Genomic DNA, 70,861 nt, shown 5'->3' with positions numbered 1-70,861 from the left:
GAGCTGACACACATGCTCTCTCTTGGGGGCATTGAGAAGCAATCTGGCACCCGCCCCCCCACTTCAGTGCTACGCACTCCTGCACCTGCGGCAACGACACACACACACACACACACACACACACACACACACACACACACGAGAGATCGGAACCCTGTGGAGGCGAAGGGAGCCGCGATGGCCACGCAGCTCGACTAGGCTCACGGTGGCGTCGGCTCACCAGGACATCAGAGCTCCTTTTCTACCACTATCCTGGACCAGTGCGCCCTCCCAGCCTTCTAGAAGCAGCCAGGGCCACAGCCCAGTTGTGGAGCCTGCCTGCACAGACTCACAGGGCGCAGGGGGCCCGCCTTCCCAGCCTTGAGCTGTGTCTCCCCTGGGATCCTTCCTCCCACCCAGCAAGCAAGAGCCCGGGGCGCTGCAGCTGAGCTGCGGTGGGGTCTGCGTGTCGAGACGGGTGCAGTGGTGTGGGTGGGAGTCACCCCCGGGCCATGATGCTAAGAGATGAGGGATTGAGGAAGAGAACACATCTGCAGAAAACATCTGTCCTTCCACAAAGGCAGGTGGGACCGAAGAGGCCAGGGCTAAGGGGCTCCAGGCTGGGGGCCGGGGCTAGAGGAGTGGCCAGGCTGAGCTGAGCCGGGCGAGGCCCCTGGAGGCCAGGCTGGAGACAGGAGAGAATGTGGTATGGCCTGAGGAATCACGCGTACGCACAGCCCCGGGTTATAAGGAGTTTCTGCTGGGCATCGGGGCACCCTGACTTAAGAGCTGCTTGGTGTGTGCTCTACCGGACAGGTTCCAACTGCGTGTCCCCAAGAGGTGACCCAAGTCCTCCCGCCCACACACCACTAGCCCGACGGCCGAGGGCCTTCTCCCCTCACTGCGACCTCTACCTCAGGAGGTGCTTGTTAGGTCGGCATGTCCTGAAAATGTGTGGCTCTGACACACTCTCCACACCCCAGGCCAGGTGCTGCCTGACGGGGGCTGCTCTCAGCCCCCACGCTGACCACAGGACCATAGCACGTGCCTCTCTAGTATGGCTTTCTCTTCCGAATCACAAGGAGAACAGATTTCATTGAAAAACTGCAGCCTTACCATCCAAGCAAATCTGCAGAGAGTCATCTGTTCAAACTTGTAACACAGGTTTTAACATCGCAGGAACCTAGGATTGAAGATATCCTCAAAGTGTTCCCGTAGCGTCCACCTGCTGTAGGTTTTCTGACTCCTGGTCCGGTTCTCTTTTTCAATGTCTGACAGAAGCCATAAATGCCCTTCAAGCAAAGAGCTTCTTGTCCAAGAAGTACACACACACACACACACACACACACACACACACGCACACTGTTGACTCCATTTCTCTAGAAAACCCTGATTGATATAGTAGCTTATTGCAGAAAATGTCCTCTTAATTGAATTCGTGGTACTTCAACAAATAGGGGTTGCAGAGTTCAAACCCCTATATTAGGGACTGCCAGGGCTACAGAAATGACAAAATGCCTATTCCTTTGCCTTACGTGGTTTACAAGCCACCAGAGAAGATGTGTTTGCAGGTAGAAAGCTGTAATCTAGAAGAGCGCACTGAAAGCCGGGCGTGGTGGGCACGCTTGTAATCCCAGCATTTGGGAGACTGAGACAGGAGGATGGCGGTTCGCAGACAGCCTCAGCTACTACATAGTAAGGCCCTCTGCAACTCAGTGAGACCCTGTTTCATTAAAAAAAGAATAAAAAATAGGGCTGGCGTGTAGCTCAAAGGTAGAATGTCCCTGGGCTCCATCCCCGGTACTGCAAAATAAATAAATAAATAAATAAATAAATAAATAAATAAATAAACAGCGTGCTGAGATGAGCTAGGTGCCCACTAACTGGAAATGTAGAACTTGGGCTCGTGGTGCCCGACCACAGGGAAGCCAGGGGCTCCATGGGCTGGGAGATGTTTGTCAGGCATTAAGGGTAAACAGGATCCGATCTGTAAAGGGCTGGGAGGACTGCAGACACGCAGTCCCAGGGCTGGGAGCTTCACGGTGCTGCAGAAAGGAGGCGCTGTGTTAGGTCTCTGTTGCTGCTGTAAGACCACAGTCGTCCTGGGTGTACGTGAAGGACTGAGACCAAAACACTCAGCCCAGAGACGTCAAAGCCCGAGCGAGTGCAGGCCCGTATGTAAAATGACATACCATCTGCATACTGCAAGTCCTACGCGTGTACACATCCACCCATATACTTTGGGGGCTGCTAGGGATTGAACCCAGGGAGTTCCACCTTTGAGCCCAGCCCTATTTTATTCATTTTGAAATAGGGTCTCACTGGCTCTCCACACACTGGTCTTGAACCCGAGACTCTTCTGTCTCAGTGTCCCACACCCTGGCGTTACAGGGATGTACCCGCCTGTACATACGAGTCATCTCCAGATGATGTATAATGCACACGCAATGTGGTGCTATGTGAACTATTATTAAACCTCTTCTTTAGGGACTAATGACAAGGGAAAATGTCCATGTGTGTTCGGCACAGATGCCGTTTCAAGAAAGTATTTTTGATCTGCGGTCAGTTGAGTACCTCCTTGAAAGAGGATACGGGAATTATCTTAAGCAGTGATAAAAAGTGCTGAATTTTCCTTGCTTGCGTCTAATCAGAGGTGAATTGAAGGTCATATTTTAGACTGCGTCCACTGGAGTCAAGGGACAAGTCACAGGGACGAGCCGGGCTCCGAGGAAGGACCCTGGAGGCATGGGCTCAGGAGGGTGGCTAATGGGCCTGGAGCTTTCTTGGGTTCTCCCTGCATGGCCCATTCCGCTGTAGATTAGGAAACAGGCCGGGCCAGCCCCCAGGCCAGTAGGCACTGCTCTTGGACTCAGGGGTTCAGAATCCACACGCGGCCGAGGAGCCGGCGGCACGCCCACTTCAGCCCTGAGCGAGCCCTGGCTGAGCGGCCCTCGCGGCCGCGGGGAGGAGGGACCTTGGCAGCACTCCAGATTCCGCTGCTGTTTAGATTTCTTCCTTCCTAGTTGCGACCTCTACCAGAACCCCCACGCGGAGCGGGCCGAGGAGCCTCTGAAGCCTCTGATTGTTTGGGGCTTGTGGGCGGAACGAGAGACTCTTCATACGCAGAGCTTATTCTGGCTTAAAATGCTCAAGTGGCCGGGCGCGCTGGCGCACACCTGTAATGTCAGTACTTGGGAGGCTGAAACGGGAGGATTATAGATTCAAGGATAGCCTGTACCATTTACTGAGACCTTGTCTCAGAATCAGAAAATAAAAGATGTCTGGAGATCTAGCTCAGTGGTAGGGTGTCCCAGGGTTTGGTCCTCAGTGATGGAAAAAGATGTTGAAAGGGTTGTTCTGTCTTTAAAAAAATCACATTGAAGTCAGGCATGGTGATGCACGTTTGTAATCCCAGCATTCGGGAGGCTGAGACAGGAGGATCCGGGTCCACGGCCAGTCTCAGCTACTTAGGCCCTTTGCAACTCAGTGAGACCCTGCTTCAAAATAAAGAATAAAAAAATAGGGCTGGGGGTGTAGCTTGGAGGTAGAATGCCCCCCAGCTCCATCCCCAATCCCGCAACGAAAGAAAAATCACATTTATACGTGTATGTGGTAACAACACACACACCAAGCACGCACCTCGTGAAGCTCCCGGAATTTCTAGAGACCTGTCCCCCCGGGTGGCACCCAGCCCCTCACCTCAGACAGGACCGCTCCCATGAGGGAACTGATGTGTCCTAGAGTGGGCGATGGCCACGGCGGCCCCCTGGCATCTGCCGGCCCAGTGGTCACCGCCACCACCGGACCCACGGTGCCAGGCGCCCAGCAGACCCCACCGGGCACAGCCGCGTTGCCGTGAGCTGGTGCAGGCGCCTCTACTTTTAGGGGATGATGGACCATGTAGTTGAAGGCTCCCGGGCACAAGCCCCGCAGGGCAGATCTGCGGCCACCCGCCATTGCTTGGCATGCTAGCTACGCTCAGAAGAGGAGAGGTGGGGTGGCGAAGGAAGCCACGGGACGGAGATCAAAGTGCTGCCGTCTTAGCAGAGTCCCGGTTCCCCGGCAGAGCTCAGCCTCTGACCTCACCCTCCCGGCTGTGCTGCCTTTGGGACACAGCTCGCTAGCCCTCTCTGGCCCTGTGATTCTAATAAGTCTGTTAATTAAGGGAAGAAAAAAAAAAACCCTTTCAGCTAGCATGAACATCGACAGCCACAAAATAATGGTAAGAAAGAGAAGGGAGAGAAAGGACAGAGGGAGGGAGGAAGGAAAGGAAGAAATCGCATTATGTTAGGATGAAGGCATTACCTAAGAAATGCATGCATGTAATGCTAGTACCTGGGAGGCTGAGACAGGAGGCCAGCAGGTTCAAGGCCAGCCTCAGCAATTTAGCAAGACCCTGTTTCAAAATAAAAAATTAAAAAGGGCCAGGGATATAGCTTGGAAGTTGAATGCGCTTGGGTTCAATTTCCAGTACAAGGAAAGAAGAAAGGGAGGAAATTTAATGTCATTTAAGAAGAAACTCGCTGAGGGCCCCACAGCATTTGAGATCGCACATTAACAAATGACTCTGATGTGGCTGAGAGCTGGCCCAGGAAAATGTCAAATAACGCGGAATCCAGCAGGGCAGTAGAGAGGCTTATTGACTCTATGATTCCACAGACCCACAGGCAGCAGCCGGGTGCAGCCAGAGCTGCATCTGTCCTAATCAGGGCTTCACGCCCAGAGAGAACTAGGAGCAGGGGTAGCTGGCACGTGTGCGTGCTGGACCAGCCTGTGAAACCGGGCATCCCAGAGGAGCCAGGGAGGGCCTGGGCTCCTCTGCTGCTGAACAGCTTGGGTGCTGCCATCAATGGCTGGAGCTACCACCAGCCCCCCGTGGTCACCGTGAGGGGTTTGCGGCCAGCCTCAGCTACTTAGTGAAATTTGAATATAAATTAGTGACAGGCACCGGCTATGGAAGAGGAGGCTGATACAGAAAAAGATCCCGCACTGGTTACGAGGGCAGCCAGCACCGGCATCCTTTCTCCACCTGCGACATGCCCTTGCTAGGGCCATGTGTTGGCGGGTGCCAGCTGGACTTGTGTTCCCGTCATGCTCTTCTGCAGATGCCCGCAGTGCCCGGCACACCGCGCACACCGCACTCGGCTTCTGTGCTCCGATGGATTCTGCAAGCGTGCTCAGATCCGCCGGGTAGAAGCGGCGTCACTAATGACTAGGAATCCTCAGTCCCCTTGAGAAGGTGGAAGTGCTCCTCTCCATTGGCAGGGGAAATGTATAAATCCCGAGGCTTTTAAAAATAAGGAGATAGAGCCATTTAAGTTTATAAGAGCAGTTATTTGTGCCAGATTCATATTTATAAATAGAATGGCAAGGTGCGTGGGTTAAACTCGAACTCTAGATTTTAAGATGTACAAGCTTCATCAGTCAAATATTCAGTTGAAGCCAAATCGCCCATAGACAGTCTTCTCAGTACATGAGATCACTGATCTAACCTTTACGGAGAACTCCATAAAACAGTGGGCGAAACGGGACCTGGAGAAACCTGCTGAAGTCAACGGTCCAGCGAACGCGACGGATCGAGCGTCAAAATGGCCCGATGGAACCAGCGAGCGGATGGACGCAGCGAGGAAGAGCGCGGAATCAGCGGGGCCCCCCAGCCGACACGGCTACAGTTATCAACGGAGCCGGGCCCAGGGGGCATGCCTGGAATCCAGGACCTCAGCAACTCAGTGAGACCCTGTTTCAAAAAATATTTTTTTAAATAGTCAAACTAAATACAAAGGGAAAAGACAATCAAGAGATGATAACAGAGGCAAAGTTACTGTCCTTAAATGAAAACCTAAATGTATTCAAAGGTACATCAGGCAAAAGATACTATCCATCCAGAAATGAGGGAAGAGAGGGAGCTCCAGTTCAGAGAGGCATAATTCCCAGAAAATCATACAAAAAGTAACGAACATTAAGCATTATCCTGATTGCTACTAACCCTCAGCAGCAGCAGCAGCAGCAGCAGCAGCAGCAGCAGCAGCAGCAGCAGAAGAAGAAGAAGAAGAAGAAGAAGAAGAAGAGAAGAGGAAGAGGAAGAGGAAGAGGAAGAGGAAGAGGAAGAGGAAGAAGAAGAAGAAGAAGAAGAAGAAGAAGAAGAAGAAGAAGAAGAAGAAGAAGAATTCTTCAGTGATGCACAGAGAGGCTCCGGGGCCCTGCCAGCTGGCCTCCGAGCCCACAACAATGTTCATAGCTAAAATCCATCCGGACAACAACATGATGAAGGAAAGAAAATAGGACCCAAGAATGTCACACCCAATCAAGATGGCACTCACGCGCGAGGGCGAAAGGTCGGGAAAGATGCAGACTTGAAAGCGCTCGGGAATCCTGGCGCCTCCGAGTCCTTCTGGAAGACAGACGAGGAAACCACACAGGCCAGGCTTCACGGGGAACCGAGGGCGAGTACTTCTGGCCCACAGGTAGTCAGGTGGTATTTACCAGGTTCTGAGGGAAAACAAGCCAGGAATTTGATATCGAGCCAGAGATTTCCATCCAAGTATTTTAGAATGAAAGCCAGCCAACGATTTATGAATCAAAATAAAGAAACAAGCCGGGCGTGGTGGCGCACGCTTGTAATCCCCGCGCTTGGGAGGCGGAGACAGGAGGATCGCGCAGGTTCGAAGCCAGCCGCGCTGGCGTAAGAGACCCTGTTTCAAAAATATAAAATAGGTCTGGGAGTGTAGCCCGGAGGAAGGAGGGCTTCCAGGAACCCCAGTACCACCAAAAAAAAAAAAAAAACAAAATAAAGAAACAAGAAATAGCACAGCCGTGGTAAAAGAACTGACAGCAAATAAGGGATTATTTACAAACAGAACCAGGGCTGAACAACCGGTGGTTACAAAAGGAAATAAAAGTGTTAGAAAAGTCAATGACCACCACCACCACCACCACCACCACCACCAAAAACAACACCAAAAACAACACCAATAATAATAATAGGTAGAGAGAGAGCCAGAAGAGGCATCAGAGGACTCACGGATCCCATTTTCCCAATAGGAGGGAGTTAACGTATCCTATCTCAAATACAAAAGCACAAGCCAGGTGTGGTGGCGCACACCTGTAATTCCAGCACTTGGGAGGCTGAGACAGGAGGATCGCAGGTTCAAGGTCAGCCTCAGCAACCTAGTGAGTCCTCAGCAACTTAGTGAGACCCTCTATCTAAATTTAAAAAAAATTAAATGGGCTCAGAGGTAAAATGCCCCTAGGCTCAACCCCCAGTATATATATACAGGGTCTCACTAAGTGCTGAGGCTGACCTAAAACTTATATCCTCCTGTCTCAGCCTCCCAAGTACTAGGCTTATAGGTGTGAGGCACCACACTCTGCCTATGTAGTATTATTTTGTTTGTTTAAGCTAACCAAGGAAGCGAAAGGCCTCTACAAAGATAATTATAAGACATTGAAAACAGAAATCGAAGAAGAGCTTAGGAGATGGGGAGATCTTCCATGTTCATGGATAGGCAGAATAAATATCACCAAAATAACTCTTCTTCCAAAGGTGGTTTACAGATTCAGTGCAATACCCATTAAATTATTAAGGCCATTCCTCACAGACAAAGGAAATTTAAATTTATTTGGAACAACAAAAAGACCCACAATAGCCAAAGTACTTCTCAGCAACAAGAACCATGCATCATAATATCTGACTTCAAACTATACTACAAAGCCATAGTAATAAAAACAGCATGGTACCGAAACAAAAACAGACACATAGACCAATGGAGCAGAACAGAAGACTCAGAAACAAATCCGCACATTTATAGCCAATTGGTTTTTGACAAAGGGGCCAAAAACATACACTGGAAAAAAGATAGCCTCTTCAACAAATGATGTTGGCAAAACTGGTTAACCATATGTAAAAGATGGAAATAAATCCCACTTTCTCACCCTGCTCTAGAGTCAATTCAAGATGGATCAAAGACTTGGAAGTGAGTAGTATTTTTAATAGAAAATTAACTTTATTTCACAGGGCAAAGAATTGGTGAGTGGGAAGAGCAGTCTATATACACCCAGACTCAGCTGAAAAGGATGTGGAGACAGCTCAACTGAAAGGCACGCAGAGAAGCCACTTCCTGAGTTTCGGTGACCTGGGGGGCTCGAGCAGGGGTCAGCTCTTCCAAGCGGCTCAGTCCTCGCAGTGATACATCACATTACATCCAGACGGAGTCATTTACGGGTCCCCTTGCGGCCCGCTGGCAGCTGAGCGGTGAAGGACGCACTGGTGACCTGCACTGCGCTAGGAAAACAAGCAGGGGCCGGAGACCTGGAGCACAGGAAAGTCAGGCGCAGGAGGGAGAAGCAGGGGTGGGCAGACGCACACTGGCCAACCACAGACCCCAGAGGCTCGATAGGGCGCAGAAGGGGGCAGCTTGAGAGGCAAAGTCAGCTCGGTAGCGAGGGGCGGGCGAGGTGAGGCGCTGACGCACGACACCTGGATCCCGCTACTTGGGAGGATGAGACAGGAGGATTGCAGGTTCAAGGCCTGAGCAGCTTAGCGAGACCCTGTTTCAAAACAAAAAGGGTAGGGGTATATAGTATAGCTTGGAGGTAGAAGGCTCTGAGTTCAATCCCCAGTACCAAAATAAATGAATTTAATAAAAGAACCAAGGGACAGATGTTCTGGCAAAGCCAAGACTTAGATGGGCCACTTAAAGGTTCCTTCTGCACCACGCTGCTTGCCGGAATCTTCTTTGGGAGGATCCTGGTTCAACTGGCTGATTCGGTCACCTGTGAGGTTTAGGCACGAAATGCTGGGCGTGATCTGGGATGGGCTGAGAGGGACAAGATCTGACGGGTGGCCTGAAACTGTTTTTGAGCACAGATCTGGAAGGCGTGTGCGTGCATAAGGAGGGTCACTGGCAAGCCACCCTCGCACCCTCGCCCTGGCCCTGTAGCCAACTAGCCGTGCCCGAGTTAAAACCCTGGGACACGCCCCTCACTGTGGAGTGATGCCGAGGTGCCCGGGATCCCAGGAGAGGCGCATCCAGGTAGCCAGGAGCCCGGCTTCCTTGATCAGAGTCAGGGGGGTGGTGTCCACGCCGGTCACTTTGCAAATAGCCACCTCCAGGACCCTCCCCTGTTTCTGAACTCTGAGCTGGCTGACCTTCGCCAAATGCGAAAAGCCAGCCCGCCCCAATCTGCACAGCTGGAGTGTGGAAACTGCCTCGAGATCCCATTCAGCGAGCTGACTCACGCTGAAACTCGGATTTATTTCCCATTAGTGAGGACGTTTAGGGAAAGGTGCTCCTCAGGTAGCCCTTAAACACTCGCACCGTGTCAACAGGCTTCACAAGCGCTGTTCGGCAGTGCCTTTACACAGTGGCCAAAAACGGACACGGGATTAAGTGTGAGCAACAGAAATTCATTTAAGAAGCAGTTGTGAGCCGGGCATGGTGGCGCACGCTTGTAATCCCAGTACTTGGGAGGCTGAGACAGGAGGATCACAGTGTGAGGCCAGCCTAAGCGAGTTAGTGAGGTCCTCAGTAACTTAGCAAGACCCTGTCTCAAAATAAAAATAAGATCTGGAAGTGTAGCTCAGAGGTAGAATGCCTCTGGGCTCAATTCCCAATACAAAATAACAACAACAACAACAACAACAACAACAACAAACAATAAGTTCTATTTCATTTAGTAATAATATTTCATATTATATAATAATAAGTTCATATAATAATAAGTTCTATTTCATTTCCCCAGTCAGACCGCGTTGGAGAGAAATGTGTAACCCTAGGAGGAGCGATACATGAGCACAAGAAGAAGCAGGTGCATGGCACCTCTGCAGGCGAAGTCTGCCCGATTCTCATTAAAAGCCACCAATCTTGGTTGCCTTTCTTTAACGCCTACATGAGAGACATGCTTTTCCTGCTCGAAGAATGGTCCCACTTCCAAACTAGTTTATTTCTTGAGACCGGACACTGAATCATTTTCAGGCGTTTCAAAAGAAAACGAAGAAACAGAAAACACCCAGGGATTCAGACTCCTTCTGGACATCTAACTGCCTCTAAATTTGCACTGTCTTTGTACTAGGAAGAACCCGCGCTTTTGGTCTCAATTAAAAAACACCGCCACATGTCTGCTAGTAATGATGACAGCAGTTTACTTCTGTTGAAATTGAAAGCCTTCCATCCACTTTGGAAAACCCAAATGCGTTTCACATGGCGCACAGACGTGCGCCAAGGCTTTCTTCTTTGTAGTTCCTTTTTGTTTTTTAAAATAGTCTTAATCATCAAAGCGTATGATTGCCATTTGGTGTCTGAAGACACAGATCTAAGCTCACACACACTTGCATGTGTAGAGGTGTTCAAATCTGTGTGTATTTATATTGATATTGATACTTATATGTTGTGGTAGAACAAACAGTTCTCCTTTCTGGGAAAAGACTATTTTCTTGCTATTGTTCATGTGAATGTAACTTGTCTGTTCCCCCACCCCCCACCCCCAGCATGTTTACTTGACATTTTTAAAGTCAGTGAAATTAATGAAAAAGAAAGAGAAAGAAAAAAAAAAACCCTGCGATGAAGAAACATAAATTTCAGCAAGCCCCACGTGACACGACGGTCCGGGCGCATGTTTTATCTGGTATTGTCTTAAAGCGGCGTGCACTTGGGGAGGTTTTTAAAAATAAATCATCAGGAGAAAAGCAAAGCAACAAGTTGACATTCACCAAGCGTGTACGGAGAAGAGGCGTGGGCTCCAACCACATCAAATGCCCGGCTCTTCACAGGCCAGCCTCACGGGCTATTCATTTGAAAAAGCAGCTTGTGCCCTTCCCCAAACAAAGGCAGATGTTCTGGGGGCGCTGGCGTGGGTCCGCCAGGACACCTGGAAGCAATTAGGGGCAGCTTGCCCTAATCGTCGATAGGAAGCAAACGCTATGCCAGGGCCTTCCATTTCTGCAGGGCTTAGAAAATGTCGGGTTACAATTAAATAAACAGTTCTTAAGGCAGTAACTTGGAAATTTTGTTTAAAAATTATCTGAAAGTAATTAATAACAAAGTTGGAATATTTGTTTGGTATTTATTCATCAATCGCATTTGCTGAAGTCGCTTAGCAGCCTCGTCTTGCTGAGCAGGCACAAAAGGAACCCACGTGCAGCTACATAATAACCACACAGCGAATCCAGAAAGCGCCCTGTGTTTAGGACGGATCTCTTGAGCGCCTCACTTTTTCACTTGTTAATTGCTAAATTAAACAATGGCTGGCCCGTTATGGATCTCAGTAGACTGGAAGTTTTAGTTATTGTTCAGTAACTTGCAAATTCTGACAGCTCTTATGTTGTAGCACCTTGCCTTTCTTACTTAACTTTGTGCCCAAGAGTTATATAAATCAAATATTTCAGGGCTATCTACTTTGGCTAAATTCAAAGATATAAGGTGAGGGGAATATTTACATGTTGGGATGATGATTGATTAGAAACTACTTAGAAATGGCAATATATATGTGGATCAAAGGGAAGCCAGACAGGGCGTGGCGGTGCTCACCTGGAATCCCGGTGCTTGGGAGGTTCAGATGGGAGGACCTCAGGTTCGAGGCCAGCATTTTAGCAAGACCCTGTTTCAAAATAAAAAATAAAATAGGGCTGGGGGTGTAGCTCAGAAGTAGAATGCCTCTGGGTTCCATCCCCAGTACTGCAAAAATAAATAAGGAAGGAGGGAAGGAAGGAAGGATAAAAAAATAGGGCTGGAGGTATAGCTCAGAGGTAGAATGCCTCTGGGTTCCATCTCCAATACCAAAAAAGAGACCGTGTCTGAGCCCACGTCTCAACATTCAGGGCCTGGGCGCAGGTCCTGCACCCCTCCCATCTTGTCTCGCTGCCTCCGGCCCCTCCCCAGGCTCAGGAAGCTTGCCTTCTCATGCTCAAAGCACACCCAGATTCTTGTTTGAAACGGGAAGCCCAGATTCGGCCCTGGAGCTCCCAGAAAAGCGCCATTTCTCGGGGTGCCCCAGGGGAGAAGATCCTGGAGGCCTGCGACCGCCTGCCATGACTGTCACCACTGATCCTGGAGCCGACCGGAGGGCGAGGACGAAGCCTCGGGGACTGAATGCCTACTGCACCTGTGGCCTGCGGTGGGCACGCCGCCACTTCTTCTCAGTTGTCCTGGTGAGACCGCGCACGTTTCCAGTGAAGAGCCTGGGACCTGAGGATGCACTGCGGCTGCTCCAGGCCTCCTCCTGTGAGCACCGGCCTCCAGGGCCGCAGGGAACCAGATCACCAAAGACAGAAGGCCAGTCGCCGTGACCGCCATTCCTTCCCACTGTTTATTGCTTTATTTTATTTTATTTTTGCAGTACTGGAGATGGAACCCAGGAACATTCTCTGAGCCACACCTCAGCCCTATATTTTTATTCTTTGTTTTGAAATTGGGTCTCACTAAGTTGCAGGGGCCTCATTAAGTAGCCGAGGCTGGCCTCGAACCTGCGACTCTCCTGTCTCAGCCTCCCACGTACCGGGATTACAAGCGTGTGCCACCACGCCTGGCCAGTTCCCACGCCTGAGGCTAGGAGAAAACCCTCCCTTTTGAAATGGACATAAAACCAGTTAAGATAATCCAGGGGCTGAGAGAAAATGTCCTGTGTTCCTTATTACCCCAAAGCATATTTGCTGTCTAGCACTGGCCTGGAGGAAAGCGCTATTCCAGGGTGTGTGCTTCTTATCTGAAATGCTCTAGTCCAGGAAGATTGTAGGTTTGGGTTTTTTTTGTATTCTAGAATATTTGAACCTCTATCTCCAGTGACATATATTCATCACACCCACCCCTTTTGTGTATAGTCATAGGGACTGAATCTGGGCACTTTCTACCTCTGAGCTACATCCCCAGCCCTACTTTTTATTCTGAACAGGTTCTCATTAAATTGTGGAAGGCCTTGGTAAGTTGCCGAGGCTGTCCTTGAACCTGTGACCCCCCTGTCTCAGCCTCCCAAGTACTGGGATTAAGAGCATGAGCCATCACTCCCAGCTTCAATCCCTTTTAAAAATTAAATTTGAACCAGGCTAGTTGGTCACCAAAGACTGCATCCGGGTGCACTGGATACTTCCGTCTCGCGTTCTGTTTTCTCCAAATGCAGATAATCAGATATTTATTACCATGCTTATCAGTAATGCATTTCTGACCCTAACCAGGTCTTACCACAAACCACTGTGTGAGTGTGTGTGTGTGTGTGTGTGTGCGTGCGTGTGTGTTGCTGGGGATTGAACTCAAAGGTCTTCTACCTCTGATCTGCACCTCTTCTAACCCTGTTTAATCTTTTACTTTGAAACAGGGTCTCACTAAGTTGCTGAGGGCCTTGCTAAGATGCTGAGGCCAGCCTCAAACCTATGACCCTCCAGTCTCAGCCTCCCAAATACTGAGATTATAGTTGTGTGCCACCACACCCAGCTATGCACCAGCTTCTAAGTGGGAATTAGTTTTCAGCCTGGACCTTTCGATCCCGGCTGCCAACAGAACAGGTTTGAGAAGCAGCTATCAAAATGGCCAATTCAAGGCGGTCAACTATGGTCGTGTTTAGTGTAACTAAAAATCGTGGAGCCCAGCCAGGGGCGACGGTGCACACCCGTAATCTCAGTACTCGGGAGGCTGAGACAGGAGGATCGCAGGGTGGAAGCCAGCCTCAGCTACTTAGTGAGGCCTTCAACAACTTAGTGAGATGCTGTTTCAAAATTAAATGACTAGCTCAGAGGTAGAATGGCCCTCAGCACCAAAAGACAAATGTAGAAGGTGGGCTGAGGAAACAAACTAGAAGTTTTTCTACCTTTGAGAGTGGTCTGTGGGTCTCTCTTCCGGGGGCCCATGGCAGCTTCCTGCTTAAAAGCCCAAATAGCCCCTGCGCAGAAGGCAGCCCAGTACCAGCCCACACGCCAGACGCTTCCCCGAGCACCTGCCCAGGGCCTCTCTGCCTCCTCCGGCCTCCGTGTCAGGGCTGCAGGATTCAGCTTCTCCTTTGTCTTCAAGTTGGGGCTGAGCCAAGCCAGCATGGCTTTGGGACAATGGAAAATCCGGGCACAGAAAGCTCGGTCGGTGCAGATGCGAGCCCCAGGAACGCCTCTCTGCGTGCTGGCCCTCGTGAACAGATGGTTTGCTTTAGTTTTACAAAGCCGTGGTGTCGAATCTAACGACCCCATCTCCACTTTATACATAAAAGGAGTTGGGTCGGAACTCGCTGCTTGTACCCTTCTCCTTCTTTGTGTGGGCGCCCGCGCTGAAATGCTCGGGGGCCTGTAAAGCAGCCGCGGGCTTAACTTGGTCCAGTTTCGCTCTGTTACCCTCCAGCTTCTTCCTGTTGCCATATGCATTTCATAAATGCGTGGAGAAGGCACGGCACAGGGACGCTCGCACACGCACACGCACATGCACACGCGCACACACGCACGCGGCCGAGTGGTTTAGCAGCTGCATGAACGTGGCTTAGTTGGGTAATCAGATACAGTGTCGTTAATGACTGTCGTTCTTTTCCTTGTCGCTGTGTGCAAATTCAGGCGGCACTTCGGCCATCCTGTATGCTTTGCGAACTGCGAGTTAAACGGCACCCCAAAGAGCGCGTGGATTCGAGCTAAACCCATCCCATCTCTGCCTTGCAGCAGCTCTGTCTCCACTTGAATTGAAATTAACTTCGTAGGTTGAAGATGCCACATCTTCATATTTCTAGGAGGAATTGTTCTACTTTGGGAAGAGGAAAATAAACAGAAGAGTTTTTAAATAAACGCCGACAGTGCACCTCTTGGTGGAACTGAGAGTCCTTTCTTAGCGCTTCCTAGCGTTTAAAGAGTCACGAGGTCCTGCAGCCTAGAGAAATGTTTTTAAACTGTTTTTTTTTCTGCCTTTTGGGGGTTCTATTTATTTTAACTTCAAAGGGGTTTGCATCCAAATGGAATCCAAAGTGGGACAATTTGCTTCAGAAGTTTGGGAGAAAAATATCTCTGCTTCCATCCGCCGGAACGGAGGAGCTCACGAGGAGGACTCCTACTCGTCTCCAACGTCCGCTCATGAACGCAGGCCCGGTACTGACTTCGCGAGGCGCTGTATGGAAGCTTGCTAAGCTGACATTCAGAGAACGAGTCCCGGGTGCGAGGAGAGCCCGCTTATCTTTTCCTGAGGTGATGCCGGGATGCCACAATGATTTGCTTGGGTTTGGGGCCGGCCCTAAACCCCTGCCCAGCCCCACACCACCTCACCTCTTTGGGAATTTGGGCCTATCGTGGACCATCATGACCCAGAGCACTACACGCGTGCTCTTCCGCCCCTTCCAGTAGCAATGCGTCTTGTGGAGCGGGGAGGAGCGTTGACTTGTTCAAAGATGGGATGCTTCCCGGTCTCCAAGGAGACCTGCTGGCCAGCAGGGGACAGAGCCGAGAGGTCTCAGGTCCTCAACCTGCTGAAAAACCACAGCCAAGGAGCCAAGATCCAGAGAGCCGCCCTGAGGGAAATGTGCGGGATGCAGTCGGCGGGGCCTTGGTTACTGTCCTGGGGAATTACTGTCCTGGGGAAGTCTTTCCCGGAACCCTTAGAGCAGGGCAGCTGCTGGCCCGAGGCTCGCGAGAAGCAAACGACCCCAAATCCTCCCTAGGCTATGGCGGTGGCCTGTGGTCCGCCCGCTCCTCTGCTTTCACGTGGGAAAGGGAAGGGTTGTGCAACCTGGTTAAAGGCTGGGACCGCGGCGACTCAGGATCTTTATTACACAAGGTACAAAAGACAGCAGAAGTAGATAAGGTCTACAAGTCAGAACAGGGCCCAGGCGCAGCACTCGGGGCACTGCCGAGGCCTCCGCCCCGGCAAATAGTGATAAATAAAGGACCGGAGCTAGAAGGTAAGGGATGGAAAATCCCCCCCCAAGTGCCAAATAAACACAGCGAAGCCAGGTCTCCACTGCCGCCTACCCACTCACCCCAGCGGGCAAGAGGAGCCTCCAGAGGCGAAAGCTCAGAGGAGGCCAGGTATGCCTTGTTTGCATATAATATAGGATTGAACCCAGGGATGTTCCACCCCTGAGCTGCACACCCCACCAGCCCTTTTTTATTTTATTTTATTTTTTATTTTGAAACAGGGTCTCACTAAGTTGCCAAGGCTGGGCTCGAACCCGTGGTCCTCCTGTCTCAGTGTCCCAAGTACTGAGATCACAGGCATGTGCTACCATGTCCAGTTCCTGTAGACTTTATTTTTTACTTTTTATTTACTTATTTATTTAGTTAGTTATTTAGTTATTTTGCGATAGTGGGGATGGAACCCAGGGACATTCTACCTCTGATCTACATCCCCAGCCCTATTGTTTATTCTTTATTTTGAAGCAGGGTCTCACTAAGTTGCTGAGGGCCTCACTGTAGCTGAGGCTGCCTGTAAACTGCAATCCTCCTGCCTCGGCCTCCCGAGTGCTGGGGTTACACACGTGCACCACCACACCTGGCTTCCTATGGACTTTAAATCACCTCTAGCAGCCTGTTAATACCTAAAATAATGTAAACGCCGTGTAAGTAGTCACTATACCATAATACTCTGGAAAAATGATGAGGAAATAAAGTTCCGTACATGTCCAGGACAGATGCAAGTCCCCACCCCCAGTATTTTCAACTAGTGGTTGGTTGATTTTGAGATGTAGAAGCCGTGGCTGTGCAAGGCCCGCTGTGCAGACCTACGAGGAAGTCCAGGATGCGATGAACAGAGCGTCTTCATAATGTCCTTAATTTCACCACAAGAGACAAGCGGGGAGCCCAAGCAGAGACGGGGTGCCTGGACCCTCTGGCTGGACCGCAGGCATTGACCGCTGGTCGCCGGACAGTGCCACCTCCTCAGGCTAAAGAATCACTCTGGCATGATTTGCATCTGCTTTGACTGGGTGCTTTGGGGTTGCTCAACCCTTTTTGAATTCCAAGAGGAAAGGACCAAGCCTGGCAGCACCCTGTGGGTTGACCCCCGCTGGGACCTCTGCAGAAGCCACATCTGGTGGAGACTATGCTTGGGGCACCATCGTCCGGGGGGGGGGGCTTTGTCCTCCCAGCTGAAGCAAGGTCAGCCATCTGGCCCCTGTCGGCCCTGTGTCCCTGTGGGATGAGCCCATCTTCACACGGATTCTTGTTCTGGCACCCTCTGAGAGCTTGGCCGGTGCCCTTGACCCAGTTCCTACCCCGCCAGCATGGTGGGCCAGCCATTTTCTGTCGTCTTTGACTCCAGGGGGCTCCTCTTGTCCATTCAGAGCCTGCCAACCCCGCTACTCTACACACCTGCCTGGCCTGTGGAAAATCCAGAGGCAAATCTTGAGAAAAGAGACTGAGAGCCGGGCGTGGTGGGCACGCTTGGAACCCCAGCATTCTGGAGGCTGAGGCAGGAGGATCGTGATTCGCGGCCGGCCTCAGCTCCTGAGTGAGGTCCCTCTGCAACTCAGTGAGACCCTGTTTCAAAATAAAGAATAAAACATAGGGCTGGGGGTGTAGCTCGGAGGTTGAATGTCCCTGGGCTCCATCCCCAGGCCCGCAAAAGAAAGAAAGAAAGAAAGAAAGAAAGAAAGAAAGAAAGAAAGAAAGAAAGAAAGAAAGAAAGAAAGGAAGGAAGGAAAGAGACTGAATACAGGAAGTTTCCCTTCTAGGGTTCATCTGTTTTCAGCCCAACTGGTCCAGAGCCCCAGTGTTTTAAAATGCTTGTGTCTATTTATCCCAACACAGACACACACACACACACACACACACACACACACACACACACACACTCCTTGCTTTCTGTATAACGGTAGAAGTAGCACCACCTAGCTCTGTAAGAAAAACAAAGCCAGCGTGCTCCCACAGACAAGGGACAGATTTTCAGTGCCTTTGCATGCACTCTTGGCAGGCCCTTTTCAAGTTAGCTTTCCACCTCTGGCAGCCCTGCTGTGCTTTGGCCTTTTCCACATTGTCCAAAGATCAAGCATCATATGTCTGAATGGCTTTTATTTTATTTTATTTTAGTTTAGTTTTGTTTTAGTACTGGAGCTTGAACACCAGGGGGAATCTACCACTGAGCTACCCCCGCAACTCTTTTTATTTTTAATTTCAAGACAGAGGTTCGAGAGTTTGACCCTCAACTTAGGATCCTCCTGCCTCAGCCTCCCGTGCAGCCGAGATGACGGTCCCGCACTCAGCCACGAGTCTTCTGAGAATTGCTCAGTATTGCACTGATGTGGAGGCTGAGTACTGCTGTAGGCCTTGAGACGTGCAATCTGGCGCCTCTCTCTGATGCCTGTCCCTGACTTAGAGACCTAAGCTGCAGACAGGTGCAACGTGATGGCCTCTGGCCATTCTTGTGTGTCCCCCGCCTCTCTGTGCAGGAAGCACACACCGTCTCACCAGCGTGTAGGTCTAGTCAGGCCAAGACTGAAACTCCCAGACTCGGAGCAGTGAGTGGCCGGCACGTTGGGGCGTCTCTGGCAGGGCCCCCTGCCCGTTTTCAGATTCAGATTGCAGTCATCTGTCCTAATGATGAAATCATTTCTGTATTTGCACATAAAATCATGAACTACAGAATCAAATATCAAGATGCCAGCTGCAAAACACATCCCAATAGCCTCCATGACATTCCACCATTACCCGGAATATCTCAAAACATACCTAAAGGCAGATTCTGCTTCTGAGAGGTAAAATACTTTTTTTTTTTCTTGGTGCAGATTTAGAGCTGAAAGGAACATGTCATTAAGGGTCAGAAAACCTAACGATTCTGACCCCTGTGAAGTCGGACCTTCGATTCTGACCCCTGTGAAGTCGGACCTTCGATTCTGACCCCTGTGAAGTCGGACCTTCGAGGCCTCAGTGATATCTAAACTATCTGAATCAAAGATAAGCACTATCTAAGCTTATTTATCAAAGACAAGTGAGCGGGTGTGTTGGTGCACACCTGTAATCCCAGGACTTGGGAGGCTGAGACTGGAGGATTGCAGGTTCAAGGCCAGCCTTGGCAAATTAGGGAGACAGTTTCAAAATAAAAATAAAATCAATCTTGGGCTATGGCTCAGAATAAGAATGCCCTTGGGTTCAATGCTGAGTACCACCACCACCAAAAAAAAAAAAAAAAAGATAAACAATATTCCACAGGCAGGGACAGAAAATTATGAGACGATTGCCTAATCCGCTAAGGATGTGTTCCATTAGGTCCTGGCCCTGCAGACCTGATCTGTCTCCTGTTTGGCTCTGGTTTGGCCTCTGGATAGTCCAAATGACAAAAGCCTGCGTCACATTCTCTGGGAAATTTGGTATCCTGTGTGATGGATGACTGTATTATTACATGAGAAATCAATTTAAGTAAAAAATATGTCAGGGATAAGTCATGCCATCGAATTGACTCATACTATCTTAATACCATCCTTCAAGTGCGCGTAAGCACTCTAAATTTATCTCGGAATAAGTATTTCCTCGTGTGTTTTGTGAAATTCAGCAAAGCAATCTGAAACTAGGGTTGCACATGGTGGGTGCATGAGGCTATCAGAAAGAGTTGAAAGCGCTTTTAATTGTGTATACTGATAGCTCTCAAGCTGTTAACTGTGGGTCAGACTGACATAAATCCAGAGAGAGCACACTGCCTCAACCATGACAGCAGATGGGCAAGCCAGACATGTGTAAGTAAAAGTTTAAATAATGCCACTTCAGTGTAATGTATGCTAGATTACATCGTGATTCATATTTAATTGTTTCCTTACTGCTCCTCACGATAACAAGTAAAAATCTTTAAACTCATTAAGAGCAAATAATATATAAGCAATATTAAATGTAACTTTCTCCCCCTGTGGTACTGGGGATGGAACCCAGGGGCATTCTACTTCTGAGCTACAGCCCAGCCCTATTTTATTCTTTTATCTCACCAAGTTGCGAACCTGCGACCTCCTGTCTCTGCCCCCCAAGAACTGGGATTCCGATGCCCCCCAAGAACTGGGATTCCGAGGCGGAGATGGCGTCCTCAGATGGCGGCCGGCACTCCAGGCGGCAGTTCAAATGCAGCGGTTCCATATCAAAGCAATCCAGTGCCTCAGAGACGCAGCCTCTGTGCGAGTCGGCTTGTGCTTGCTGACACTGGGCCGGTCCCCTCCACTCACCTGCGTAATGTTTCCAGCCTTCCTTCACGCTGCGCCCAGAGTCTCAGACGCGTCTCCTGGTTCTCTTAGACTGCAGTCCTGGGGATGGTTTCACCTTCCTCATTGTCGTCTCTAATCGCTCTCACAAGCCTCACAAAGGCATAAATTTTCACCCCGGGGGGGACAATTTTACCATTGCTGAGAATATGTAGTCTACGCTCATTCTTGTCAGTGAGCCTCCCTCCTCCCTCCCTCCCTCCCTCCCTCCTCCCTCCCTTCTTTCCTTCCTTCCTCCCTTCTTTCCTTCCTTCCTTCCTTCCTCCTTCCTTCCTTCTTTCCTTCCTCCCTCCCTCCTCCCTCCCTCCCTTCCTTCCTTCCTTCCCTCCTCCCTCCCTTCTTTCCTCCCTCCCTTCCCCCTCCCTCCCTCCCTCCCTCCCTTCCTTCCTTCCTTCCTTCCCTCCCTCCTTCTTATTAAAGTAAACTCTATAGCACTCAACTCATGGGCCTCTGATGAAGTTGGGGTGCTGAGGCCCCTCCGCGAGGTCCACACTGAGGCGTCGTGCCCCAGGTCTGCCTCCAACACGCGGAGGGGGTGCCCAGGGCCCTGCAGGGCCAGGCCGGGCTCTCCAGCCAGGTCCCCGGCTGGGTCAGATGCCAGTGCTCGGCCGCCTCGGTGCGTGAGGGAGCGGAGGCGGGAGCTGCCGCGGCCTAGGGCAGTCCCTTCCTGACGCCCGCTCTTACATTCTTGTCCTTGATGGAAGCACTTGGGGGGTGGGGGGTAGACAGAAACACAGACCAGTCTTCTTCCTGACCTCTAAGAGTCAAAAAATTGAGTTGAATAGATCAAACCATTAGGACAGTCAGTCTACAAGAAAAAACACTCTAAGTCAGGCAGCGCTTGGGAGGCTGAGACAGGAGGATCACAGGTTCACAGCCAGCCTCAGCTCCTTAGTGAGGCCCTCTGCAACTCAGTGAGACCCTGTTTCAAAATAAAGAATAAAAAATAGGGCAGGGGGCGTAGCTCGGAGGTAGAATGCCCTGGGTTCAACCCTCAGTACTATAAAAAAAAAAAAGACAAGAAAAGAAAAAGAAGATTCTAGAAGTCACACGAAGGCATACATAAAAATGCTCCTGGCCCTGAGCCATCAGGTTCTGAATTTTCTCGACAGCTCCCAGAGCCGAGGCAGAGAGTGAGGAGGACAAAGCCACCCGTCTGTCCCTGCCCTAGTTTTGCACGGTGGTAGGTGTGTCTGGCACTCGGCACCTGGCCCGCACGTGTGGAATGCCTCCGTGAAGGAGGGCGGGCGGGCACGCTCACCAGTATTTTACCAGCATGCCGTGACAACCACCAGGAGCTGAAAGCAGCGTGTGAGCATTCAATTTCTCAAGCCCTGAGGACTGGGTGGTTACAGCCCAGCCAAGCTAAGCTTTCTGGTTTGCTTTCTTTCTTTCCTTTTTTTTTTTGTTACTGGGGATTGAACCCAGGGGCATTCTACCACTGAGCTACACCTCCAGCCCTATTTGATTTTTTGTTTTGAAAAAGGGTCTTGCCAAGTTCTGAGGCTGGCCTCAAATCTGCAATCCTCCTGTCTCAGCCTCCCAAGTACTGGGATTACTGACGTGCCTACCACATATGGCTTGTTTTGTTTGTCCTAGTTTGTGTGTTCAAAAACTATAACTCTTACATATATCCTTTTCTAAGGATTCCTCAAGATAATTTTACTATCTTTGCCTCAGAAGAAGCTGTGTAGACATTTCAAGACATCTTGAATCATTGAAACATCTTAGCGGTTTAGGCAAGAGTCTCATATTAGGGAAAGCATCTGATTATTTTATTTTCTGCAATATTTCTGTGTACGCTGCACTGCGAGTTCCAATCCCACCCCTGAAGGCCCCGGTGCCGGCCTGGCCACCCGGCAGACTCTGATCCCGGCCTCTCTGGCCCCGGCACCAGCCTCACCCCTCTGCAGGCTCCAATCCCAGTCTCAGAGGTCCCAGCACTGGCCTTGCCTCATGCCAGGCTCTGATCCCTAGTCTCGCTGGCCCCAGCATGGGCCTAACCCCTCAGCAGGCTCTGATCCTGGCCTCAGAGGTCCCAGCACCGGCCTTGCCTCATGGCAAGCTCTGATCCTGGCCTTGCTGGCCTCGCACTTGCTGGCCTCACCCCACGGCAGGCTCCGATCCCAGCCTCGGAGGCCCCCGCACCGGCCTTGCCTCTTGGCAGGCTCTGATCCCAGCCTTGCTGGACCCGGCACCAGCCTCATCCCTCGGCAGGCTCTGATCCCAGTCTCGGAGGCCCCAGCACCGGCCTTGCCTCACAGCAGGCTCCGATCCCAGTCTCTCTGGCCCTGACTCCGGCCTAACCCCTAGGCAGGCTCCGATCCTGGCCTCAGAGGCCCCAGCACTGGCCTTGCCTCACAGCGGGCCCCAATCCAGGCCAGACTGGCCCCGGCACTGACCTCACCCCTCGGCAGGCTCCAATCCCAACCTCAGAGGCCCCAGCACCAGCCTTGCCTCACAGCAGTCTCCAATCCCTGCCTTGCTGGCCCAGGCACTGGCCTAACCCCTCGGCAGGCTCTGATCCTGGCCTCGGAGGCCCAAGCACTGGCTTTACCTCTCAGTAGGCTCTGATCCCGGTCTCAGACGGAGGTCCCAGTACCAGCTTTGCCTCACAGCAGGCTCCAATCCCGGCCTCCCCCGCCCGGCAGGCTCCTGTCCTGGCCTCAGAGTCCCCGGCACCAGCCTTGCTGTGCATCGGGCTCTGGTCTCTGTCACTATGAGCAGGTCGTCTGCAGATGTTCTCTTTTTTTATTTCTATTATTATTATTTTTGGTGGTACTGAGGTTCCCGGAAACCCCTCTATCTCCGGGCTACACTCCTGGATACCTATCTCTCATATATATGAAACAGGGCCTCTTAAGCCAGCGAGGTTGGCCTCGAACCAGGGTGATCCTCCTGTCTCTGCATCCCAAGCACAGGGTTTTACAAGCGTGTGCCACCACACCTGGTGTTCTTCCTTTTTATTTTCTTCTTTATTTTAATATGAGAAAGCAGTACATGTCTTTTGCAAAAGCTGGGACCCCAAATACCTAGTGGCAATAAGCTTTGCCTTCCCTCCAAAGGCAGAGGTCCACAGCTTCTCTTCGGGAAGCAGGCTCTGCTTTTCCACGTGCACCCTGGCCTCCCGCTCTGCGCAGAGGAGCGCGGTGGCCATGAGGGCTGATCACTCCCAGAACACGCAATGTATAGGCCCATCCCGGCTATGCGGGGCTCCCTCTGATACGCCCCAAACCCTTTGGCCACGTAGCATGTTGTCCAGACTTCTCGAGCATGTGTGGCAGGGGCAGTCAGTCTACTTTTGGGGAGATTTCCTCAAAAGCTCAAGGTGGACTGGACTGGATCTGTCTGCCCCTCCAATTTCTACCTTTGGGGAAATTTCTTCAGAAGATCAAGGTGGGTTGAATCAGGTCTCTGTCTCTCCAAAATAATAGCCTCCACCTCTGCCACCGGCACTAGCACCCACGCCTCTGCGCTGCCCCGCCACCGCTCCGCTGGTGCCACCTTCCTCCTGGTTCTCTGCTGAGCTCCTTCCTTACATGATATGATGTCCAGAATTCTTAAGCATGTGCGGCAGAGGCAGTCCCCCTTTGCGTTTTTTTCCCCCCCCAAAAGTTCCAAGTGAATTGGATAGAGTTTGTCTGCATCTCCTGAGTCCTGGCTGGTCCGCTGCCATCTTGGCCCCTCTCCAATATATATATATATATATATATATATATATATATATATATATATATATATTTATAAAAAGAGAAGACAGTGTATGTGTTTTGAAGAGGTTGTGAGATTGAGCACTCAGCAGCAATGAATTTTATCTCCCTTCCAAGAGCAGAGGCCCACGGCCTCACCGCGTAGAACAGGGTCTGCTGTTCTGGGTGCACTGTGGTCCCCAGCACAGCACAGAGGAGTGTGGCGGCCAGGCGCGCTGAGTTCCCGGGACACGCAGCTGGGCTTCCCGCCCGGCACTGCTCGGCTCCCTCCACCATGCCCGGCTCATTTTTCTTACAAGGTGTGTTGTTAAGAGGCCCCCGCATGCACAGCTGAAGTGGCCTTTTCTCTAATCCCTTCTGGGATGTTCAAAAAAATTGCTTTTCTTGCACGGGTGCTCCTCCTTGTCATCTTGCTTCTAATTCCGCCGTTATCCACTCTCTCTCCTGTATTCTAGATGGGAAGTTGCAGCTAGAAGTGTCTCCTTAAGTTGTCCCGATTCGACATTAAAACAAAATCTGGTGTCCAGGGTTCCCTGAGGTATGCTTGTCCTGTTCGGTGGCCGCGATCGCCACTGCTGCCATCTTGATATAATTTCTATTTTACATTCTATTTGGAAACAGGGTCTCTAAGGCAGCAAGGCTGGCTTCGAACCTGCGCGATTCTCCTGTCTCCACCTCCCAAGCGCGGGGATTACAAGCGTGCACCATCACGCCCGGCTATATCTTACATTTTAAGATGCCTTTACCATTGGCTGAAGTTCGGCCATGGACAGAACACTAGAGAAATTGGCCTCAGGTGTCCGTGGAGTGGACCAATGGCTCGGTCATTGGTGACCTCCAGATGTCTCTGCAGAAATTTACCCGAATGTCAGGGGTTGGACACTGATGTCCAACACACTCTGAGAAAAGTTGATCTCTGGTGATGTCTGGCTACCTCTGAGGATGCTAGGTCAATAATTCAACCACAAGCCGGGCGTGGTGGCGCACGCTTGTAATCCCTGCACTTGGGAGGCGAAGACAGGAGGATCGCGCAGGTTCAAAGCCAGCCGCGCTGGCTTAAGGGACCCTGTTTCCAAATAAAATATAAAATAGGTCTGGGAGTGTAGCCCGGAGGTAAAAGGCTTTCCAGGAACCCCAGTGCCACCAAAACCAAACAAAACAAAAAACAAAATCATTCAGCCACATTCGTGCTCGAGCACGTTTTGGAATCATGATTTCATTGTTCTGATCTTTCTTAAAGTCGTCATTTTCTTCCAGAACAGAAAAGCCCACAATCTCCGACACTGCAGATGGCTCTCATGATGATTCAACTTTAGATCAATTTTCACAAGGATCATGTAAAAAAACAAACAGGCGTGGGGGCGCACGCTCGTAATCCCAGCATTTGGGAGGCTGAGACAAGAGGATCACGGTTCGCAGACAGCCCCAGCTACTTAGGCCCTTTGCAACTCAGAGATCCTGTTTCAAAATAAAGAATAAAAAATAGGGCTGGAGGTGTAGCTTGGAGGTAGAATGCCCCTGGGTTCCACCCCCAGTACCGTAAACAACAACAAAAACAAAAAAACAACAACCACCGGTGGTGTGGGCTTTAGGAGCCTTGGTCCTTGCGCCTCCCCGAGGACAGCAGCACTGAGCAGGCCACTGCCCTGTGCTCCCCCCAATCACGACTCCCTACTGTGAAAGTCCAGCCCAGCTGACCTCTCAGGCTCTGTGTCCTGCCCAGCGCACTGCAGGACGTTTGCTCCCGAGCTGCGGTCCCCCAGGGAGCAAAGCCCTGGTTCTGACACACGGCTGACCTGGGGCTCTCAGAGCAGGTCGGCAGTGTCCACGGGACATGACCGGCTGGGGAATAAGCTGGCGAGTAGACAGGCTGTGGGTCCCTCGTGCCCCACGACCCCCCCGTGTGGCGGAAACCTGCCTTTCCTATGTCTTCCTCTTTTCCATTGACACCACCGAAGTTATTTATGAGCTGCTCTGAATATTCTCACACGCCTGCTGAGGTCACGAAGGAGATCCTGTCGCTGCTGTCCCGTGACCACCAGAGCCTGGGCCGCCCGGGGCTCCCGCTGCAGACTGCGGTCCGTGTGCCTGGCTTGGGGAACCCCTGCACTGTGTTCAGGGCCTCAGATTCGGAGCCGGATTTAGCAACAGCCTTATTGCCCTGGCAATGTCTCCTTCCCAATGCCGCCACCAGAAGCCAATAGCGCGCCCTCCCTAGTCAGCCTGCAGTTTCTTCCTTACTTTTCTTCCCATAGCAAAAGCAGAAAGCGGTGCAGTAGCTGGCTGTGGCCTCCCGCACCTGCAGTCCCAGCTGCTCCGGAGGCCAAAGCAAGAGGGTCGCTGGAGTCCGGTTCAAAGTCAGCCTGGTCAACATAGCAAGACCCTGTCTACAAGCAAAACCAAACAGTCACGGGGAAAACGAGCCCTATCGCTAGCACAGGTCTAGAGCTTCTTGACAGGCGGAAGTTGGTGAGGCCATCCCTGGGGCTAGTGACCGCAGCGGCTGGTCTTTGAATCTAGGACGCTGTGGGGGAGCGAAGGTTGGGCAGATTCTAGACTCACACCACCAGTCCAGCTCTCTGTGCCACGCCAGGAAAAGCCTTAGAAAAAACTGAAACGAAGGTGTAGAAGACACCAAATTACAGCTGGCCTCTTGCTTTTATTCTTTTTTATTTAAATAACAAAATCAAATATTTGTTGGAGTAAATGTATTAACTAATTGTTCTAGCCGGGCGTGGTGGCGCACGCTTGTAATCCCCGCCCTTGGGAGGCAGAGACAGGAGGATCGCACCGGTTCAAAGCCAGCCTCGGCTACCTAGTGAGGCTCAGCAACTCAATGAGACCTTGTTTCCAAATAAAGTATAAAATAGATCTGGGAGTGTAGCCCAGAGGTAGAGAGCCCCTGAGTTCCATCCCCAGTACCATAAATAAATAAATAAATAAATAAATAAATAAATAAATAAATATTGTTCTGCTGACATGTAATGGATGACCTTGACCTTTTCCATCACTATAGATAAACAGGACGCCCATACCTCCTAGGTTGCAGGCTTCTTTCAAATATTCCCTGATAGGGTAAAAGGCATCCGGTGACTAGAAGAAGCCCAAAACCTAAACACCGCCTAGTGTGCATTCTTGGTGACCAGGCTAATGTTGTGCTGAAGCAGCCGAGAATGCCGGTTACATCAGTTCCACCTGCCCAACATGAGAAGAAATCACGTTCTTGGTTTAAAATAAAAATTTGAGCCGGAGGTAGCAGCGCATGCCTATAATCCTAGTACTTGGGAAGCTGAGACAGGAGGATCGCAGGTTCAAGGACAGGTCAGCAAAGCCCCAGACTTAGCAACTTAGTGATCCCGTTTCAAAATAAAAATAAATAGGGCTGGGGGTGTAGCTCAGAGGCACAGTCCCCAGGGCCATGAAGAAGGAAGTAAATACATATAACTCAATAATTGGTTGTCTCTTGGGATGAGAAACTTTCAAATGACACAAATCTTTGTCTCCTCTTACCTAGCAACCAGGATCAGAAAGATGGAGCTGGGACAGGCTAATCCAAGACGGGAGGAGGAACGGCTCAAATAACGCGGTGTCCACAGGTAAGGGCACCAGGTACCGATCTAGCTAAAAACCCCGGGGCGCTGGGGAGCGCGGGGGATCCCGGACAATCACACCACGCTCTGTGTGTCTGTGTCACATTGAACCTTACTGCGATTACATGTGACTACAGTGACCATAAGAGTGTATCAAACGCCACCGTGGCTAGCAGGCCTTCCTTTCCAGAACCTTTTGCCGACACAGGAATTCTCATCTCCAAGATTTGCAAGCAGAGGCACTGTTAATTCTCATGGCATCCTCGGGGGCCGGGCAGCTGGTATGCGGCACGATTCCCCATAATAAGGACAGAAAGATGATAATGATGGTGGGTGTGGTGGCGCACGCTTGTAATCCCATCAATCGAGAGGCTGAGACAGGAGGATTATAGTTTGCGGACAGCCTCAGCTACCACTCAGTGAGGCCCTTTGCAACTCAGCGAGACCCTGTTTCAAAAAAATAAATAAATAAATAGGACTGGGGGTGTAGCTTGGAGGTAGGATGGCCCTGGGTTCCATCCCCAGCACTACAAAAACAAAACAAAACAACAACAAAAAGGCCCGTGTGCTGGTGCACGCTTGTAATCCCAGCATTTGGGAGGCTGAGACAGGAGGATTGGGGTTCTCAGCCAGCCTCAGCTACCTAGTGAGGCTCTTTGCAACGCAGTGAGAACCTGTTTCAAAAATAAAGAATAAAAAATAGGTCTGGGGGTGTAGCTTGGAGGCAGAATACCCCTGGATTCCATCCCCGGTGCCACAAACAAACAAACAACAACAAAAAAACCCCAAGAAGACTCCGACGGTCATCAGCACCGTCACATCCAAACACCCACAGCTTTCTGGGGAAAGAAAAAGAACTAGAAAAGTAGAAAGGGTGAAATGTGCTCTTGTATTTACGGCGACACTGACCCTCAGATTCAGCAAAGTTTTAAAAGTCTAATGTCTAAGGACTTGAATTATTGCTTTGTTCCAAAGGGCAGAAAACCTCCTGGGGAGTCAGGCATTCATTTAAAGTGTTTTATTTCGGAAGGACCCTAGCAGGGCTGAGTCCAGGAATGCTCTGGACTCCGCGGGGCCTGGGGTCCGCTCATATCCCACTGAGGTTAGCTTAGGACCCCGATCAGCCCCTGCTGGGGGGAGAGATTACCCCAGAACCCACCTCACAGCACAGACCCCCAAACCTGAGGGGCCCCAGGCCTGGTCCCTGCCTGCACCTGGCCTGGCCTGCAGGCTCAGGGAGCGCCCCTGCTGCGGCCACCTCTTCCCTAACCCGACCCCCCATACACACACACACACACACACACACACACACACACACACACACACACTTCACGCCCCACCCCTCCGGCCCTGTGAGGGGGTAAAGGACACACTTGGCACCTTCTTTCTTTGCAGGCAGCTGTGAGCCCCTTGGGGGCTCAAGGGGGGCAGTTCCTAAGGACTGGACAGCCCTGAAGGAGGGAGGAGTGGGGAGGAGGGAGATGAGAAGAAGCAGGGGGAGGAAAGACAGGGGTGCTCCAGCCAGAGGGCTGGAGGGGGCACCCCAGGAAAGAGGGGAGGAGGTGAGGGGAGGACGGAGAGGGAGAGGAGGAAGGGAGGAGGAAGGAGGGAAGGAGGGGGCCCTGGAGGGGAGAGGGAGGAGGAGGGGGAGGAGGGAGGAGGGAGGAGGGAGGAGGCGGAGGGGGCGGGCACTGGGGGCGGCGTCCTCCCTCCGGCCCCGCCCCCGGCGCCCCTCCCCGCCGCCGCCCGGCCTGGACCCCGGAGCTCGCGGCCAGTGCGGCGCGGGCGGCGGCCCGGCGGGGCGGGAGCGGGGCCGGCCGGCCGGGCGAGCAGCCGGAGATGTCCCGCCCGCGCCGCCTGCTGCTGCGCTGCCTGCTCCCGGCGCTCCTGCTGCACGGTGAGTTCCCGGCCGCGGGGACGGCCCGGGAGGCTGAGCCCGGAGGGTGGCGGGTTCGAGGCCGGCCTCGGCGATCCGAGATCCCGTCTCTACGTACAAAGTGAAGTAGGGCCGGGAGTGCAGCTCGGAGGCCCCTGGCTCCATCCCCCAAGAAGGAGGGAGGAAGGAGAGAAGGAAGGGAGGACGGAAGGGACGGACGGGAGGAGGAGCAGCGAAGAAGCAAGGGGAGCTCCGCCGAGGTCCGGAGGCGCCGGGCCTGCGGCCGGGGAGGGGCGCGGGGCGCTGGGCAGCCCGGCCCCGGCTCCAGAGGGTCCCGAGTGCGCCGAGCGCGGCCAGCTGCCCCTCGGGGCGGCCGGCGGGGGCCTCGTGCGGACCAGGTGACCGCCCGGACGTGCTCGGGCCCCCGCCTGGGGCCGCAGGGGCGCCCGTCCAGCGCGCCGTCCAGCCTGGGCTCCGCGCCGCCCGCAGGGGCCAGGGCCAGGGAGGGAGCCGCCCGGCCAGGCGGGCAGGGCCGGTGAGGGGCGCCCAGCTCCCGGGGCCAGCCCTGCAGGGCCAGGTGCGCCCAGCCCAGCACGGGAAGGGGCGACGGCGAGCAGTCGGGGGGCAGAAGACAGAGAAGGTGTAATTACAGGGTTGGACTCCTGGGCCCATCTGCTTAGAATCACGGAGCACTTTTAATCTTTGGCTGAAACATGAAACAAATCAGAGCCAATAGGCAGAGCAAACAGCAGATGCCTCGCACAGGGGGGCGGCTAGCCAGCGCAGGCAGAATTGGCCCGTCTGAAAATGGTAATTTCCGTGGAGAAAAAGATAGTATGGTCAAATGAAAAGTCATTTGAAGATTAGACATATGCAGGGTTTTTTTTTTTTTGCATCAAAGCAACTCTGTTTTCTCCCGCTTTTGAGAGATGGGGGGGCTGTAATTATAGTCCTACCCCCCAGTGTAAACTGCTATAGGAGAGCCGGCACCAGGTGTCAAAAGCCCAAGTGTATCCACACGTCTTTTGGTCTCAAATAGCCCCAAAGCTCCCGACTCGGGCCTGGGGTCTGGAGGGGCTCCCTGGGGATCTGGGGCAAGTTTCCCCGGTGCTGCCTGCAGAGAGTCAGGGTCCGGTGTAAGCGGCTAGAAGAGGCGTTCTGGGTTCTGAGTGGGAAAACTGGAGCCCGACTAGTGCACGTATGTATGAAGGGAATATAGGGCAGAAAAGGGACGTTTGCAAAGAGTAATGGGATGTTGTGATTAAGCCCGCACAAAGCGATGACTCCAAGATCAGTCTGCTGGCAACAGTATTAAGACAGAAGTCGCCCAGAGATCTACTTCGATCCCTTGGGGAGTTTTGGAGCTCAGCGCGTGAGATCAGCAGTGGGAAGGTAGTTCAACTTACAAATCCTTGGGATCTAAGAAAGGTTTGTCGAAATTAGCTACGATAATGGGAGACGCCGGAGAAAGAGATGGGGATACTTTTCCCCTCCCGTCGATTTTGACTTGACCGGAGTAGCTTTTAACAGAAAGTGGGTAGCAATCAACAGAACCCAAGGGGATGGTTTGGTGAGCGGATCCTCCTCCCTAGAAGGGTTTTGCAGGCATTTTAAAACTGTAGTAAAATGGGGCTTGCTCGTTTATCCCAGTAGAAGGTGCTTCTGCAGCAAACGACCCCACATCGTCCTAGAATGCCTAAGAAGTAGGTATTTTAATTTGTTGCCCTGCGACGCCATGTTGGGTGAGAACGAGGTGGCTCTGGACGTGCCTGTGACAGCTTTCATTAATTTAGTTGCAAACCTCCCATGAACAGTATTCGTTGCGCCACCCAGCCAGGGTGACGAGATGGCACGGGGCGCAGGGGCCGGCAGTGTGCGGCATCGGCAGTCTCTGCTTCTGGGGCCTGTTGTCTATTTCAATACATCGCAAGTCATAAATCATCCCCGAATCCTCACGGTGAGTACATTAGGTTCTGGTGAGACTTGAGCTTGTTGTTTATTTTTGTTCTTTTTTTTTTTTTTTTCCGGTACTGGGAATGGAACCCAGGGGCATTCTACCTCCGAGCTACACTCCCAGCCCTATTTTTTTATTCTTTATTTTGAAACAGGGTCTCACTGGGTTGCAGGGGGCCTCACTGAGGAGCTGATCCTCCTGTCTCAGCCTCCCGGAAGCTGGGATTACAAGTGTGCGCCCCCACGCCCGGCTTCTTTTTGCTCTTTTTAAGACCGCCGATGCCGTGAAAGCCCCGGGTTCAGGTTGCGAGGGCATGAAGCGTGCGTACACTTGAGCTTCCCTCCCCTTTGGACCTGGAAACGATTGCATTTCTTTATCCAAATATAACCGATTGCGCGTCCTGAAGAAACGCAGCTGGGAGATGTCCGTTATCACTGTTTTCTTTGCTTACATGGAGAGCACACGTATCCAGATGTCACATTCTAAAATCATCTCCAGCTCCAGAAACAGATTAGCAAGAGGTGTCCGGAATAAGTACTGTTTGAATGCAAAGCAAAGAACAGATTCTCCTTGCTAGTGGGCACATCTGACTTTTGTTGTAGAGCCAATGTTGGGAGACAGGGTCCTTTTGCAAACGCTGTTTACTTTTGTACAATTTGTTGGCTGTGTCAGAGAGATGGGGGCTTTTCCGGCTCTCCCCCTTCGTTCAAGCTTATTGTGCCGAGACTTTTAAAAATTCTGTAGATTACCAAGAGAGCGCTGAGCCGACAGAATGCAAAGAAACAAATCTTTGAAATACCTTCTTACTGAAGATAGTTTCTGCAACCAAGAAAAAGCTGTCTTCCCTGCATCTTTTTTCTCTTTGTCATAAAAAGCAAATGAAATCTTGGAAAGGAGCATGCGTCATCTGCACACAGTAGACCCAAGGCCTGAGATGTGTGGGAAACGTCTTGTTTCAGACGTGGCTGAGACGCTCCCTCCTGGTCACCTGCATTCTTCCTCTTCCTACATAAGAGAAGAAGGAAATGTATTCGGGTGGTGTGGCCGTGTGGTCACCTCCTGTTTGGGACAGACTGATAACTCGATGTCATCGATCACAGGGGAAGAAAACATTTCAGGCTAGGAATAGAAAACGATAGGCCGGTGACCCCCGCGTCGCGGCCGAAGGCCTCGGCAGGCGCGCCTTCTGCAGAGCGACAGCTGCTGCTAAAATGGCTACAGGGGAACCTTCTGGAAGAAAGCCTGCCGCCCTCCTCTGAGGACGAGTTTGCACTGGGTTCTGATCCCACATGGACAGGTCGCTGTTGAGTCCTCTCCGGTTTGGGAACGAATTATCTTGGGAAGTAGAGTGGCAAGTATCGAGATTAAAGATATGGGTGAAAATGATGAGGGGCGTTCTGTTTGAACTTTGATAGGTGTGAAGCGACGCCAGCCACACGCACACGGCGCTCGGAGGCCTTTCTCCGGCATCGCGCCCGCTCCCACCCGCCCTGCACAAGGCAGGGAGATTGCGGTGGCACCCTCAGGTGTAACCCAGCATCCTCCGCACGCGGCGTCCTCACCCTTGCCTCCCTCTCCTTACCCCTGCCCCTGCACCCCTCTGCGCTCCCCTCGTTTATCTACAGTTCCATTTTGTTTGTTATTTTCTCTCCAGAGTCCACACACAAGAGGAAATATCCAACCCTTGACCTCCCGAGTCTGGCTGACCCCATGTAGCATAATATTCTCCAATTCTGTCAAATTTCCTGCAGGTGACAATTTTGTTCTTTATGGAGGAGTAACACGTGTGTGTGTGTGTGTGTGTGTGTGTGTGTGTGTGTGTGTACTTTTACAAGCATCCCATTCTCCTTCTCCTTCTTCTGTCGATGGACAGCCCCATAGTTGGGCTCTTGTGAACCCGCTGCTCGAAAGAGGCTGCATCCATCCCTGTCATACTCCGGTTCCCTGGGAAAGCTCCTGCGGGGTGCTGTAGGGTCCTAGGGTCCGTCTTCCGAGGCTCCTCCACCCCGCAGCGGAGGCGCTTGCGCTAATCTGCACTCCCGGGGTACTCTTTTCTACAAGGGTTTTCCAGTTTCATCCCTTAAGCCAGCCGCGCATTCAGCAGGTTGGTTTTGGGGGCCGCCTTCATGCCAAGTGTCTCTGCTTGCCAGAGCCCAGAGCTGGGGAGGAGCTTCCCCTCCCCGAGGCTTCCTGGAGAATACCTAGGGGAAGGAAGAAAGGTGGAACATGGCGGCTCGGGGTGGGGGGCAGCGCAGGGAGGTGCATGGCACTATTGTGCCTGCCGGGGACCCTCCCCTATACCACACACACACACACACACACACACACACACACACACACACCACGGCACTGGGCATATTCGGCGTGCAAGCTTTGCGCTGTCTGTTTCAACCCAGTGTCCAGCCCAGCAACCTCGGCATTGGCAGAAGACGGCACAGAAAGTACCCACGCGCTCAAGCTGATGGAGCCAGGGGTCGCGCGTTGACGTGATCACTTCTAAAAAGAAAGTGCTTCGAGCATAAAGGTTTGCACATTGGTGGAAGGAGCTGGCACAGGCAGCATTCTTAGCTTCTGCTGACTGCAGAAGGAAACAGAAACAAGCAGAAGAACCTGCTTTGCAACCCCAGGTCCCCAGTGGTGGCGAAGTCAGTGCCGTCTGCAACTCATATCAACTCATCGCAAAACCCAGAAAGCCGCGCCGCCGCGGTTTGCCTATCAGCATCCACTTCAAAGCACACGCTGGCGGCGATGGCTGCCTATTTAATTGGGCAGGGCAATTTCATGGCCAGTAATTACCTGCATTTAATCTAAGCAGTCACACTTTCTATATCACACTAGGTCTACCTTGAGCGTGCAGAAGGTACATAAAGTATAGAAAGATGCAATATGGGTGGGATGGGTTACTCAAAACCCGCTACCCACCAGATGCGGTGGCGCACGCTTGTAACCCCAGCACTCGGGAGGCTGAGACAGGAGGATGGCTGTTCGCGGACAGCCTCAGCTACTTGGTGAGGCCCTTTGCAACTCAGTGAGACTCAATACAAAATAGGGCTGGGGGTGTAGCACTGCAAAAAAAAAAAAAAAAAAAAAAAACCTCTACGCAGAGACACCATTATTAATATTTTGAAAGTATACTTAATGGCCGGGAGTGGTGGCGCACGCTTGTAATCCCCGCGCTTGGGAGGCAGAGACAGGAGGATCGCGCAGATTCGAAGCCAGCCGTGTTGGCTTAGGAGACCCTGTTTCCAAAATAAAAATATAAAAAAATAGGTCTGGGAGCATAGCCCGGAGGTAGAAGGGCTTCCAAGAACCCCAGTACCACTAAATAAATAAATAAATAAATAAATAAATAAAGTATACTTATGGCCGGGTGTGGTGACGCAGGCTTGTAATCCCCACGCTTGGGAGGCAGAGACAGGAGGATCGCGCAGGTACGAAGCCAGCCGCGCTGGCTTAAGAGACCCTGTTTCCAAGTAAAATATAAAATAGGTCTGGGAGTGTAACCGGAGGTAGAAGGGTTCCGTCCCCAGTACCAAAAAAAAAAAAAAAGTATACTTCTGTAGCCTTTAAAATGTTGTTTAAAGTACTTAAATAGGAATATAGAGACCGACCAGTCCAAAGGTTAGTTCAGTCCAAGTGTGTTTAAAGCTATTTTTTCCCCAACAAATGTCCTGTGTAAAATGGCTTGGAATTTTTGGTTTGCCCGTCCATCTAGATACGCGGATGAGAAACGGGAATGCTCTGTGTCTAGATAATACAGATTTGTAAGACGTTGTGGAAAGTCCAGGACTTGAGCCTGTGGCCCTCACCTGAGGGAGGCCGGAGCACAGCGTGGGCACCCAGCAGTTTGTTGAGTGAGTGACAGTTGACTCGACTCTTGACAGCCAAGGGGTGAGCAGGCCGCGCCCTCCTCCTGCCCCAGGCCGGGTCAGTCTGTCTCTCTGGGGTGACCCTGTGGTCCTCTGCCGAGGACCACCTGCCATGCGTGTGCTTCCGTGGGTCCAGCTGTGTGGACAGTGAGCGTGGACCCCGGGGCGACCTTCAGAGCGCAGACCTCCGTGCGAAGGCCAGCCTGATGCTTCTTCTCACTTTGCCAAGTCTGGGTTTTCCTCGCTGTCTTTGGGAATTCTCATTCTCCGAGCAGTAGGCTGTCGGGAAGATGACTGTGGGTAGCATCACCGTGCAGTCCTTGAGGGGCCCTGCTTAAAGTAGTTGATTCTGTGGGAATAAATTACTACTGCGCGTGCGCCTGCACACACAGATTATCCCGGGTGCCGCTGAGTGTTCTGGAAGTGTTAATCTCACGTTTGTGGCCCGAGGCTGAAAGGACTTAGTCTGTTTCAGCAGGTGAGCAGCCCCCTCAGCACGCTACTGTGTTCTCCCACATCCCTCAAAAGTGGCTTCCCCTCCGCTGCCTGCTCCTCCCTGGGCATCCCCAACCCTGAGGGCGTCGTGTGGGGCCAGGGCCGCTCCTCAGTCCCATCACCCGGGAGCTGGTCCCATGACCGTCAACAGAGTCGCGTCAGGCATCCCGTGCCAGGACAGTCACCAGCATCGGCCACTTGAGATGACCCCGGCGCAGGGATTGTCTCGGGTTGCACGGACATTCCTTACTACCTTCCGTGTCAGAGTGTAGTTTAGGAGGGAGACAGAGGCACAGTGGGCGGCTTATCCAGAGCCGCCTCTCTGACTAAAAATTCATCCTTGGAATACTGTTTTCTCTGGATTCACTTACAACAAAAAACTTCTCCGGGCCCTTCAATTAACCCAAACATCTGGAATACTTCATTAATCAAAACGCCGCTGTTCCTTGTGCGTGCCTGCCCACACCCGTGTTGTCTTAAAAGGGGGGTAGAAAAGCCTGCGCCAGCCTAGACGGAGCTGCTGCCCGTTCATGCCAACTCGCCCCCGCCCGCGGCGCTGTCTCCCAGGCGCCTCATCAAGACCTCGGGGAACTTCGGGGACCCAGATCATCAGGGAAGGATGGGGTGGCAGCTGTACCCAGCACGCGGCGGTGGAAGTGCCAGCAACCAAATATTGTTATTAGCCAGCGCTTCCAGTTGCACAGATAATCCAGTTAAGTGGAGGGTTTTTTTAAAATTACTATTATAGATAATAAGCACATTTATTATTATAAATAATAGGTGTCCTCAGACAGGAACTGTTATTATCAGCAGCCGCCGTCCCTCAGTCTTGCATTGTAAGGACCAGCATGAGTGACTTATGCGATTTAAGACACATCAAAGTTTGGCATATAAGTTGTTTTATGAAAGTTGCTTTTCAGATGCGGGGCTAAAACTGCCTGCCTGCTCCTCTTTCCTTCCTTCCTCCCCCCTCAGATTGAACCCAGGGGCATTCTACCTCTGAGCTGCACCCCCAGCCCTATTTGATTTTTTATTTATTTTATTTTATTTTATTTTTATTGTGTGGGGGGTACTGGGGTTCCTGGGAGCCCTTCTACCTCTGGGCTACACTCCCAGACCTATTTTATAATTTTATTTGGAAACAGGGTCTCTTAAGCCAGCATGGGTGGCTTCGAACCTGCACGATCCTCCTGTCTCCGCCTCCCAAGCGCGGGAATACAAGCTTGCACCACCACGCCCGGCTTGATTTTTTATTTTGAGACAAGAGCTCACTAACTTCCTGAGGGCCTCGCCAAATTGTTGAGACTGGCCTTAAAGCCACAATCCTCCTGTTTCAGCCTCCCTAGTACTGGCATTACAGGTACACACCACCACACAGGCACCCTCCTTCTTTCTCTCCTCTACCCCTTTTCCTCCTTCCCTTTTTCTTTTTCTTTTTTACTGTAACTTCTTGATAATACCCCCCCCCAACATACACAAAATTATCAGTTCCTCTCCAGGATTCCAAGAAGGGTTTGGTAGTGTTTGTCTAAAGCAGTTATATTTCTTTTGTTCAGGCAAAATGGTAGAAGACCGACCCAGTTTAGTCTGCCTGCCCCGGTCCTCCAAAACACAACAGTCGCCTTTCCAAGAGGAATCTCTTTCTGTCACTGTGTCTCATCACATCTGCTGGCACTGGCTCAGGATGGCGGGCACATCAGGGGTCCTGGGCCTGGCCCGCCTCCCCTCTGCTGCAGGTCCTGGGCTGGCCAGGCTCTTCCCACCTGGGGCCATTCCCCACATGGTGGCCGGTGGGTGTCCCAGGAGTGATCCCCAGTGCCTGTGTTCTTGCAAGAAGGAATTTTAAAGGCGATGTCCAAACAGTGTGTCCTGTAGGAGAAGAGGCTGACCTCAGAGAGGGCACCCTGTCGGGGCCAAGAGGCCCCAGCCCTCGCATCTGTCTACTCCCTGTGTTTGCTCTGGATCCTCTGAAGTCATTTGGTTCCCAGGGAAGAGTGTCAGGAGCACCTACACATCTATACTAGCCGCTGCACAGGCTCTTACCCATAAACCCCCACTCAAAACCTAGGAATCCAGGTTGGGGGGCAGAACCCCAATGCTAACATGTTAAAAGTACTCTAAGAAGGTAGTGGATGTTTGGGGTTTACTTGGGCCCCTTCTGCACAACCTCCCTGAAGTTCTTAGAAGAGGAAGTTTTAGATCTTAGAAGTGACATCTGAGTGGGTGTAAGGTAGGGTCTGCCTGGCATGGGCTGGTCCGGTGGTCTCAAAGCGCGGGATCTCCAACGGCAGCCCCCCACTCCGTTCTCATGCCTGTCTCCCCACCTAAAGCTCCTTCTGCTGCCCCTCCTGATGTTTGGATGTATAGCGTGCTCCGCGTAAACCAATTCTGTCCATTCCTCAACGCATAGATGTCCCTCCAAAGATCCCCCTGAGGAATTCAAGTCTGCTTCCTTTACAAGCCCTTTTGAGGCCTTGGAACAAGATAAGAACCCCTTCAAAGCCATGTATGTATAGCTGCTATGTTTAGATAAGGGCCTGGCCTCACGGGGGCTTACTGATCCTTTTGTGTGTGGGGGGGGGGTGCTGGGGGGAACCCAGGAGCTTTCTACCTCCAGTCTACACTCCCAGACCTATTTTATACTTTATTTGGAAACAAGATCTCACTAAGCTGCTGAGAGCCTCACTAAGTAGCTGAGGCTGGCTTCGAACCTGGAGATCCTCCTGTCTCAGCCTCCCAAGCGCGGGGATTACAAGCATGCCCACCACGCCCAACTTACTGGTCCTTTTAAATAAATGATGTGGCTTTACATATTCTGGGTGTCGCCGTGAACGCAGAGGTCACTGGGTTGACCAGAAGTCCCAGGCTGGTCTCCTTCATACTTGGCTCCTCCTTCAGAAAGAAGCCTTGGCGTAGGAGCCTGCCGTACTCGGCCTCTCCTGCAGCTGAAACTGGTGCAGCCAATGCTGCTTTGGTTCCTAGACATTGGGCAGAGGTCACATCTCACACGAAAGCCTCCCATATTTTCCACTTCAGAAAAGCCAAGTAAAAGCTGGGCGTGGTGGCGCACACTTGTCATCCCAGCATTTGGGGGATTGAGACAGGAGGATTGCGGTTTGCAGATAGCTTCAGCTACTTAGTGAGGGCCTTTGCAACTTAGTGAGACCCTGTTTCAAAATAAAGAATAAAAAGTAGGGCTGGGGGTGTAGCTCAGAGGTAGAATGCCCCTGGGTTCCATCCCCAGCACCAAAAAAAAAAAAAAAAAAGATAAAAAAGAGGGACGGGTACCCCTTTTGATCTTTTGGCTGGGGTTTGTCCCTTGAAGGTTCATGCATTGGAAGCTTGGACCCTAGCGTGGTATGGAGAGGTGCTGGACCTTTAGGAAGTGGGGCCTCCTGGGAGAGAGTCGGTCCCTGGGGGGTTGCCCTTGAAGGGGCGTGAAGCTGGCCTCTGGAAGTGAGTGGGTCCTTGTGAGAGCCAGTCACTGCCAAAGAGCGAGCCTGGCCTGCGAGTCCCTCTCTGGCTGCCTGTCTGACCATGTGACCGCTCCGTGCACCTGCTTGTACCCTGCGGCGACCCAGCAAGATGTGCCCCCCCCACACACACACACATTCAGTGCAGTTACACATCTTAGATTCAACATGGACAGAGACACGACATGCACACGGTTCTCGGCGTACTTCCCACCCTGCTGTGCCCTCCTCCCCATCCATCTGGTGGAGCTTCACATACTACTAAAGTTCTCTGAATGGTCCGTCTGCCTTTCCCCTCCCCGCCTTCCCCCAGCCCCCTTCCTCTATTTTACAGGACTCCTCTTTATCCAGAGTCCTTTCGTGTTCTGTCCTCTCTCTGGCTTCCACATAGGAGAGAGAGCTACGGGAGAGACTCAGAGGGTGTCCCAAGGGTCTTACGAGCATTTGAAATAATTGGCATTGAGCGAAAGGCACTGCTGGAAACTGAGGCCAACCTTAAGGGGCGAGTGGTACCCCGGGCCCACTCCTTACAGCTTGGAGATGCCAGATAATTTGTGTGGGGTCCCAATACTAATAGTGCATTTTACCGAGTTAAGTGTGTTGGGGTAAGACGGCACCCCACCATCTGTGGGATTACAGACCCTGTTGGCATGCGGGCAGCCCAGGAAGGTGAGGACACCTGTGCCCCTGGGAGGCTAGACCCAGGTGCTCCTTAGCCCTCTCTGCAGGCTTTTGTGTGTACCTTGCACTCGAGCTTAGCTGCAAATATGCTGGTTTTGAACATCAAGAGAGGAAACTATGGACTCAGCAAGCTTGTTCCTTCTTCTTCCCTCCCTCCCTCCCTCCTTCCTTCCTTCCTTCCTTTTTGTGGTACTGGGGATGGAACCCGGGACATTCTACCTCTGAGCTACAACCCTAGCCTGATTTTTTAGTCTTTATTTTTGAAACAGGGTCTACTGAGTTGCAGAGGGCCTCACTAAGTAGCCAAGGTTGTCCTTGAACCGCGGTCCTCTGGTCTTAGCCTCCTGAAGCCTGGAATTACAAGTGTGCACCACCAAGTCCGGGTTGCTTTATTTTATTTTATTTTATTTTATTTTTTGGTGGTACTGGGGTTCCTGGAAACCCTTCTACCTCTGGGCTACACCCCCAGACCTATTTTATATTTTTATTTGGAAACTGGGTCTATTAAGCCAGCGAGGCTGGCTTTGAACCTGTGCGATCCTCCTGTCTCCGCCTTCCAAGCGCGGGGATTACAAGCGTGCCCACCACGCCAAGCTGCTTTTTTTTTTTTTTTTTTTAACTCACTTATAATCTACGCCTCCTGTGCCTGAAAAGAAAAATCACTGTGAAAACGGAACAGGTCTTATAACAGGGCAAGGCAGTATTCATTTGACATCGGTGCAGCAAATACTGGTCAGGGGAAGAAGTGTGAGACGCCCTGCCTCGTCACGCAGCATCCTGAGTTCCTGGGGAGAGAGGCTGCACGGGGCGAGGAGGCTGTGCTTGTGTTTTGTTACCGAGATACCCGCGGAGCCAACGGCTGCCGCCGAGGGCAAAATCGCCAAGGCCCCTCGAATAGATAAAAGAAACGTCAAAGCCAACAGAGGCTGCCGCACATGATTCATGGGCGACTCAGGACTGCTGTTAAAGCATTGTGTCATCGTTTAAGGGCAAGTGTTTTTGTCACTGGTAATAAAATAATAATGCGTCTTAACAATCATTGAAGTCTTGGATTCGGTGAAATCCTTTAAGTGGCAGATCCAGTTTCAAACCCAAACAGCCGAGCCGGGGAGACTTCACCCACACCCTCCGCACTCCTGGCCTTGATTAGCTTTATGGGAAGCGCTCGCAGGGGGCGAGGGGGCTTTGGAAACGCGTTTCTGAGCGCGCCGCGGCCCAGTGGGGCCGGGCGTCCTTCCTGCGTGCTCAGGCTGGCGTTTCAAGCAGAGTCTTCTCCAAGCCCCGGTGCCTCGTGACTTTGATTACAATCTATTTTAAGCTGGTCACGTTCGAAATGATCACATCGTTGACCCAACGGCATGGGCCTGGATTAGCCTTCATTCCTTGACTGCAGCGGGAGCAATCAGGAGTGCTCTCTGGGGTAATGAAGGGCACCTCCGCCTGCATTAGCGAGAGTAATACATGGTGCCACACGGCGGGGATTAAGAGGCGAGGAGGCCGACCCAAGCCCCTCGGAGGACGCGGTGTGGACGTTGACTGCGACAGGATTGTGAGCGGCTCGCTCCTAAGTGTGTCAGACTTTCTGCCTGGCCGGCTGAACAACTGAGGAGGCGGTGTCTTTACTAACAGGGCCGGGAACCAATCAAAATACATATATTTTGTAAATAGGCTAGTTTGGGGGAAAAGGAGAAAGATGACTGAGTCAAGCACCCTGGCTTTTGCCTCTGTTACTCAGACCACCCGGCCCCAGGAGGGCCACTGGAGGGATGAGGAGGACCACCCAGCTGGGCCGCTCCAACACCTTTCCTACAGGCAAACAGCTGCAGCCAGCCCCCATGAGTGACCGTGACCAGGAACAGTGGTGCCCTGGACAGAGACGGCCCACTCTTACTGTCTCCCTTGATCTTAACTCAGGCCAGAATCCTTGGCCGTACTAAACAGGGCGGTGGGAGGCTGCATTTATTTTATTTATGTATTTATGTATTTCCTTATTTTTGTGGATCTGGGGATGGAACTCAGGGCCATTCTACCTCCAAACTACACCCCTAGGCCTATTTTTTATTCTTTATTTTGAAACAGAGTCTCACTGAATTGCAAAGGTCTCGCTAAGTAGCTGAGGCTGTCCACGAACGGCGATCCTCCTGTCTCAGCCTCCCGAGTGCTGGGATGACAAGCGTGCGCCACCACGCCCAGCATAGACTTTAATCATGTTGCTATGAAGATCATGATACCACAGGTCTAGATTTAGATTTTCACTTTTTTTTCTCATGGTACTGGGGATGGAACCCAGGGGCATTCTACCTCCGAGCTACACCCCTAACCCTATTTTGTTTTTATTCTTTATTTTGAAACAGGGTCTCACTAAGTTGCAGAGGACCTCACTAAATAGCTGAGGCTGGCCGAGCCTCCGGTCTCAGCCTCCCAAGTACTAAGACGACCTAAGATGGCCCTGGCACCACCACGCCCGGCCTAGCTCTTCCTCCCAAACGCTCTCTCGTAAACCACGGCTTCCCGTGTGGTTATCAGGAGTTGGCTAATGCACGTGGCTTTCTAGTGGGTGCATTTTGTCTTGCACACATTTTGTTGTATCTTCAGACATTTGTTAAACTAGTGTCTTTTTTGTTAACGCAGAGCTGCATTCGTCGGGCTCGCCACGGAGACTTTTTGATTTGTTAATAACTTCAGCAAGGAAGCTCCAAAGAGACTGTGAGCTTTCACTGATAACCCCTTTTCTTTGCCTTTCTTTTTTTCTGAACATTAGGTAGTTTGGCATGAGCAAATTTTAGCTGATCTAAACTACTTGTACTGAAGGTAAACATATTCCTAGTGTTATTGGCGAGTGCGGATATGCGATTTCCTTATAATCATTCTTAATTGAAAGCTTATATCAGATGTTTGGTTTATCTCTGGCTGTGTGGGGTGAGGAATATAGCCTTGGAAGATAATGGAGGGAAAATATCAACTATTTCCCTATAGCAGGAAGGTATACGACTCACACTTTCTTTGTAAACAGCTCTGTAGAGAGCTATATTCATTTTTTTCACCGTAACAAAATACCTAAGACGAGATGCTTGACGAAGAAAAGAGGTTTATTTATCTCGTTTTTTTGTTTGTTTGTTTTGGTGGTTGTACTGGGGTTCCTGGAAACCCTTCTACCTCCGGGCTATACTCCCAGACTCATTTTATACTTTTATTTGGAAACAGGGTCTCTAAAACCAGCACAGCTGGCTTCGAACCTGCACGATCCTCCTGTCTCCGCCTCCCAAGTGCGGGGATTACAAGCGTGCGCCACCACGCCCGGCTATTTATCTCGGTTTTGAAGACTGATAATACAAATGGCATGGTGCTGGCTCTTGTGAAGCCCCCCCATAGCTGTATCACGTGATGGCAGATAGCCTACAGCAGCAGCTTGAGCCAGAGGGAGGAATCACGTGGCAATACCGGCCGCCAGAGAGAACGGTCAGGGTCTCACAAGAACTATGCCGACCGATGTTTTCGCAGAGCAACACCAACAGTGGTGTGTGTGGCCCGAGTGCATCCTCCCCCAGTTTGTACTGGGTTCTCTAATCCAGGGACAGCCTCTACCTCTGAGCTATACCCTTGGTCCTTTTTATGTTTTATTTTGGAATAGGGACTCGCTAAGTTGCCGGGGGTGGGGGTCTCACTAAGTTGCCAAGGCTGGCCTCAAACCTCTGACCTCCTGTCTCAGCGTGGGGAGTCCTGGGCTTACAGGCGTGCACCACACCTCAGGCTTGGCCTCACCTCTATAGGTCCCAGATCCGCTCAGCATCACCACAGCGGAGACGGGCTTTCACTCATAACAACGCACGATAGATAAACCACGTGCAGACCCTAGCAAGGCATCCTGCTGGGGCTGAGAGCTCCCGGATGTGGAACCTGGTGTCAGCAGATGGGCGCCATCCCGGGACAGATCCCAGATAGAACCCCAGCTGCCCCGGACCTTTCCTCTGCAACTCCACACGGACTCCACTGGAGGCTGGTGTTCCGTCACAGAAATCCGCGACTTACACCCTTACATGGAGCCCTCACCTCTCCTTTGACACTCACCCCCAATCTACAATGTGTCTGCTTCTCTTCTGCAACCCTTGGCTTGTTTGGCCCCCCGCCACACACACACACACACACACACACACACACACACACACACACACACGTGTTCACAGATGCGTGGGCTTGACCTCGGCTTTGGTGGCTGGTCCGAGCAGGAGACTTCAGGCAACCTGCACGCCTGTCTCGTGGACTCGCCTGAGAAGTGATCTCCCAGGACAAGAACCAACACAGTGGCCGGGCGCGGTGGGCACGCTTGTAATCCCCCCGCTCGGGAGGCGGAGATAGGAGGATCGCGCTGGTTCGAAGCCAGCTGCACTGGCTTAAGAGACCCTGTTTCTAAATAAAAATATAAAATAGGTCTGGGAGTGTAGCCCGGAGGTAGAAGGGCTTCCAGGAACCCCAGTACCACCAAAAAATAAAATAAAATAAAATAAAACCAACCCAGTGCCCCACGGTGGAGGGAGGACGCGCCTTCCGCTGACATCTGCTCACCGCGCCCACGGGGGCTGCGGACCCAGCGACGCTCACCTCCTGCGTGTCCTCCTGGCTCACTGCCTGCTCTTCTTTTTCAGGGCTGGGAGAGGGCTCTGCCCTCCTTCACCCGGACAGCAGGTCCCCTCCTAGGGCCTTAGAGAAGAGCGCCTGGCGGGCTTTCAAGGAATCACAGTGCCACCACATGCTCAAACACCTCCACAATGGGGCGCGGATCACCGTGCAGATGCCGCCGACCATCGAGGGCCACTGGGTCTCCACGGGGTGAGCGGAGGGGCTGGAGGTGGAGGAGGGCAGGGCCGCAGGAGGGAGGGCCGCGCTCAGAGGGGAGGCCTGGTGTGATCTGCAGAGCCTGAGGTGGTGCTGCGGCTCTCACGAAGAGCCAGGAGACTGAAATTATGCGGTTAAGATACAGAGCTAAGTACTGTAGAAATCCTATGCCTAAACAGAGGTTATATGGTGCGGCTCTCAGCCACACAGTAGGAGTGAATAGATCCTTGTTTACTGAACTCTGTGGGACCACTCGTATATGAAAAGAAACCATTAGCACGTGAAATTAAGTGTCCGTTTTTCACTAACCCTGAAACATGACTTGCAAGCTACTTGTGGTCCAAATATTCTAGCCATATTCTGGTAATTTAATATATGGCCACTCTAAGAGTGAGCTGGAAGCTGCCTCTCCTGGCCAGGGCACGGTTCTTAGATTCTTTGCCCTGCTGTGAAGCCGAGAGTTATCCCAGGTTCAGCTCCAGCTTATCTTCCATTAGAGCTTTTAAAAATAGCCCAAGCAGATCTGTGACTCTCTTTTTTCTCCCACCCATTAAATTGTTGAGCTTTACCAAGACTCACCCTGGGATCTGATCACCTCCCCGTGCACTAGTCCTGGGATGTGGACCGCGGCTCCACGCTCCTTGGGGAGGAATCAAGTACATACTGGGGAAGAGGAAAAAGAACTTATATAAGATGATGAGGACCCAGAGTGGTTGTTTTTTTCTCTCTCAAAAACAGGGCCTCAGGTAACTATGATATAAAGTATCTACACGCAAATGTGAGCTTGAGCTGGTAACCGCAAAGCGATCTTGTATCAGGTACCTGCTGTGTGCCAAGCACTCGCCTAGGTTGGGCAATGCAGCAGTGGGCCAAGTAATCAAAGACTAAGGAACATACAGAGCCCTGTGTGGAGGGCAGCAGGTGCCACGAGGGCAGACCAGCGAGCCCTGTTTAGTATTTTAGGATTAGGGTGGGTCTCGAAACCCTTGCGTTGAGATATCACCGGTGCCGAGACTATAGGAAGAGCTTTCTCTCTACGTGGAGGAGCCTGCAGAGGCCAGCTGATGCGTGGTGGGCAGGGGCTCTGGAGAGGCTGGAGACCCCTGACCACAGCCTTGCGGCCTGCCAGAGCCGAGGAGGGCCGAACTGGCGCTGAAGGTGCCCTGTACCCGGGCCCCGTCTTCGGGTGGGGGAGGAGCGTTATTTGCGTGTGAGATGGCGTCTGGCTGTGTTGGCCAGGCTGGCTTCTAACTCCTGGGCTCCTAGCCGGGGCGGTAAGTGTACCCCACTGCGCCCGGTTTACACAGCTCTAAGAGAACTGGGATGGCACTCAAGAGTGTCCAGCCGGGTCATGCTTGCGGCACCTCCCAGCTGTGCCGAGGGGCGCTGTGGGTGTGCTGTGGTGAGTGGGTAGAAGTGAGCAGTCGTGGGATCACCGTTAAGTCTGGAGCGTGCTTCAGACGTGGCTGAGAAGCGGGCAGGAGGTGGAGGGATGGGTGAGGTCTACTGCACAGGAAGAGAAGCCACAGATGGTCAGTGCTGAGCTGGTAGCCATACAGAAGAGCTGAGCTGGCGGTGCATGTGAGAAGTCCCAGTACTTGGAAGCCTCTGACAGGAGGATCGCAGGTTCAAAGCCAGCCTCAGCGACTTAGTGAGACCCTGTTTCAAATTTTTAAAAAAGTAGGACTAGGGGTGTAGCCCAGTGGTCAAACACCCCTTGGTTTCAATCCCAAGTACCACAAAATAAAAGATAGATGATAGATATAGATATAGATATAGATAGTGTGAGGTATAGCTCAGAGGTAGAATGCACCTGGGTTCCATACCCAGTACCAGTAAAAAAAAAACAAAAACCAAAAGAAGATGAAGAAGGCTCCTCTCAGCGGAACTTCCACTGACCACCGCCTCTGCTCCATCTAAGCTTCTCTCTTTCCTGGGGGGAGAGATGGAGGTGGCTCCCACGCCAGTGGCCCAGTGACTGGTGCTGGAAGGAGTTCCATGTGTCTTGCGTTCCTAGGATGTCACCTGACACTGGCTGACACACCTGACGTGCCGAGGTGCCCTCCTGCTTCTCGCTCACGGGTCTGTTGAGTGTTGGCAACGCGGAGAAGCGCGTGGGTCTGAGGTCCCAGTGCGGTCGCTGCACTCAGCCGCACACACTGTCGGCTCAGCCCGAGATCTCTGTGTAAGTCATAAACACAAAGGCAGATAGAGGCCAACCCTGGTGAGCCCACAGATCTGGCCTACCAGACCAGGATCGGACAGCGGCTCTGAACAATCTCCGCGGCCCGAGATGCGCGGAGGCCCCTCCTGAGCTGGCCGGCTTTCCATTGCCACGCAAATACCGCAGATACCCAGACAATCGGCTCCTGGAGGAAAGGATGATTTTATCTCGGTTTCAAAGGTCTCTTCCGTGGCCGGTTGCTCTGGGCCTGAGCTGGGCAGACCATCGTGGCAGAAGGGTTTGCGGGGAAGCTGCTCAGCTTAGGGCGGCCAGAAAGCAGAGAGGGGGAGGCAAGGAGGGGCCAGGGAAGATAGCCCCCAAGGCCGTGTCCCCGGGACTGCCTGCCCAGCCGTGTACCACCTGCCAGGGGTTTTCATCACCTCCCAGGAAGTCCATCCAAATAATAACAACAACAATACATTATTATGTAATTATTATGATATGTATTATATTACATATCAATCATATGTCATATATGTTTTATCCTATTTACTTTTATAATATGTAATTTATCATCATCACCGTCGTCATTGTTGGTACTGGGGACTGAGCCCAGGGTCATTCTACCTCCAAACTCCACCCCAGCCCTGTTTTAGTTTAATTTATTTTGACACAGGGTCTCCCCAGGTTGCTGAGCCTGGCCCCCATCACGTGATCCTCCCATCTGGGTCTCCCAAGTACTGGGTGGGGTTACAGGCGCCATTAATACTCTATCAAGTGGGTTAATCCACTGGTAAGGTTGAGCCTTCCCATCCGTCCTTCCACCTCTGAACCCCACTGCATTGCCTGGCACCGGAGCTCTAGGGGAACATTCCAGATTCAACCCACAGCAGTGTCTTGAGGATTCGGAGTTGGATCCCTAAGCAGCCGCCTGCGGGGAGCCTTTTGTGCTCCTGGCGGCCATCCCCCACACCACTGTGGCTCCCTTCCACGGGCCGCCAGGCTCACCAGGTCTTCCCTTCCTCCTCTCCAGCTGCGAAGTCAGGTCTGGGCCCGAGTTCCTCACGAGGTCTTACCGATTCTACCACAATAACACGTTCATGGCCTACCAGTTCTACTACGGCAGCAACCGGTGCACCAACCCCACCTACACACTCGTCATCCGAGGCAAGATCCGCCTGCGCCAGGCCTCCTGGATCATCCGCGGCGGCACCGAGGCCGACTACCAGCTGCACCACGTCCAGGTCGTCTGCCACACGGAGGCGGTGGCCGAGCAGCTGGGCCAGCTGGTGAGCCGCGTGTGCCCGGGCTTCCTGGCCCAGGCGGGGGGCCCCTGGGTGCAGGACACCGCCTACGACCTGTGGCGGGGCGAGGGCGGCGGCGAGTGCACCAAGGCCGTGAACTTTGCCATGCACGAGCTGCAGCTCATCCGCGTGGAGAAGCAGTACCTCCATCACAACCTGGACCACCTGGTGGAGGAGCTTTTTCTCGGGGACATCCACACGGACGCCGCCCAGAGGATGTTCTACCGGCCGTCTAGTTACCAGCCGCCTCTGCAGAACGCCAAGGTACAGCAGAGCCCGGCACGCCCTCTTTGTTAAGCAAAATGGGGCCCTTCTCTAAGGACACGGGCCACAGAGGTCCAGAGGGACCCGTGGGAGGTTGACTTCCGTGTCACGGTCACGGCGTGGGGGCGGGCCCAGGCGGGCCCAGGCGGGTGTAGGGCTCAGAGCTGAACGCCCGCTCTGGCGGAGGGAGCCGCAGTTTGTGAGTTTTGGTGCCAGCACCGGACCCCTGGTCTCTTTTCTCCACAACCCCAAGTTCTTTCTGCTTTACCAAGCGAAGGGTAGAGTCGCTGATTAGAAGGGGAATCTGGCCGAGGGGGCAGGAAACGATTAGAACTTTCTGGCGTTCTTTCCCTGAGTGATACTCCTGTAATTATATTTGAAAACCAAGCATTTCCTTCCCGCGAGTCCAGGAGATAAGCCAGTCTGGAAGCGATCGGCTCCGGGGCAGATGTCCATCAGTTGGTGGCCGGGAGGAGCAGAGGGAGCCTGACTGGCCTGCCCTGGTGCTGGCCGTCGTCCGGGTGTCCCCAGGCTCGCTGTCCCGCCCGCTCTGGTGAAGTGCTCTCTGGAATCGTGGCTCCTGATCACAGGCCCGGGGCGGCTTTTTTACGGTATCCCTTTGAGCTCAGTCCTAACTCCTCCTCGTATCACACAGGGCTTCCTTTGCCAGAGACTGCTCAGTGTTCTCTCTGCTCTTTCATCTGGGTTCTGGAGCTCCTGTAATGAGAGGAGCCTTTATTACGATTGTGGAGAATCTGCCCAGGAAGCCGGCTGGGCGGAGGCTGCTTCCCATGGGCCCTCTCAGCAGGGATGTGGCCAGCGTGAGATTAAATCCAGAGGGGCCGAGCTGGCCCAGCACGCCCTGCCTCCCGGCGCTCACCAGCTCCACTCACAAGGCCCCTGGAGTTTCAGGGTGACGCACAGTGAGAGCCAGGTCCACTTGGTTTCAAAGGCGCTGACCAGGCACTGCGGGGGGCAGCCCCTCGCGCCTGGCTCCGCTGGCGCAGGTGTCTGGGGTCCCGGGTGTTCTCTTGAGTGGGGGGCAAGGAGAGATGGAGCCGGACCTTTCAACATGGGTTTGGGGAGGTGGGTCTGCCCACTGGGGTGGTACCTGGACGAGAGGTGGTCCTGAGCCAGGCTTTACCGCATCTGTGGGGAAAATGATTAAGAAACACGGGCTTGCCGGCGTGGTGGGCACGCTTGTAATCCCCGCGCTCGGGAGGCCGAGACAGGAGGATCACACGGGTTTGAAGCCAGCCTCAGCTACTTAGTGAGGCTCTCAGCAACTTAGTGAGACCCTGTTTCCAAATAAAATATAAAAAAGGTCTGGGAGTATAGCCCGGAGGTAGAAGGCCTCTGGGTTCCATCCCCAGTACCACAAAAAAAAAAGAAAGAAAGAAAGAAAGAAAGAAAGAAAGAAAGAAAGAAAGAAAGAAAGAAAGCAGACAGACGGCGGGCTCCCGTGGGGGGCACTCTGGGGTTTGCAGCTCGTAGCTTTGATCAGAGTAAGTGCGGCTCTTTAGAGCCTCCCTTGGCATCTCTGTTTCAGAGATGGTGGCTAAGGCAGGGGGGCCGCACACTGCTCACAGCTTCCTCTGAGTTTGGTCCAGCCAGCTTTTCGTAGGTCTGTAGTGAAGGGGCTGTGAATGGTTTGAAAGAAAGTGGCCCACAGAGCCGGGCATGGTGGCACATGCTTGCAATCTCAGTACTTGGGAGGCTGAGACAGGAGGGTCGCCGTTTGGAGGTCAGCCTGTTTCAAAAAAGGGGGAGAGAGGTTAGGGGTGCAATTTAGAGGTTGAGCGCCCCTGTGTTCAATCCCCAGTACTACACAAAAAAACAGAGAGGAAGCAGGCAGGCAGGATGGCACAGTAACCTCCCCTTGGCTGAGAGCGCGTGCCACCCGTCCAGCCCCGACCCTGTGCTCACCTGCAAGGTGGGCAGAGCCCTTTCGTCCTGGCCCCTCTGGTGGGCACCGAGGAGCAGCAAATGGGCCCAGGTCAGGGAGGGGCGAGGCTGGCGTCTGAGGAGCAGGAGACCCCAGGGCAGGTGCTCAGCCCCACACCCCTGGCCGGGGTGGCTGCTCACCTCCCGGAGGCCCAGGCTGCCCTTCCTCCCCGGAGCACGTGGCCGGCTGGGCTCCGTAGCCCGAGAAGAGCAGGAGGAACGAGCCCTTCCTGTCTCACCTCGTCTCCTCGCGTTGACCAGACAGATGAACCTCCTCCGGCCTCCTAGTTCAGCTCATCCATCCACCCATCCATTAATTAACTAATCAATCCATCCACCCATCCATCCACCCACCCATCCACCCGTCCATCCATCCATCCATCCATCCATCCATCCATCCATCCATCCACCCATCCTTCCCTCCTTCCTTTCATAGTGCCTGAGTGGTACTAGGGATTGAACCCAGGGGCATCGTACCTCTGAGCTAGACCCCAGCCCTTTCTGTTGTTTCAGAACAGGGCTCACTGGGCTGCTGAGTCTTGCTGTTGCTGAGGCTGGCCTTGCACCTGCGATCCTCCTGTCTCAGCCTCCCAAGTACTGGGATCACAGTGTGCGCTGGGCTGCAGCTGGCCCTGGAACTCGCCCCCTCTTCTGGTTTGGGAGAAGGACTCTCTGTATGGTCGGTTGGGTCCCTCTGTGGCTCCAGGGAGGAGATTGATTGACAGAGTTGTGGCAGGGGCCCAAGGATGGCCAGGGAGTGCTGGACTATTTGGATTTTTTTTTTTTTTTTGGTATTGGGGATTGAATCCAGGAACATTCAAACTCTGAACTACATCCTCAAACCTTTTTGTTTCTCATTTGAAAGAGATTCCTGAGCTGAGCTGAGTGTGGTGGTGCACGCTTGAAATGTCAGTATTGGGAGGCTGAGACGGGAGGATCGCAGGGCATGGCCAGCCTCAGCTGTGCCACACAGAGCGGTGGGGCCCGCTGCAGCCCCAGTACGTGGGGGCTGAGATGGTGTCCCACTGAGACGGTGTCCCAGGTTCGAGACCAGCCTCAGCAGCTCAGCAAGACAGCTATGGAAATAATTCCCCCCAATTACAGAAGTCTGAGGTGTGGGCGGAACTTAGATATTACCCAGGACATACCACGTAAAAACCGAGATAAAGAAAGATCCAGAATACCATGAATGATATGATCCCATGAAACTAATAAGGAACTGAGTCCTTCCGGCAGGAGGCCAGCGAGCGTCTCTGAGGCGGGGAACAGAGCTGGGGGGGGAAGGCTAGGGGCCAGCACTTCAATTTGGGGACCTTTTGCCATCGGTGCTGTGACCTTATTACCCGAGCGCCACCCCACTCAGAGATGAAAAGGCCCAGCTAGGCATGGCCGACTGAGCTGGCGGCCTGGCTGGGAGGAGGCCTGGCCGGCTCGCAGAGGCACAGAGGCCTGGGCTCCCTGACCATGGCGGCTGCCTGGCCCGGGCGGCTGAGGGTCGGGTGAAGGCCACGTGGTTCTGGAGCTGAAAGGGCCCATTCTTCCTCGCCCCTCGGCCTGTGCCTCTTGGCCTGCAGCAGCCGCCGAGCACGCAGGAAGTTTTTAGAGCCTCCGCTGGACAGCCGTGCGGAGTGCCAGGCATGGCAGAGTCCCCGCTGCCACAGCCCGCGGGCTACGCGGCAGCAGGTTGTTGGGCGGCCGTGGCCGCCTGGCTCAGGACAGGAAGAGGCAGGAATGAACATCTTTAAAGGCCGCACAGCCCTGCCCAGGAGGGCCGGGGCTTCCCGCTTTGAAGGCCTGGCCTCCCTAATTGCCGGCCCTCAGAGACCTGGCTGAAAATTAGTTTAAATGCTAAACTGAGTTTGAAACCACTAGCCTCAGCCCCTGTGGAAACAGGACACCATGTAAAAATAGAAACTGCAAGTCAGTTTGTTTTTCTAAGCTTCGTGCAGCTTTGCCCGTCAAGTTCTGAGTCCTTTGGCGAATAAATTACATTCGCGGATACTCAGGTGTGCAGGGAGTTCTTTCAGGAGGAAACTGAAACATCGCGGCCAGGCTACCCGTCCTTAAGGAAAATCACGGCAGCCTAAAATAACCCCGATGCTCCGCCCAAATGGAGTCGAGCACCAGGGCAGCCACCGCCCCTCCCAGAGACCCCAGACCCATGCAGTCCGAGGGGGGTATCCGTGTGTTCATCTGAGCAGCGATAGTAGAATCAAGCGGTAATTAGAAGCGAATGGGAGCCAGGGCTCGTTAGAAACGCCAGCCCCTCGGGATCAGACTTGTAAGCAAACGATTGGTCTTTCTCCAGAATCCCGCGCCGATTTAACCACGGGTTTGTACATCAAAAGGGGTAGTCAGAAAACCAGACAGCTTTCCCCGAGTGTGCATCTTGGACTCTCCCCTGGCAAACTCGCAGCCACGGAGCTGCACGCGTGTCCCGGGGAGGGACGCGCCGGGTCCAGGGGGACCTGAGCCGGGAGAGAAGACTCCGCTCCCGTGGTGCGCACCTTGAACTCGGTTGGAGCCTGCAGGCCAGGGTCGACGAGGATTTGCGAGCTAGCCGGCCTTCTGGAGTCTCGTGAGAGGACAGTCATCCTTTGGTGCACAGAGGGGACCAGCAGCAGGACAGCCCTCAGCACCCATGGGTGCTGGGGGCATGCTCAGGTTTCATCTGTAAAATGGTGCAGTGTCTGCAGAGAACTCGTGTACAAGCTCCGTATGCTTTAAATCACCTCCAGGTGGTGTGTAACACCCAAGGCTAGCTGTGTACATAGCTGCTGTGTTGTTCAGGGAATCACGAGCGGGAGGCGCCTCCGTGCGGAGTGCTGCGTGCGGCGGCCTGGCGCTGCAGACGCGGGTCTCTGTGTTTCTTGACTCCTCCCCTGTATTTTGGCAGCCGCACAGCACGCAGGCTTGCTTTATTCAAAGGACTTAGCAGACCAGGAAAGATCTGTTGTCAGAGACAATGCAAGTGGTAAACATTTCATCCCTTAAAAGGCAAGATCGCCGAGAGGACAGAATAAAAAGCCCAAACAAGCAGGAAATCAGCCATTTTAAAAGTATGTCTTGTCCTGACTGCTTGCCCCGGTGGCCGAGCAGTGTGGGCAGAGAGGATGAAGGGAAATGGCCAGGACAGGGGACCCGGGGCACAGCAGACTCCATTTTTTTTTTTTTTTTTTTTTTGTGGTACCAGGGGCCTTCTATCTCTGTGCACTCCCAGACCTATTTTATACTTTATTTGGAAACAGGGTCTCACTAAGTTGCTGAGAGCCTCACTAAGTAGCTGAGGCTGGCTTTGAACCTGCACCATCCTCCTGTCTCAATCTCTTAAGCACTGGGATTACAAGTATGCGCCACCACGCCCAGCTCAGACTCCATTTTTTATTTTTTTTATTTAATTGACTTCAACTATTTAAATGAATTTAAACGCCTACGAGTGAGAAAAACAGTCAAGTAAAAATAAATATTCTGCTGCAACCAACCTTAAGTTTTCCCTTAAAAATACAGCTTCCTGCACCGGGCGTGGTGGGCACGCTTGTAATCCCCGCACTTGGGAGGCAGAGACAGGAGGATCCTGCAGGTTCGAATCCAGCCACACGCGCTGGCCTAGGAGACCCTGTTTCCAAATAAAAATATAAAATAGATCTGGGAGTGTAGCCCGGAGGTAGAAGGGCTTCCAGGAAACCCAGTACCACCACTAATTAATGAAATAATAATAATAATAATAATAATAATAATACAGCTTCTTTTTTTGTTTGCTGGTTTGGGTTTTTTGCTTGTTTGTTTTTATTACTGGGGATTGAACCCAGAGGCCTTCTACCTCTGAGCTACACCCCTACCCCATTTTACTTTTTATTTTGAAGCAGAGTCTTACTAAGTTGCTGAGGTTGACCTCGAACCTGTGATCCTCCTGTCTTGGCCTCCCGAGTGCCCGGCTGTGACGCAGTTCCTCCTGGCCCCTTTCATCTGACTGTTGAATTTTACAGGTAGTTTGTCCATGCAGGCACGACAGAGGCCAAGTGACTCTTGGAGGGATTATTGATGTTTCCTAAAATAGGAGAGGCCTTGTGAGCTCCCTTCTTAGATTCTAAACTTCTTAGAAAACCCATTTCTACCAGTGCAGTGTCCCTCCAAGTGCCAGGTTGCAGAAGAGTGTTCAGTTGACTTTGGCATTCCCTCAGTGTTCAGTAGCTGACTACAGTGTCGTAGGCTGTTCTCCATTGCTGTCAGAAACGACCCGACACCAGGTAGTTTATTAAGAATAGAGGTTGGCTAGTATGGTGGCACACATCTATAATCCCAGTATTTGGGAGGCTGAGACGGCTTGATCACAGGTTCGAGGCCAGCCTTGGCAATTTAATAAGACTCAGCAACCTAGCAAGAGCCTGTTTCAAAACAAAAACTACAAAAGGGCTGAGGGTGTAGCTTGGAGGTGGAGGCTCTGGGATGCAATCTCTAGTCTGTCTGTCTGTCTGTCTGTCACACACACACACACACACACACACACACACACACACACACACACTCCTAGTTAACTCAACAACCCACCCACAAAGATTTTAAAAATGGGCAAGGGACTTGAACAGGCGCTCTTGAGAGTGCTCAGGGGGCAGCCGGTGGGCACACTGTTGGTAAAGACGCTCTGCAGAGAAATCACGAGGGAGATGCGGATGGTGCCCAGTGAGGAATACCAAGTCGCCTGGCAGGATGGCTACGGACAAAACCCCAAACCGAGAAGCCGGGAGTGTCGGCAAGGATGTGAGGACGCGGAGCCCTGTGCCCTATGGGGGGGAACGTAAAATGGTCCAGCCACTGCAAAAGACGGCATGGCGCTTCCCCGAAACCTGGGCAGAATCCCACACAGCCCGGCCCTCCCGCTTCTGGGTACAGACCCACAGAGGTTGGCAGCAGAGGCTCCGACCAGCACCCACACACCCATGTTCGCCGTGGCATTATTCGTGTTGGCACTGGCCAAAGGTAGCAGCACCTACGTGTCTGTTAACAAATCAACAGATTAACAAGCTATGAGATACATGCATCTGTAGACACATGCACACACGTGTGTGCATATATGTATATATATATACACACATACGTACGCACAGTGGAATATTATTCGGCCTTAAAAAAGAAGGCAATTCTGCACGCCTGCTGCACTGATGAACCTTGAAGACAGGATGCTGGTGAAGTGGTCACCAAAAGACACACACGCACACCGTGTGACTCCGTTCCTCCGAGCACTGAGAGTAGCTGATAAAAATACAGCCGAATGATGGCCGCCGGCTGGGGAGGGCAGGGCTGGGTGCTTAGTGGGTGCAGAGTTTTATTTGGGGCAGATTAAAAGTTGTGGGCCGCCAGGCGTGGTGGTGGGCACGCTTGTCATCCCAGCATCTGGGAGGCTGAGACAGGAGGATCTGGTTTGCAGGCGGCCTCAGCTACTTAGTGAGGCCCTTTGCAACTCAGTGAGACTGTTTTGAAATAAAGAATAAAAAATAGGGCAGGGGGTGTAGCCTGGAGGTGGAATGCCCCTGGGTTCTACAACCAGTACTGAAAAAAAAAAAAAAAAAAAAAGCTGTGGGCCCGGGCGGTGTAAATGTGCTTATGCCACTGAGCCAGACACTTAAAAATGGCTCAGGGGATAATTCTACGTCAGGCGATTCTTGCCACAGTGCCTCAGAAGTTAGCAGTGTAGGAAGCTGGCCAGCCAGTACCTAAGAGCCAGGCCCTCCTCATCCCGTGCGTCCTCCTGGATCCCCACAGGCCCCACTGGTGGCAGAGGCTGTCCCCTCCTTTCTGCTGCCCCCGCGGGGACCTTGAGCTCAGGCTGCCCGGCGTTCTTAAAGGAGCACTCCTGGTAAACACCGAAGCCACCACCCCGCCCTGGCTGGGCCCTGGACCCGCTGGTGACAGCTGTGGCCACCGCCCCGCCCACCCTTGGGTCCCAGCAGCATCCCCTGAGAGCTGAGACCCCGCCCCAGCTCGGCAGCTGCTCCTGGGAAGGAAAACAGGTTTACTCCTGGGTTGAGACACTCCCTTCCTAGAATGGCTGGAAGCAAGGTAGTCACGGTTGATGTTTTAAACTCCCAAACTACAGATAGCAGGCCGACTTGTGGGAGGTGGAGGAGAGGTCGGGGGGCAGAAGGCAGCGGCGGCGAGGCGGCCTCGGGGCTCTCAGGACCTGCTGGGGAGCAGGCGCGTGCGGCTTCACGCCTCGCGCTCGAGTAAGCTCGGGGCGAGGGGCGCAGCTCCGTGGGGAAGATTCGAGACCCACTGAACGTGGGCCCCGGGGCTCTTCTCTTTCCAGAACGTGTCGGGGTCACCTGCAGTGGAGCACCCCTGCAGGGCCCGGCTGGCGAGCCCCACTGTCCTGTCTGAGATCTTAGCACTCGGAATCCACGTTCTGGGCCGAGGTTCTGGCGGACTGTGTGCAGCGGGGGCCCGGAGCCTGGACAGTAAGCACCGTGCGGGTGGTGCTGGCGTGCCGTCGTCGATGTGGTCAGCTTCGGCGCTGGGCATCGGACCCAGGGGCATTTTACCTCCAAGCTGCACGCCTAGACCTTTTCACTTTGTATTCTGAAGCAGTCTTGCTAAGCTGCCGAGGCTGGCCTCAAACCTGTGATCCTCCTGTTCCAGACTCCCAAGTTCTAGAGTGCCGGGCGTGTGTTGTCCCGTAGGAGCTCAGCTATAGCACTGGTGGCCTGGGCGCCTGGTCCCGGCCGGGGGGACCCCGTGAGTGGGGAAGCGGGGTCCCCTGAGCTCCTGGGAAGTGCTGTCTCTAAGACCCTGGGTTTCTTGCTTCAGAACCACGACCACACCTGCATAGCCTGCCGGATCATCTACCGGTCGGACGGGAAGCACCCCCCCATCCTGCCCCCCAAGGCCGACCTGACCATCGGCCTGCACGGCGAGTGGGTGAGCCAGCGCTGCGAGGTGCGCCCCGAGGTCCTCTTCCTCACGCGCCACTTTATCTTCCATGACAACAACCACACCTGGGAGGGGCACTACTACCACTACTCGGACCCCGTCTGCAAGCACCCGACCTTCACCATCTACGCCCGGGGCCGCTACAGCCGCGGCGTGCTGTCCTCCCGGGTCATGGGCGGCACGGAGTTCGTGTTCAAAGGTAGGCGCACTGCCCCGTCCCTGCGGGCCAGCACCGGGGCAGCTCTGGGGCCTGCAGTCTTCCTGACTCCCGAGTCCGGGGATGACAGACATGCACCGCGGCGCCCGGCCTGCACGTTTTCTTTTGATGGTGGTCCGAGCCGCCCTTCTGAGGGTGCCGTGCTTGGTCTGCGCTGAGTGCCGGCTCCCGGGGCAGTCGGGAGGCGCTGTGAGTCGCCACTTCCCACCCGAGCTTGCCCTGCGCCTGTCGGTCGTCCCAGCGCACAGGCGGCAGCCTGGTTGGGAAATGAGGCGAGCCCTGTGGGGCACGGCGGTCCCGTGAGCGTGGGACACCGAGGCAGCTCGGGTAGGCGCCACAGAACTTCAGGAGGAAGCTTGCCCAGGGACCGCTGGTCCCGGGATGGCCGAGAAAAAGCTCTCGTCTGTCACAGAAGGCAGACCCTGAGGATTCCCAAAGCCAGCCCCAGCTGGCTGTGGTGTCGCATGCCGGGAATCCCAGTGATTCGGGAGGCCGAGGCGGGAGGAGCTCGTTTGAGGCTTGCCTAGGACACTTATTGAAACCCTGTCTCAAAATGAAATCCAAAGGGCTTGTAGAATGTCTCTGGGCTTGATCCCCAGTACCAAAAAAAAAAAAAAAAAAGGCAAAACTCCACAAAGGCCGAGGTTTTTATCCACTTACTAGGACTTTTATCCACTTACTTTCCATGCCTCGTTTCTGGGCCTCTTCTTATTGGGGAGGAGGCTCAGAAGTAAAGTAGTAGAGGCGTTTGACACCAAAACCTGCAGCCCCTTCAAAGCCCAAGCAGTCGCTGTCCCCAAGCACAACCTTGGGGGACACGCAGGAGTTTCCCAGATAGCATCATTTGGCACGCAGAGGCGAGGTCAGCCACAGACCGGGAGCTGCAGAGCTCGCCAGTGCGGTCTGGGTTTCCGGCCACGCTGCGGTGCTCCGTCCTCCCTCGGTGCTCCTGGGTCCCCCCGGCGGGCACCCACATCCACAGCTGCTCCTACTGCTCAGATACAAACGGGACAGCATTGGCAGAGTGCCCACGCACCTCCCCCGTGCTTTAAGTCCGCTCTAGATTACTTATACTACCGAGCGCGATGTCAACGCTATACAAATAGCTGCCGTGCTGTATTCCTTAAGAATAATGGCAAGAAAAAGGTGTGTATGTAGTCAGATGCGACATTTCCCGTGCATGTGCGTGCGTGCGTGTGTGTGTGTGTGTGTGTGTGTGTGTGTGTGTGTGTTACCCAGGGGCACTTTACCGCTCTTTACCCTCATCCCCTTTTTATTTATGTATTATTATGTTTTGTTTTGGAACGGGGTCCCACTAGGTTGCTGAGGGGCTTGCTGATCGCGGAGGCCGTCCCAGCCTCCAGTCCCCATCTCAGCTCCCCAGCACTGGGGTGACGCACACCTCCACACCTGTCTTCCCGGGGATTTTTACCTGCAGTCGCTTGACTCTGCAGATGGAGAGCCCGCGCTGCGGAGTGTGGGCTGACTGTATTCGCCGTCCCTGCCGTTCGGGTCAGCACGTGGGCTCCCCCCACCCCCCGAAAACGCTTCAGTGACCGCGGCGGCCGGGGGCTGGGGCGGGACGCGCGTCGAGGACGGCCCGTGAGGCACGCCTGCCCCGCTCGGTGCCTTGAGGTCACCGAGCTCCGCTCTCTCTCCGCAGTCAACCACATGAAGGTCACACCCATGGACGCGGCCACGGCCTCCCTCCTCAACGTCTTCAACGGGAACGAGTGCGGCGCCGAGGGGTCCTGGCAGGTGGGCGTCCAGCAGGATGTCACGCACACCAACGGCTGCGTGGCCCTGGGCATCAAGCTACCTCACACGGAATACGAGATATTCAAGATGGAGCAGGACGCCCGGGGCCGCTACCTGCTGTTCAACGGCCAGCGGCCCAGCGACGGGTCCAGCCCCGACCGGCCGGAGAAGAGGGCCACGTCGTACCAGATGCCCCTGGTGCAGTGCGCCTCCTCCTCGCCCAGGCCCGAGGACCTGCCCGAGGACAGCCGGAGCGGCGGCGGCCGGGCCGGGCCCCTCCTGCCGGCCCTGCTCGCCTGCCTTTGGACCCTCCCGAACTGGGACGGCCTCGCCTAGAAGGCTCCGTACCGAGCCATGGATTCCAGAACGGGACCCCTCGCCATTCCCAGATTTTCCGTACCAAAAAGAAAGGACACTGATCCTTTTGAGGCGCTTGGGTGTCAGAGCTGGCGCTCCTCCCTCCAGCCCCGAGTCAGAAACAGCTCGTTTGAAGTTTCTGCTTTGAACTCCGTCCAGCTCGATCCCTGGCCCGAGCGAGTCAAAGCAGTAATTGCACTCCAAGTCTTCAGTCGGTTTCGGGCGAGCGTGTTTGGCGGGTCGAGGGCGGGGCCAAGGGCTTCTTATTTTTGTCCTCTTAATTATTATTGTATTTCTGAGTTGAGCTTAAAAGAGACACGTCAAGCTGCAACTTTTCCTGCCATCTGATTCCAGTTGCTTCTCGGCCTCCCTGGAAAAACCGTTCCAGCCCTAGTTTTCTCTGCTGGATCCCAGCGCAGAGTTGATTTGGGACAGCGATCAGACGCTGCAGATGGATACGGAGACGTGCAGCCGGGCGTGGTGGCACGCGCCTGTAATCCCAGTACTCGGGAGGCCGAGACGGGAGGATCACAGGTTTGAGGCCAGTCTCAGCAATTTAGCGAGCCCCTCAGCAACTTAGTGAGACCCTGTTTCAAAATTTAAAAATAAATAAATAAAAGGAGCTGGTGGTGTAGCTCAGAGGTAGAATGCCTCTGCTGGGTTCAATCCCCCGTACCAAAAATTAAAAAATGAAAAATATAGAGATGCGGGTGTGGATATGTATATAGGAGCAGACGTGGGGCGTTCAGCTAAGTCATCCTTGCAGCCTCTACACAAAACGAGGAGAATCGGAATGCTCAGAAATGTTGAGTGGAAAAAAGATCTGTAATTAAAGTTTCAAAGTAACTTAAGCCCTTTGACGTGGCGAGTTTTCCCTCGTTGAGAGCAGCCTTTGGCGTGCTCCGGTTCTGGAATGCGGCTGCTGCGTTTTGACCCTTAGTAGAGCAGGCCGCTGCCTCTTCGGCATCTGTCTGTGTTTTGTTTTTTGTTTTGTGGTACTGGGGAGGGAACTCAGGGACACTCTACCTCCGAGCTACACCCCCAGCCCTAATTTTTATTCTTTATTTTGAAGCAAGGTCTCCCTGAGTTGCAGAGGGCCTCACTAAGTAGCGAGGCTGTCCGCGAACCGTGATCCTCCTGTCTCAGCCTCCCGAGTGCTATGCGCGAGCGTGCACCACCGCGCCCGGCCGCGTCTGTCTTTGAGGATGGCAGAGACGCTGGATCTGCCCCTAGCCAGACCCTGTGTGGCAGAGCCGGGCCCCCACGGCGGGCGAGGAAACCGTGTAAAACGTGACACTTGCCTTTCACCAGGCACCACTTAGCTCGCGGCCGCCACCCTGCGCGGTTGCTTGCCTCTGTCCAGGGCTGCTGGCGACATAGGACGTGTCAGATCTAGTCTTTCTAGAGCTGAGCAGGCATCAAGCATAAGACAGCTGAAAGGCCCTACCTTCCGAAAACCAGCACTGAGGAGGGAGGATGGGATGTGTGCAGACGGCCTCAGAGCTTCCCAGTCTCCTAGATGCAGGAGTCCTGGCGCTCAGGCGAGGGCTGGGGCGCAGCCGCCTGGCATTTGCTGACGTAGATTGAAAAGTTGGGATACCTGGCCGGGCGTGGTGGCGCACGCTCGCAATCCAGGACTTGGGAGGCGCAGACAGGAGGATGCAGGTTCGCGGCCGGCCTCAGCTACTTCGTGAGGCCCTCCGCAACTCAGCGAGACCCTGTTTCAAAATAAAGAACAAAAAATCGGGCTGGGGGTGTGGCTCGGAGGTAGAATGCCCCTGGGTTCCATCCCCAGTAATGCAAAAAAAAAAAAATATATTGAAATATCTGTTCTAAGTTTCAGTTCCATCCCTGACTTATTTGGGGAACAGAGCTCTATTATGTCTAGGGTCCAGCAGTGCTGTCTTGGAGGGAATAGGCATTCTGGGGCCGAACCCGGGGACATTTTGCTTCTCAGCTAAGAACCCAGCGCCCCCTCTTTTTAGTACTGGGGATTGAACCCAGGGGCATTCTACCTCTGAGCTACACTCCTAATCCTACTTTAATTTTTACTTTGAAATAGGGTCTTGCTAAGTTGCTGAGACTAGCCTCCAATCTACAATCCTCCTGTCTCAGCCTCTTGAGTACTGGGATTACGGATGTGTTCTGCCTGCTCCGCTCCAGCGTTATTTATATGCGTGAAAACCAACAACCGTTAATTACTTCCTGGTGCTCTTGACTCCTAGCTCCTAGAAAGAGCACTTTTTGGAATCCTGAAAGGAGTCTATAGTCTCCGTAGTGGGGGCTCTAAGGTAGAAGAGGTCGCTGCACGCATCAGAACCGGCGGCTTGGTGGGCAGCAGCAGGAAGGCAGTCCCGCACCACGCGGCCTCCTCTAAGAGCACAGGGCATCTTAGTGAGATACCAGGCGAGCTTTGTGAGTCCTTTGTGCAAATTTTGAAATTATTGTCTCTTCCTGATACCGAGAGGACAGCAATCCCAGTTTTAGACCTGTAGAAGAGCAGTGTCAGCCAGGCGTGGTGGTGCACACTTGCAATCTCAGTAGCTGAAGGGCTGAGACTGGAGGATCACAGGTTTGAGGCCAGCCTCAGCAATTTAGCGAGACCCTGTTTCAAAACAAAAAATAAAATGGGGCTGGGGTGTAGCTTGGAGGTAGAATGCCTAGGATTTAATCCCCAGTGCCACAAAATAAAATAAAAAGGCAGACAGTGCCACTCTTGGAAGAGTTCTCTGACATTTGTTAGGAAGAGACGCAACTGTCTAGACTTAACCCTGCGTCAGTGGGAAGGGAAGCCCTGTCTGGGTTTAGTCCTATGCATTTTATCAATGACAGAATAATGTTTCTTCCCCCCTTATGGCCCAAATTATGTTGCCCAAGAGATGCCACCTGCTGTTCGGATGTCTTACTAGAAGAAGCAGTAATACAGCTCTGAATTCTTTGGAGTGAGAGGAGGCGCTGTCCTCGCGGAGTGAGAGGAGGCGCTGTCCACAGGCCTGGAGGTGATGATGAGAGGCTTCTGAGCCAAACACACTTGGCTCGGCGCCTCTCCTGTTCAGCCCCAGGTTTCCGCTTGGTTTTCTCAATAACACAAGCCCTCCTTCTCTCTTCTCTCTTCTCTCTCTCTCTCTCTCTCTCTCTCTCTCTCTCTCTCTCTCTCTCTCTCTCTCTCTCTCTCTCTCTCTCTCTCTCTCTCCATGGTACTAGGGATCGAACCACCCAGCCCTTTTTATTATTTTATTTTTAAAAGGGTCTCATTAAGCTGCCCGTGGCGTCCTCCAACCTGTGATCCTCCTGCCTCAGCCTCCTGGGTCCTGAGATTACAGGTGTGCACCACCAGGCCCAGCAAAAACAACTTTTTTGAATGTACACAAATATGTGACACTCTACTTGGTTCTTTACGTAAATTATCTGTTTAATCTTCACCACCAGCCGGGCGTGGTGGTGCATGATTGTAATCCCCGCGCTGGGGAGGCAGAGACAGGAGGATCGTGCAGGTTCGAAGCCAGCCGCGCGCGCTGGCTTAGGAGACCCTGTTTCCAAATAAGAAATATAAAAATAGGTCTGGGAGTGTAGCCCGGAGGTAGAAGGGCTTCCAGAGAGAGAGAGAGAGGGAGAGAGAGAGAGAGAGAGAGAGAGAGAGAGAGAGAATGGGGGCTTGTGTTACCACCAAAATTAAATTAAAAAATAAATAAATAATCTTCACCACCACTGCATGCTATTTTTTAATTCTGAATTCTTACCGGAAAGTCTAACGTGTGTGTGTGTGTGTGTGTGTGTGTGTGTGTGTGTGTGTCCGTGGGGATCGAGCCCAGGGGCATCCTACCACTGAGCTGCACCCCAGCCCTTTCTATTATTTTCAAGCAGGGCCTCGCCCAGCAGCCAGGGGCCCCCCGGTAACCCGCGGTCCTTCTCTCTTAGCCTCCCAAGCCCCGCAGTCACCGGCGCGCCGCCGTGTCCGGTGACGTTTTCTGCTGTCTCTTCCTCGGCTGCTAGGTTTTCTTTGCTTTTACTGTGGAGACCACTCAATGACGTCACCAGTGATTTTCATAAACACGTAAGTTTAGACTTCATGATTTCAAAGATGAGAAATGGCTCTGGTTTGCATACGCGGATCTTTTCGACAGCCAAGAAGTGATGTGTTGGGGAAAACCTGCTCTCTGAAGCGCCTTCTTGGGCGGGTTCCGGGGCTCTGCAACTTCCAGCCAGCCCTGTACTTCCTTATTAGCTTGGAACGAAGGCAGGAAACACCCAGAGGCACCAGTAACACCGGAGAGCCCCGCGCCAGCTGGAAGCCGGGCGGCCGGCACTGGGGAGCTGGTTTCTTAAGACTCTGAAAAATTCCATTGAAATGAGAGATAACAGACTTAAAAGGCGAGTGCTTTTTTGCATCAATAAATAAAACATCAAAGTGATTATTGAGCCAGAGATGCAAAGCGGCCATGTGCGTTTTCCAGCATAATAAATCAGTGAGTGGGAATTCAAAGGACCCTGGCTTGGAAACATAACAGAGCCTTCTATTTCGGGAGCAACCTTTCTCTCAGGGAAGGATGCGGACCGCGTTACTGGCCGGCCTCATTTTTCTCTCTCGCGTGGTTTCTGATCATTTTTTTCCAGAGCGCTGATAAGTGAACTTTTCCGTTTCCATTCACTTGAAAAAGCCCAGGACGTTAGAGAAAACAGTAGTGATAAAAATAATTGGAAACTAAATAGGAAGTCTGGAAGCCCGAGACAATACATCAACTTAAGAGGAGACGAGGCTCTTACCTCCGGCTGACCTCCTGATGTTTCCAAGAGCCAGGAGGCGCAGGTCTTCCCCGCGGCGCCTCCTGCGGCGCTGGCTCCTCTGGGCAGATGGGTAGCGTGGCCCTTCACCCCCTCGTCCTTCCACGGGGTGAGCGCGCTCTGCTATTCCCCTTCTTGGACCCCAAGAGGAAAAGACCCGCAGGAATTTGTGTTTGCCCACTGCCCACCTGACGCCTCCATGCAGACCTTCGGCTTCTCGGAGCTCAGCTTCTTTACCTCAAATTAATTTCATAACCAGGAGAGTAGCAGCTTTTCTAATACATACGCACCAACCAGTTTCCTGGATGAACAGGCAGCCCTACTCCCTGAAATCAACTGTGAGTGTATTGAAAAGACAATATTAAAAGTAGCTAAAAAGCTGGGCATGGTGGCCCACACAATCCCAGTACTTGGGAGGCTGAGACAGGAGGATCGCAAGTTTGAGGCCAGCTTCATCTTAGGCCCTCAGCAACTTTGTGAGACCCTGTTTCAAATAAAAGAATGAAAAGTAGGACTGAGGGTGTAGTTTGGAGGTAGAATTCCGCTGGGTTCAATCCCCAGCACCACACACACACACACACACACACACACACACACACAGTAAAAAATATTGATGCTGAGTCAGGCATGGTGGTACACACCTGTGATCTTAACACTTTGGAGGCTAAGACAGGAGGATTACAGGTTTGACGCCAGCCTCAGCAACTTAGTGAGACCCTGTTTTGACATAAAAGATAAAAAGAGCTGGTAGCATAGCAGCTCAGTTTCAAAGTAAAAAATAAAAAGAACCGCGAGTATAGCTCAGGGGTAGAAAGCCCCTGGGTTCAATCCACACACCCCTCTATGTTGAATACGGTGTAGACAAGGGAACTTTAAGTTACTAGTTGGGGAGAATAGATGGGAAAATACACAAGGATCCGAACTTCAATGATTTGACAGGTGTCTCCATTCTCCCTTCTTGTTAAACCCACACTGCACACCATAGCCCTCACCAGTGAGGAAGGAAGACGGCCGGCACATCCATAGGTGACAGATAAAAGGCCCCAGCCTTCATTCTGAGAAGACCAGTGAGAAGCGTACGCTTGTCCTGGCTCAAGCAATGTTTGAGCGATGGCTCCCGGGGGCTCTCCCTCTGACCCGCTCTACATCGGCAGCGGGTGGCCCTGGTCCTGGAGGCGCGCGGGCCTGCCTCGCTGTAAGGATCCCTGGCGGCAGTGTGTAGAAGGAGCAGGAGCCCAGGAAGCGGGAGCCTAGAGGGGCCTGTGCATCTTGGGACGGCGACTCCTCCTCCTTCCCCACCCACGTGACCAGCTGTGCCCGCCTCCGAGCCTTCCCCAAAGAATTGGAGTTAGGGCACCACGGCGACCCTCGCCACCCATGTGTGTGGCCGCACGGTCCACCTGTAAGTGGCATTTACGCAAACCTCACAGCCAACCCCAGTTTACTAGTGAAGAGGAAAGGCGTGCTCCCCATGCCAAGACCAAGACTTCCTGCTCCTGGGTTCGAAGGGTTGAGCCGCTTGTGTTTGATATTTTACTGACTCCAGATAAAATGGGCCAGAAAAAGGAAATCGAAGGCTTCCAATTGTGAAGGAAGAAGTTAAACTAAGTCTACTCACAGGTGACGTGATCGGAGACAGAGAAATACTCGGAAGCCTCGGAAGAGCTCGCAGAGCTGATGAATGCATTCCGCGGACGCAGGACGTGCGGAACCCAGCCGCGTTTCTGAGCTCCTGAGTACAAAAATACAAGCATCGTGCACCTGCTTGTCTTCTTTTCTTTATTGTCCAATGAGCTTTAGTATTTTTCCCTTCGCAATATTGCTTATGAACAAAAATCAGAGACGGACGCTATGTTTGCAAGCTCCGAATGCCCAAGAACAACTGTTGAAAGTGGGAGCTTGACTCAGATTAATTGTGGTGCATTTGCGGGAATTGCGTTTCCTAACCTTACCCCACGCACCTGTGATTTGACACCCTTCTTCCTATCTTTTTTTTTTTTTTTGTACTGGGGATTCTACCTCCAAGCTACACCCCCATCCCTTTTTCCTTTTTTATTTTAAAACAGGGTCTCACTAAGTTGCTGAGGTTGGCCTCAAATGGGCCATCCTTGTGTCTCAGCCTCCCAAGTGTTGGAGGTGTGTGCCACTGAGCCCAGCAACTCTACAACCTTTTTACTTGGGCCTGTAATAAAATATAGCAACCCTGATGCAAAATTCTGCCAAATAGCCAAAGGCCTCTTTAACAAGTAGGAAGACAGCTATTGGAGCAACTCCTGCAGGGGCTGCGAAGTCCCAGCGTCTTTCTTCGTGGTAATCACACAGACCGCCTTCTTCTTCGTCCCGCCACGCAGTGGTGAGATGGCAAGTCCTTGATCTTGGGTGGCAAGACTTCAGTCCATTCCTCGAAAGTTCAGGTCTCTGTTCTGCTATTCCTTCATTTCTACAGGACCAACATTAAGAGAACCAGCCAATGAGGCTATCCACTTCCATTTTTTAAAAACAACCAAAGAGCACAGAGGATTTCACAGTCGAGGAACCTTGGGCTCTGGCTCGTCCTGCTCGCACCCTCTGTCCCCCCGCACTGACCGCGGAGGGTGGCGCTGTCACACCAACACGTCCAGGACCTTGCTCAACTCTGCAAGACCCCGTGCTCCACTGGGAACCCTTGGACTTCTTAAGAAATTCCTGCTCGCTCTGGGCTGAAATCAGCCCGCTTTCACCCTTGGCCCCAGTCCTGTCTCTTCCTTCCCTGGCCGGCTTCCAATAGCTGCTCGTCCTCGTCCTGTTCCCTCCCAAGTTGAGCTTGGTCCTTCCCCGCGTCCCACAGCGCGCAGACGCCTCCGCCGCCTCTCACGCTTGCCTTCTCGGTCTCCCTGTGACGTGGCAGCTCGAAAATGCATCGTCTCTCTGAACATGCTGATAAAATACAGATGTCAAGCCGGCCGTGGTGGCGCACGCTTGTAATCCCAGCACTCGGGAGGCTGAGACTGGAGGATGGCGGTTTGCGGACAGCCTCAGCTACTTAGCGAGGCCCTCTGCAACTTAGTGAGACCCTGTTTTAAAATTAAAAAGTAAAATGTCCCTGGGTTCCATCCTCAGACCCATAAAAAAGATAAATAACCCCCTAAATTAATAAATAAAATAGGGCTGGGGTGTAGCTTTAGAGGTAGAATGCCCCTGGCTTCCATCCCCAGTACCACAAAAACTAGATAGATGATAGATGATAGATAGGTGAATAGATGATGGATAGATAGATAGATAGATAGATAGATAGACAGATAGATAGATGGATGATATAGATAGATGTTCCTGGACCAATGAAAAAGGTCTTCTCGTTGGATCGCAAGTGTCCCTCTGAGGTCCCTGTGGTATGAAAGCCTGGTCCCCGTGGGCGTGCTGGAGGCGATGGAGTCGTCAGAGGATGGGACCCAGTGCGAGGCCCATGTATGTCCCTGTCCCTGGGGCCCAGTGTGAGGCTCTGCCCTGTCCCTGGGGCGTGCCACCTGTGGGAGCCGGTCCTGCCCTGTGTGCTTTGCTTCCCGGCCATGGTGGGCTATTTTGTTTTGCCACATTTTCTTGGCTCTGAAATGTTGTCACCAGCCCAAAGCCGTTGGTCCAGCCAGTCGTGAATTGGAACGCCTGTGATAAACCTTTACACTTTGTAAGTTGTTTTTCTGAGATTATTTTTTAAACCACTGGAAAGTCAGCTAATGCATTTTCTCGTCCTGGATCCACTCTGGTGTGATGTAAGCTGTTTGTTTGTTTGTTTGTTTTGTGGTGCTGGGGTTGAACCCAGGGGCATTCTACCTCCGAGCTACACCCCCAGCCATAATTTTTATTCTTTATTTTGAGACAGGGTCTCACTGAGTTGCAAAGGGCCTCACTAAGTAGCCGAGGCTGGCCGCGAACCGCCATCCTCCTGTCTCAGCCTCCCGATGCTGGGATTACAAGCGTGAAAAGCCACGCCCGGATCAACCATCATTTAAAAAAATATGACTTAATATTGATTTTTGGAATTGCCATCCTTAAAGAAGACATAGTTATTTTAACCAGGCATGGTGGTGCATGCCTATAATCTTAGTATTTGAAGGGCTTAAAAAGGAGTATCACATGTTCACAGCCAGCCTTAGCAACTTAGTGAAACCTCACCGCAAAATAAAAAATAAAAAGGGCTGGAGGTGTAGCTCAGAGGTAGAATACATCTGGATTCAATCCTTGGTACCATAAATAAATAAATAAATAAATAAATGCCAAAGATACCTCTTTTCTGTAAGCTGATGTAGAAATGCAAGGACTCAATAAACCACTAGTATAAGAATTCTAGAAAACTCAGTCTTTCTTTTTTTCTTTCTTTCTTTCTTTTTTTTTTTTTTGGTGGTGCTGAGGATGGAACCCAGGGGCATCCCACCTCTGAGCTATGCCTTTTTTAAATTCTTTATTTTGAAACAGGTCTCACTATGTTGTGGAGGGCCTCACCAAATAGCTGAGGCTGGCCCTGAACTTGGATCCTCCTGTCTTGGCCTCCCAAGTACTGGGGTTACAAGCGTGTGACACCACGCCTGGCTGAAAATTTAGTTTTTCATGGAGAAATAGCTTCTGTGAGTAGTTGTGTCTATCTAGAAGCTCTTCAAGAGCAATATTCACTTTATGTCCCTAGTACCTGGCATCTGGGGTGTGCACCGTGTATAATCCACCAAGTGACAGATGCTTCTTGAAGAAGCTTTGAAAAGTACTTTACCTTTAGCTGAGCGAGGTGGTGCATGCTTATAATCCCAGCATTCGGGAGGCTGAGACAGGAGGATCATGGTTCTCGGCAGCCTCAGCTACTTGGTGAGGCCCTTTGTAACTCAGTAAGACTCTGTTTCAAAAATAAAAGAATAGCCGGGCGTGGTGGCGCACGCTTGTCATCCCCGCGCTTGGGAGGCGGAGACAGGAGGATCGAGCAGGTTCGAAGCCAGCCTCGCTGTCTTAAGAGACCCTGTTTCCAAATAAAAATATATATTTTTAAAAAAGTATGAAATAGGTCTGGGAGTGTAGCCCGGAGGCAGAAGGGTTTCCATGAACCCCAGTACCACCAAAAATAATAAAATAAAATAAAATAATAGCTGGTTGTCGTGGCGCACGCTTGTAATCCCCGCGCTTTGGGAGGCAGAGACAGGAGGATCGTGCAGGTTCAAAGCCAGTCACACTGGCTTAAGAGACCCTGTTTCGAAATAAAAAGTATAAAATAGGCCGGGCACAGTGGTGCACGCTTGTAATCCCCGCTCTTGGGAGGCGGAGACAGGAGAATCGTGCAGGTTCAAAGCCAGCCGCGCTGGCTTAAGAGATCCTGTTTCCAAGTTTAAAAAAAAAAAAAGTATAAAAATAGGTCTGGGAGTGTAGCCCAGAGGTAGAAGGGTTTCCAGGAACCCCAGTACCACAAATAAATAAATAAATAAATAAATAAATAAATAAATAAAAGAAATAGGGCTGGGGTGTGTAGCTCAGAGGTCAGATGACCCTGGATTCCACCCTCAGTACTGCAAAAAAATAAAAAATAATAAAGCGTCACCTTGTATAGATTCAGTGCGTATCAAAACAGCCAGTATGGGTCTGCAGGGCGAGGTGTTGGGACAGGCCAGGAGAGTGTGCTGGGCTGCAGGGCCAGGAAGGTGCACGGAGCTCTGAGAGGCGGGGTCCCTGAGGTGGGAGGAAACGTGTGGGGAAGTGCTGTGGTCTGATCGGAAGTGTTTGTACTGAGAGCAGAGACGTGGGCTTTAAGTTTATGTTTTGTATTTCTTCGCAGTGTGTTACTTGTGTTTTTGAAGGAGTGACCCCGTATTTGCGACTTTGATCTATTGTATTAGTTTAGGTTGTGTGGTTAAATTGGCAGAGCCCTTAATTTGTAATCAGCTCTTTCTTTCTTTCTTTCTTTCTTTCTTTCTTTCTTTCTTTCTTTCTTTCTTTTTTGGTGGTACTGGGGTTCCTGGAAGCCCTTCTACCTCCAGGCTACACTCCCAGACCTATTTTATATTTTTATTTGGAAACAGGGTCTCTTAAGCAGTGCAGCTGGCATCAAACCTGCGCGATCCTCCTGTCTCTGCCTCCCAAGCGCGGGGATGACAAGCGTGCGCCACCACGCCCGGCGTAATCAGCTTTTTCTTATTCACTAATTTATATTCTGCTTTATTCCCCCAAATGATTTGAAACAGCTTATGGAAATACCTACACCACCACAAGCCCAAAGAGAATATAAAAATAGCCGAGCACATCTGAACAACCAGAGCGCTGGGCTTGGGAGCTCAGAGCAGCCCGATGCGGCCCTGGGTGTGCAGGAGGTCGAGGCTCGGTGAGGGCCACACTTGACACCAGGCTCCCTGGGGGCTGCGCTGGTGACGTGACTTGAAGTCCCATCAGGCAAATTAATTGCTCAGGAAAAAGAAAAAAGGAACAAATGTTTGTGACAGCAGGGAGAGGTCTCTCCTGTGGAGAACTTCTTCAGTAAAGGAGAATCCACCTGCGGATTCTTTTCATTCCATTATTACTATTGTTCTTGGTGTGTGTGTGTGTGTGTGTGTGTGTGTGTG

At 52.5% G+C, this 70,861-nt stretch overlaps 1 protein-coding gene across 1 annotated transcript; it reads left to right on the top strand.

Moving 5' to 3' along the window:
* Positions 1 to 29,239: 29,239 nt before the first annotated feature.
* Positions 29,240 to 59,492, top strand: APCDD1 (APC down-regulated 1; the record flags this gene model as incomplete). Its single annotated transcript, XM_080714727.1, has 5 exons — positions 29,240 to 29,297; positions 44,392 to 44,575; positions 47,779 to 48,313; positions 57,059 to 57,380; positions 59,062 to 59,492. The coding sequence occupies 5 exons, from the start codon at positions 29,240 to 29,242 to the stop codon at positions 59,490 to 59,492; spliced, it is 1,530 nt and encodes a 509-aa protein (XP_080570853.1).
* Between the last annotated feature and the right edge of the window lie 11,369 nt (positions 59,493 to 70,861).

Source organism: Muscardinus avellanarius (assembly GCF_963383645.1).
Source record: "Muscardinus avellanarius genome assembly, chromosome: 17".
NCBI classification, from domain to species: Eukaryota; Metazoa; Chordata; class Mammalia; order Rodentia; family Gliridae; genus Muscardinus; species Muscardinus avellanarius.
Note: the sequence above shows the minus strand (reverse complement) of the source record. Positions and strands in the feature narration are given on the sequence as shown.